Source organism: Acomys minous (genome assembly GCF_964271855.1).
Source record: "Acomys minous genome assembly, chromosome: 8".
Classification (NCBI taxonomy): Eukaryota; Metazoa; Chordata; class Mammalia; order Rodentia; family Muridae; genus Acomys; species Acomys minous.
Genome location: NC_140489.1, coordinates 14,210,076 through 14,281,081, shown reverse-complemented (window position 1 = coordinate 14,281,081; position 71,006 = coordinate 14,210,076). Strand labels below are relative to the sequence as shown.

The window sequence follows — 71,006 nt, the reverse complement described above, 5'->3', positions numbered from 1 at the left end:
AGGGTGCATTGTAGTTAGGCTCCGGGCCTGCAGCGTTCTGGGCATTCGCACTCAAGGGCACCAGACTCCTTTGCATTAAGAATAAAAGTCCAGGGGCTGGAGAGGTGGCTCAGTGGTTAAGAGCACCACTTGCTCTTCCAAAGGTCCTGAGTTCAATTCCCGGCAACCACATGGTGGCTCACAACCATCTATAATGTAACCTGGTGCCCTCTTCTGGCCTGCAGGTAAACAAGCAGACAACACTGTATACATAATAATAAAATAAATCTTAAAAAAAAAAAAAGAATAAAAGTCCAAAGGGACCCACACAGGGTGCTCTTGCCTGCCTCACTTGGCACAGCTATGCCAGGTGCCCCTGTACACAATTAAGAGTTTTTGCCTTGCCAAACTACTTTGGGTTGTGGGGTTGTTTTCTTGAGACCCCAGATCTGCTTTATACACTTCATCTGCTGGACCTTTCTGGAAACTTCCTCTCGACAAACCCACATGTCTGTTTGCATGGTGGTTCCAAAAAACAAGTCAAGTAGACAAGTAAGTTTAGCCATAACAGCCCTGTCCTTGGCCACAGTGGACCCACCGATGAATAAGGAAGGCTTGTGGCTCACTCAGCTTTATCCCTCTGGCCTGGCCCTGGGCCCTGTCTTTTGAGGTTGGGAGACAGGACGAATTGTACTGACATGCTGTTGACCCAAGCTTCTCAGCTCAGCTTCATTCTGGAGCCCCCCCCCCCCCCCAGTTCACTGTCTAGTCCCAGTACCTCCGTGCTGGCCTGAATGTGGATGGAGCCCCAGCATGCACCTCTCCTGTTCTGCTTCCTGGATGCAGACACTGTGTGGCCATCTGCCTCATACTTTTGCTGTCATACATATAAAATGTTAGGTAAGGGCGTTTGCCAAATGGGGGGAGCAGCATGGAGTGCAGAGAGAGAGAGAGAGACAGAGACAGAGAGAGAGAGAGAGAGAGAGAGAGAGAGAGAGAGAGAGAGAGAGAGAGAGAGAGAGAGCACAACCGAGCAAGATCAGCAGGGAAGTGCAGACAAGCTTGTCACTGTCCCCTAGACACCTTTGATCCTGTCTGAAGTGAGAACTGGCCCTGACTTTCCTGCCCAGCCCATCATCAGCTCCCACGTGCTGGTAGATGCTGGGCAGAGAGCTGGAGGAGGGGACTTTGGGCAGGTTGTGACCTGGGTGAACTAAAGAGGCTCTGACACATGGTGTGTGAGCAAGTGGCTGAGAAGGAAGGTAGCAAACAGCACTCCTGCCTCCTGAGACAGAGACCAAGGGCCGCACTCTGTACTTGTCAGGCCTCGGCCAAAGGCAGACTGCTCCAGTGCTCACTGCAGGGTGAGGCAGAAGTTGATTTCAAGCTAAGCCGCTTCCTTCCCATCTGCCCTGGGCTGTCTCTCTTTCCTCTTCTCTCCCGTCAGTAAATTACTGCCATGAATCTAGTCCTAGGCTGTGCTTCTGTGGCAGAAGGGCATTCACATACCAGAGAGAACACACAGTCAAGCCCCTGCATCTGTGGACTCTGTGAAACGCATCAGAATGTGCTGAGCAAAATTGCACCTGCGCTAAGCATCTGCAGATTTCTATTCCTCCCATCGCCCTTCCCTCCCCACTCCCAAACAAAACCATAGCATAGCAATTGTCCATGCCTATGCATACAGTGTGCCGAACACCATGCAATCTCCAGAACTAGATGTAAGTGAGAGGCTGTGCATAGGTCATATGCCAATTTGGTGCCATTTTATAGAAAGAACGTGAGGGTGATGCCAGAGAGACCCAACTGAGGAGGGAAGACCCACCCTGAACGTAGACAGTGCTAGTCCTCTGGCTGAATAAAAAAGGGGAAAGTGGCCTGAGTCCCAGCATCCAGCTCTGTCTGCTTCCTGGCTGCAGACACCGTGACCTTGGACTTAGATCCCTGTGGCAAGGTCCTGGGAACAATCCCAAATGATATAGAGGTTAGTAATGCTGGTGGCTTGTTGCTGTGACAAGATATCTGGAAAAAAATAACTTAAAAGGGGGAGGATTCGTTTTGGCTCACAGTTGGAGGACTCACAGTGATTGAGGGCTTCCCCCACTTCAGTTACCGTGCTCAAGATAATCCTCCAGAGACCGTCCACAGGCCGGTCTGATCTAGACAATGCCTCTTTAAGACTTCCTCCGCAGATGATTCCCAGCCTGTGTCAAGTGGTCAACACCCAAATCTCAGTGACTATAACAGGTGGCACCACAGTCCGTGCTCATGGGTAGACCATGGCTCCTGATTCCCTCAGGTGGCTGAAGTGGGTGCTTGGGCTGGGGGAGTTCGGGAAGGGGGAAATGGGCTTCGACCTGAGGCTGAGGAGAACTGGCACCAAGGCCTTGACGGGTTAGTCCTGGGGCGCTGGGCTCACACTGGCCTCAGCGCAGCCGTGTGCTAATGTGATGGAAAAAGCCACTTTCTCAGGAATCTGCCTCCAAGACTGCAGAAGATGACAGTGGCTCATACAGACAAGCCCTAGGGGCCCCTCTGCCTGACATGGATTTAGGGAGATTTCACCCAAACTACAGGTGTCCCCTTCCTTGTCCCAACTTCCTGCCCCCAACACAATTTTCATGGCTCCTCCTGATTTTCCTCTGCAGACAGAGCTCTGCTGCTCCATTGGGGTGACTGGCTGGCATCTTACACTCTAGACACAAAGGCTGAGGTCTGATCAGTGTCACATGTCAAGAGTTTCACAACTGAAGGCACCAGGGCTGCCTTGCCTTCTGCCCAGGCTAAGGCTCACCACTTCCTGCTTTGTCTCACTCCCCTACCCACACACACACCACGGGCACACATCAGAAGGACCACAGGCCTCCCTGGCCTGAGGCAGGGTGCTGCTGCTGCCCACAAAAGGCCTGGGGCTTTGCCTCTGCCTCCATCGGGCTTGCTCATGAATTTCTTACCAGATGTGATGCGCTCTCTGAGAGGAAACCAAGAAACCCCATTTCCTTTTTCTTTGTCTTTTTGTGTGTATATGTTTGTCTTGGTTACTTTTCTCATGGTGATAAAACACCATGACCAAGGCAACTCACAGACGACAGAGGTTATTGGGGCCTGCGACTCCAGGGCGTTAAGTTCCATGACGGGGGAGGGAAAGTGTGGTGGCAGGGATTTGAGTCACCAGAAGCCACATAAAAGCAAGGAGTGGACTGACTTGGACCTGTAACCCCAGCACTGATGAAGGCAAGATGTTCTTGTGGGCTCACTGGATCTACCCAGAATCGCTCATTCTGAGCTCAGTGAGATACTCTATCTCAAAAAAACAAAAACAAAAAAACAAAAAACAAAACAAAAACAAAACAGTAGAAAAACAGCTGAGGGCAGACAATCCAATGTCAACATCTAGACTCCACATGCACCTGCACAAGTAAGCGTATCTGTACACGCGTGCACGTGCATGCACACCACACACAAGCACTTGCGTTTGGTTAAAAAACAGGGGTGGGAGAGATGAGTACACAATAGCCCAACAGCTCATCTGAGAGGCCCTGAAGTACTGTTCCCAGCACAGCCAAGAATATACTGTGTTAATGGTTTTCATCTTACAGCCAGTAACGCCAAAACATAACTTCATCAATTTTATTTATAACAGAGTTCCCCACCCACATGACCCCACTTGACATTGTCCCCAAACCACTCTGACTCAACAGAGGGCAAGACAGGGGAGCAGGATTCTGTGTCCTCCTTCTGTGTACCAGGTATCTTCATGTGAGGAGGTATACACATGGGAAAATAAGGCCTTCCCACTTTGCCTATGTGTGTGTGACAGCATACAGTACGTGAGCATATGCGTGTGTGTGTGTGTGTGTGTGTGTGTGTGTGTATGTTTTGCACCGACTCGTAGAAAGTCAGGGAGGGGCTGTCTAGAAAGACATCCCAAGTGGGCTCTAAGAAGTGACCATAGTTGGCCACCATAGCAGGCTTACATTCCCCACATGCTGTGGTGCCTACATCATCAATCTAAGATGCTTATTTGTCTGACAAGCTCTAGTGTTCCCAGAAGCCACAGCTGGGGAAGGCCCCAGGGATGAAGGCACAGCTGTGCAGGTAGAGCCTGCTGAGAGCTGGGAGCTGGACACACCAGAAACTTCCCAGCTGCCAAGCCATATGGCAGCCAATAAAAAAGGAGTTCTAAAAAGAGTGCTGGATTGAGCCTGGGTCTGGCTTTGAATCAGATCTTGGTCCCCAAGCTGTGCCTTGGCTTCTACACCTTTTCCCCATGTCCCTCAGAGACCTCATTTCCACATGTACGTGCAATACCTAGCCCTGCTGGAGTGCCCTAGTGACAGCTGGAGCCTCCTCCCAAAAACCCCACAGTACATCACTGAGACGCCTTATGATCCTAGCCTGCCAGGCACGTACTCATCCATCCATTGTGGACTTTGTTTCTGGCTTCACAGATTCAGTCAGAACTCAGTGTGTCCCTTCCTCTGTGCCACCCAGGGCCAGGCTGGCACCCGGTTGGCAGGCAGTTGGTCTGAGCCCATAGAATAGAAAACTCTGGACATGGAGAAGAGGTGGGACCACAGGGAAGCAATTGGAATTCGCAGTAAGGATGCTGTCTTCACTTGCCCTCGGGAACAACATTTGAAGCCCCGTTGTGTAAATGTGTATGTGTGCCTGGGAGAGCATATTGTACCATGTGCATGCAGGAGCCCAAGGCGGTCCAAAGAGGTGTAGGATCCCCTGAGTGGAGGTATAGATGGTTGCAAGCTGCCCTGTGGGTACTGAGAACCGAGCTCAAGTCTCTGCCAGAGCAGCGAATGCTCTGAACTACTGGGCTGCCTCTCCAGTCCCCCTCGAGTCCTCCTGGATTGGTTTTATACCAACAGTTCGTCTTAAGAAAATTAAACACCCAATTTTATAAACCAATAGTAAGCACTTTTCTCACTGTAGGACACATTGAGCATATGAGGTCTGGGAAGATGGCTCGGTTGGCGAAAATGCTTGCCTCGCAAACATGAAGACACGAGTTTCTTTTTTTTTTTTTTTCCTTTTTAAAAAAATTATTGTATTAATTTATTCTTATTACATCTCAATGGCTATCCCATCCTTGTATCCTCCCATTCCTCCCTCCCTCCCATTTTCCCCTTACTCCCCTCCCCTATGACTGTGACTGAGGGGGACTTCCTCCCCCTTTATATGCTCATAGGGTATCAAGTCTCTTCTTGGTAGCCTGCTATCCTTCCTCGGAGTGCCACCAGGTCTCCCCATCTAGGGGATGTGGTCGAATATGAGGCACCAGAGTACGTGTGAAAGTCATTCCCCACTCTCCACTCAACTGTGGAGAATGTCCTGTCCATTGGCTAGATCTGGGTAGGGGTTTGAAGTTTACAGCCTGTATTGTCCTTGGCTGGAGCCATAGTTTGAGCGGGACCCCTGGGCCCAAATCTGCCTATCATAATGTTCTTCTTGTAGGTTTCTAGGACCCTCTGGATCCTTCTACTTTGCTATTTTCCCATGCTTCTCTCGTCTAGAGTCCCATTAGGATGTCCTCCCCTCTGTCCCAGTTTCCGGGTAAGTGAAGATTTTCATGGGACATGCCCCTTGGGCTAGTATGCAGATATGAGTGAGTATGTACCATTTGACTCTTGAAGACATGAGTTTCATCCCACATTAAAAAAAAAATCCAGCATGGTGGCTCACACTTGTAACCCAACCTCTGGAGAGACAGAGATCTGGCAGATCCCTGGAGCTTGTTGGCCAGCCAGCCTAGCCTATTTGTGAGTTCCAGGATAGTGAAAGAGTCAGCCCTAAAAAAAGAAGGAGAGAGAAAAGAAATCAAGGTAGACAGTGGCTAAAAAATGACACTCTGGGGCTGCAGAGATGGCTCAGAAGCCAAAGCTAGGCCTACAACCAAACAGACAAGAAAGATGCTCTATTGGATCTAGCACCCACTAGCTCCTCGGGTGGGGCCTGAACACTTTCGTGCAAAGTATACAACGTTTACAAGGGGAGTCTACAGCAGGGAAGGCGTTTCCTGTGGCTTGAGAGGATGTGAATACCCAACAAAAGATGCTCAGTTGGAGTCTAGCACCCACATACATGCATGTACCTGCACATACACACATGCGCGCGCATGCACTCACACACACACACGCACACACACACACACACACACACACACACACACACACACACGATCACTCACATACACATAACTCATTAAAAATAGAAAGAAAATATTAGCCACATGTAGCCCAAGTGAACACCTAATGATATTTAATGTGTTTCCTTCTGTTTATTTTTAAGTGTGTGTGTATACACATGCATGAATGTGTGCAATTGTGTGTGTGTGTGCATGCGCACGCGTCCGTGCTTATGTACATGTAAGCAACGCAACTGGGAGTGAACTGAACACTGCTCCTCCTCCTGTTTTCAGTTTGCATTTTAATGTGAACAGTTTGCTACATGTTTTCTTCTAGGCCCACGTTCCAGGCCAGCCTCTTCCTAGCCCTGTGACCTTGGACCAGCCATCTCTCCTTCCTGAGCCCCTGCAGCCTTATTACCAAAATAACTTAGTCTCACTGAGGCAAAGGCCACTGGCAGTCACCAATGCCATCTCTTTGTCTTCATGGATATGCCATGAAATCCATTTCCCACCCTCCTTTGCAATTCAACAAGGCCACATGACTGCTGGACAAAGAGATGTAGGAGAAAGTTATGCCAGCTTGTGTGTGTCAACTTCCTGAGGTCTCTGGCAAAGGGCCCTCCCTTCTCTCTTCCTACCCTCCGGGGCCTCTATGAGGGCCAGATGGACTACAACAATTGCAAAACAAGATGGAAAGCTGACGATGGGGACAGACCTGGGGCCCCAGATCAGAGCTTCAGGAAGGGCACAAAGAGCCTGTGATATGGTCAAGAGATAACCCTTTGCTGCCTCAGAGCCATCAGGCTTTCTTATTTCTGTAGGCCGGCCAAGCCTGGCAGCTCCTGGCAAGCTGTACCTTTTAAATAAAATATGTGAAATCAATTGCCCATAAAGAGCACTTCAATGTGAGCCTTTAAAAATTAAAGAACAATCAAGGGATGAACAAGGCGTTTGCTGAATTGGATAATAAACACTGTTCATGGGATTTTGGGGAAGAGAGAAGTCACTGAGGACAGTATTAATAAAAGGGGGTGCTCGGTGGAATCTGCCAGGATGGGTGTGGTTCTGAGTCCTGGAGAGAAACCAGGAGGTGATTCATTCAACCAAAAGCACCAGCCACTCGAGAGGCAGGAAGCACAGCGGGAACCATCTATCATTACGGACATGGGACAGAGCCCACGCATCGATGAGGGTCATCACCACCAGCAGCTTTCCCGAGTCACTGGGAGCCTGGAAGCCTCACTCAGCCTTCCCTGTACCCATCCGGTTGCTTAACACTGAACTCAGCAACCACCCCCCTCCCTGGTCCCCTAGCCTCCTCACTCTATCCTTACTGTGTCAGCAAGTCCTATAGTTAGGGGCAGTCAGAACAGAACGTCCATCTCCATCCTCCATCCTCACTTCAGATACCCCAACACGTCCCGGGGGCCACTCCATTCTCCTTTTCTCCACATGGCTCTGTCCCAAGCCATGGGGTCCCAGGAAACGCAGTTCTGATCACGTGACACATCCCACTGATGACATTGTGATGGTTAGTATGACTACCACGTTGGCGCCCAGATATGTGGCCAAATATTACCCCTGACGTGTCTGTGAGGTTAGGGGGATGAGAGAGGCTTGGAAATCTGCAGTCTCTGAACACAGCACACTGTCCTCTGTAATGTGGGTGGGCCTTGTCCAGCTACAGAACACCAGCATCCCCAAGCAAGAGAGAAAGCTGCAGCAGGGAGCTTTTGAGCTTGAACTGTCACATCTCCAGGTCTCCAGCCTGGTGACCCACTCTACAGATTTCAGACTTGGTGGCCATTACAATCATATGAGCCAATTCTTTTCAATAAGTCTGTGTGTGTGTGTGTGTGTGTGTGTATTTGTGTGTTAGTCAGGGCTCTATATAGAAACAGAACCAATAAGATATGTACACACACACACACACACACACACACACACACACACACATGCACACCTGCATGCAGGGACACATGTGTGCACACATGCACGCACATACCTAGGACAAAGTCCAAATCCCTCTCCGTGGTTCTTGAGACCTTCCTCTTGCTTGAACCCCCAGATTTGGTCTTAACACCCCCTTGGACCTCACACATCTTGTTCCAAACTTATGGTTCTATAAGTAAGCTGTTATTTTCATCCACCTATGAGCTGCGATGTCCCAGTCTCAGGGGCCTCACCCGGGCTGCTCATCACCCAGAAATCTATCCTGCCTGCTCCTCTAACAAACCTTGTTCTACTGGCAGCAACTGAGCATCACTTCCTCTAGTCTCACTTCCGTATTGTCCCCTTCCTCTCACAGTCTCTAACCACACTTGTCCCAGAAGTGGCTGAACATCATCTGTGATAGTGCATTTAAAGTCTGTCCCTCCCCAAACTGTATGTCTCCTCTTAAGAAGCCAGGAAAGCAGCCTTCACACGGAGGCCCCAGCCTGTGCCTGGGACACACAGCAGGTTGGATGTGATCTTAAAGGCTGAGCAGATAGGAGGCTGGATAGATGGCTCAGAGGCTAAGAGTTGCTCTTCCAGAGGTCCTGAGTTCATTTCCCAGAAACCACATGGTGGCTCAGAACCATCTATAATGAGATCTGGTGCCCTCTTCTGGCATACAGGCACACATGCAGGCAGAGCATAGTGTACATAACAAATAAATAAATCTTAGAAAGAAAGGAAGGAAGGAAGGAAGGAAGGAAGAAAGAAAGAAGGAAAGACTGAGCAGATGGTGTCATTTGTCATCCCAATGGGTACCTCTAATTGAGTACAGAGGGAGCCCTCTGTCCTCTCAGATCACACACTTTCATCACATGGCTAACACCGAGACCAATTTCTCCACCATTGCTCAACCTGAGTGATTAACTAAAACATGCATTCTATGGCAGCAACCCCGCCCTTGACCTTTCACCCTCACATCCGCTGCTGCCCCTCCCAGATTTTGCTTCTTCCCACCCACCTCATTGCCAAAGCCTCCGGGTCTCATCCCAGCCTCCCTGTTTGCTTTCTATTGGCAAAGGTGAGCGAGTTCACCAGTAAGTCCCCGTGTGACCTCTGTAGCCCTGGTTCCTCCTCCCCTGTGAAGTGGGTGGCGGGACAAAGGATGTCAAGAATCCCAGGCTCTGTCTGTGTGCTGTCCGCATCCATTTCCTTCTGCGTCTTGGCTGTGAAGCCTCAAGAGGGATAGAGAAAGAGAGAGGAAGAGAGAGGGAGAGAGAGAGAGGGAGAGAGAGAGAGAGAGAGAGAGAGAGAGAGGGAGAAAGGGAGGGAGGGAGGGGAGGGAAGGAGGGAGGGAGGGAGAGCATCAAAGCCCCTGCTTCTTTCTGCTCCCTGGGTCTGAGTTCTGTCACCAGAAGGAACTCATCTGCTCTAACCACATCAGTGTTTTTCCAGGCTGAGTCAGAGACTGAGTCCCATCGTCATGGCCTCTCTTCCCAATGGAGAAACTAAGCTAGAAGCAAGGACCTGCTAAGTGAGCCCTGACCTCCTCCCCAAGGGTCACCGCCTAGGCACAGGCCTTCTAGGACCATCCCTCCTAGTAGACTGGTCCATCCCAATCCCTAAGACCAAGTTTGCTAGAGGGTCAAAATGGGCATCTCGAGCCTTCCATGGAAATCTGGCTTACCACAGGTTAAGAGACAGGCCAGTAATGCTCCAGACAGGTGAGGGGACCACTTGTCCTTTTTGGAAATCGGGCCAGGGAATTTGGACTTGAGTCTCAGAAAAGCCGAAAGCCTCCGCAGAAGCCGAAGCTGAAAGTCTCCTGTAGAAAAGGGAGGCACCAAGGAAACAGCAAGGACACCAGGAAACAGAGCATGAGATGGTGACAAGCGCCTAAAAGGGGCTCAGCGCAGGCCCTCAGCCTTACCTGCTCTGAGAAGCCACAAGGACAGGTGACACAGCAGGGCTCTGCTCTGGCTTTGAGCTGTATTGTGACCTGTGCTATGCTACCCCTCACCTGGGTGTCCTAGCTACCACAGCTCATGGTCCCTGAGGGCCACTCACATGGTGCAAGAACAGCTGTGGGGATGGAGGCCCCGTGGAAATGCAGGTACAGACAACGTTGTCCTCTAAGTCCCTTGGCACACTTTCTGACACGATTTAACTCCCTCCCCCACTAGATTCTGTTTTCTTACACAGCTTTCTCCTTCCTGGCATCTCTCCGTGCCCCCTCCTTTTCCAATGCTCACCCCTGAGGAGGTGGCCTGGACACAAATCTTCCCTCTCTGCCTCCTTTGGAAGGAGCACAGCCTGACACATGTTCTCTCCTGTTGGTGATTCAGCATGCCTTCTGCAAAAACACTTCCAACTGTGGAGTCCAGAGAAGTCGGTGGCTATGGGGTGCCATGGCTCACCTCAGTGGGGAGGCCTGGTTACACCTCAGAGGAGACAGGCAGACCCTAGAAGAACTAGCACAGGAGTTTCTGTGTCTCAGAGTCATGTGCTCTGGGGATCTGACCCACTTTGTGGTAGTTAAATTGGATTGTCGCTTTGATTAGAGACGTGCTGGGTGCTGGCAACACGTACCTCGAGATGCATCTGTGTCTAGAGGCAATGACCTTATTAGGGCTCTGAGTTACTCAATGATCCAATCCATTGATGAGTACCAAGTCTTCTCTTGTCCCGTCACAAGGCAGTGGAGGCAGGGGGTGGGGCAGGTGGAACTGTGGGAGGCAAGGGCTAGTTGGAGGAAGTAGGCCCCTGGGAGTGTGTCTTGGAAGGTTGTACCTTGCCTTGACCCACTCTGCTTCCTGTCTAGGGTGATGGAGCTGTCCTCCCCACCGTGATGAAGCCATGAACCAAAATAAATCTGTTCCTCCCTTGAGCTGTTGTAGGAGCAACCACTCCTTGGTGCTGCAGAAATGGCTAACCGGTCAAGACACTTGCTGTTCTTGAGAGGGCCCAGGCTTGCCTTCCAGCACCCACACTGAGTGGCTCACTGTCACCTGGAACTCCAGTCCCAGGGAATCTAATACACCCTTCTGACCTCTCTATGTGCACCTGCATACGCCACACACACACACACACACACACACACACACACACACACACACACACATACACACACACACACACACACACACACGAGACAGAGACAGGTAGGCAGAGACACAGAGGGAGAGGCCTGACCCATGCTTCTGCCACCCTACTGTGTGACAACTGAGCTGCCCCTGCCTCCTGGCTGTCCATGTACGTGCTGACACCCTCATTCCAGGAACTCAGGGCAGCCCAGAAGGCCTGGGTACTACCTAAGATGCTGCCCCCACCCCAAGCTGCAGACTCAGCCACCTCCCTCTCAAAGAAGCATTGGCACCCACTGTCCCCATGGACTGTCCCTTGCACACACCACTCAGCAGACGCCCACTGAGCCTGTCACCAGGCTGGTGTCTTGCCACGGCCTCTGCTCAGAGGTGAGAAATCAGAGCCTGGTCCTGCTCCACAGAAGGAAGGGAAACAAGAGGCCTGGTTGTACACCATAGGACCTGGGGAGAATGACCTCTCTGTTTCTCAGTTTTGTCACTTGAGGTGACTCTCTGCTTCCTTCTGAGCCCCAGTGTCCCCGCGTATATAGTGGGACTCATAGTGCCTAGTTTACAGAGGTGTTTCTAAGTGTTCAATGACACTGATAAGAAGCCTTACGCTAAGTTCTACATATTAGAAGCTGCTGGACAGTAGCTAATGTGTTATCCTTGGCTGGGGAGTGGCGGCGAAACTTCCCAGCTTGCTCAATAGTTTTCTCCAGCACAAACCAGTGTCAAGGCGTTGCTTTCATTCCATATGAAAGCTTTGTAGCACAGGTGCCCAAGCCCAAGGGGAGCTACGTGGGCTCTCCCACCCTCTGACCACAGGAAGTGAAAGGCCTTGAGCTGGTCTGATGTTGCTCTGGAGAGTAAATGCAAATCAAATTGTGTGGCTATTATGATGGGGAAATGTGGTGAGACCGCAGAGTGACCTTGAGGCTGGGGCAGGGAAGAGAGCAGGGTCGGCAGCTGTGGAGGGTTGTCCTCTGCGAGGCACAGCTGGCTCCATTCCTGGGCTCTGTAGCACTCACTCAGGGTGCTGTCGATGCTGGAAGTCCATTCCGAAAGTTTCCACTGGCACAGTCATGGGACGTGTTATGGCGACCCAGGATAGCAGCCACTTAGAACATTGAGGGAGCTCTGTTCTGTTAACTCCTTGGCCCTGGCACATCCCCAGAAGATACAGTAAAGCATTTCTGAAGATTAACACCCTCCCAGCAGAATTAAGTCAGGTGGGCCAACCTTCCCACTGTACGTTGCCCTCAGAGCCCAGGAGACTCTCCACAGGGCAGGAGTGGTGGGTGCCAACGCCCTAGACTATGGGGCCAGGGTTGGTGAGATGGACTCCCGAGAGCTGTCGAGACAGACAGAACTGCTGTATGGAGGTTACACAAGTGACACCTGGGTTGGCAGCCTCAAGCCTAGATGGAGAGATATTTCTCCAGTCTTCAGAGAACTCTGTATTTGTAAGAGACTCGAGACGTCCAAGTCTCTCGACCTCGCTGAGACTCCATATGCCATGTTAAAGGTTTTATTTCAGAGTGGGGAAGGTACCTCGTGCCCTCTATAAGAGACTAAAGATGAGCACCTCAGAGATAGGGTGGGTTCTGCATTCTGCATTCATCCCTCAAAACAGCCCATGGGCAGAGTGATCCAGACTCCAGGCCTGCCCTAGCCATTGTCTACCATGCACCAGCCATTACCCCAGTGTCTGCTGTGCACTGGGCAGAGCCAGTAGGGACCCATCCGAACAAAACCAGCAGGGATCTGATGTCTGGGAAGTTAAATTCTAGAGTGGAGAGTTCTGTGGTAAGCAGGTGTGCAAAGGGATTATCATGGAGAAAGAGTAGCCGGCTTGAGAGAAGATGACGGGGTGCAGAGGGGAGAGGATGGGTGGAGAGGGGAGAGGTTGGGGTGCAGAGGGGGAAGTCGCTGTTCTTCAAGAATGTGGCTGATAGTAGGTTGCCCATGCTCTGGGGGTACCCCACATGCTTGTGCATGCAGGATATGCTGTCTGGGGGTATCCCACATGTTTGTGCATGCAGGATGTGCTGTCTGGGGGTACCTCCACATGCTTGTGCATGCAAGATGTGGTTGTCTGGGGGTACCCCATATGCTTGTGCATACAGGACGTGGCTGTCTGGGCTACCCTCACATGTTTGTGCACACAGGATGTGGCTGTCTTGGGTACACCATATGCTTGTGCACACAGGATGTGGCTGTCTGGGGTACCCCCACATGCTTGTGCACACAGGATGTGGCTGTCTGGGGGTACCTCCACATGCTTGTGCATGCAGGATGTGCTGTCTGGGGGTTCCCCACATGTTTGTGAATGCAGGATGTGGCTGTCTGGGGGTACCTCACATATTTGTGCATGCAGGATGTGGCTGTTTGGGGGTACCCCACATGCTTGTGCATGCAGGATGTGGCTGTCTGGGGGTACTTCCACATGTTTGTGCATGCAAGATGTGCTGTCTGGGGTACCCCACATGATGTGCATGCAGGATGTGGCTGTCTGGGGGTACCCCCACATGCTTGTACATGCAGGATGTGGCTGTCTGGGGTACCCCCACATGCTTGTGCACACAGGATGTGGCTGTCTGGGGGTACCCCCACATGCTTGTGCATTCAGGATGTGGCTGTCTGGAGGTACCTCACATGTTTGTGCATACAGGATGTGGCTGTTTGGGGGTACCCCACATGCTTGTGCATGCAGGATGTGGCTGTCTGGGGTACCCCACATGCTTGTGCATACAGGCAGCACTATTTTGACTCACTGAGCTACAAAAAGAAGAATGAAAGCAGAGGATAAGGAGGGACATGAAGGTATTGGGGAGGTGTTGGGGAGTGGGAGGGTGATTTGGGTTGGATACTATTGAGAGACACTGTATATATACATGTATGGGATTTCAAAGAATAAAAAAAATGTTCTCTTTATATGTACATTAGTGTTTTTGCCTGCATGTATGCCAGTATGAGATGTCAGATCACCGAGAGCTGGAGTAACAGCCAACTGTGAGCTGCCATGTAGTGTTTGTCTGTATGGTATGTGAGGGCTGTTGTGGAAGTTTTGGGTTACATGTAAACATGTTTTTGTTTTAATCCCAGGAGTGGGATATGGGCGCTGCTCCAGTTTGTCTACAGCTGATTTCTGCCTCATGAGAGGGCACATGATCTTTGTAAGTTGGGAATTGCCTCATGTGGGGGTGTGGTCTTTGCTAGTGGGAATAAATACCAGACCCAGAGAGAGAGAGAGAGAGACTGGGGACTCTGAGAAAGAAGAGGGCTGCTGGTGCTGCTCCTGGTTGCTGTTGATGCAGTTTGAGGAGAAGTTAAAGATATCCTGAAACGAGGATTGGACTTGCCCCAAGGAACCCAACGACCCTAAACAGCAGGAAGTAGCTAAGGAAATCTACACTTCCTCTCCCCACTATCCTTCTTTCTCTCCTACCTGGTGTTGGGGTGTTGAAAGGGATTGGGGTGAAGAAGGGAGAAAGAGATTTGAGGAACCTAGAATAAAAATAATTTTAAAAGTATGCCAACAGAGCGTGTTGACTCCGGAGTTACAGATAGTGTGAGCTGCAATGTGGGTGCTGGGAATTGAACCCAGGTCCTCTGGAAGAGCATCCAGTGCTCTTAACATCTGAGCCATCTCTCAGTATCATAAAAAATATTATTAAAATACCCTAATGTTATCTCGTATGGATTAATTAAGTGGACACTCTACCAGGTAACTACTCCAATAAGTGATCACCTCCACACTAATGCCCCAAGCATGAGGATATAATATTTGGGGAAAGGCTTTTATGGAAAAATTAAGTTAAAATAATGACCCACTGTGACTGTGTCCTTAAAATAGGGGAAACTGGGGCACAAACGGGCCCACAGAAAAGATAGTATCCAGAATAGAGTTCTGCTGCCACAATCCAAGAAGGTACCAGCTACTAAGAGCCCTGGACCAGAGCCATCCCAGCATCTTCTGGGACCTGGGCTCCTGCCACATAGTGATGTTGCACATCTGGCTTCCAGGATGATACAACACGTTCCTCAGCTCATGTTCCTATGTCCTTGGCACGTAGTTCTGTCAGCCTCAGCACTCTAGTATACATCTTGTGATCTGAACATTAGAGGGGAATTCCTAGGGCCCCAGTGGCTCTTGGGGTGCTGGTTTACTGTGTAACCATCCGTAAACACCACAGACATCACCCTTGAGGACAGGGAATGTCTGAGTCTAGGAGGGGCATCTTTCTGGAACTGAAAAAAAAAAAGGCTGGACTGGAGAGGTGAAACAACGGGGTGAGGTAAGCAGGGGAACTGGAGCCAGGAGCCTTTATTCTAAAGAAATAAGAAGCCTGTGGGGTTTCGAGTGCTGTGTGCCAATGCTGGCTTGCATTCCTGGAGGGGCTTCTGCACTGCTGGCTGGGGACCGTGAGGTCGCATCATGAGAAGCAGGGGCATAGTCTGGACAGAGACAGTGGCAGCACAGTCCTGGGTGGGGGAACACCAGGAGCCATCGCCCAGGACTGCTGTTTCCTCTGTAAGGTAGCAGGGAAAGCTGCTTGCCTGAGTGATGGCGGAGAGGAAAGCCAGAAAGTCTGAGAGAAAATGGGACTCAGTAGATGGGAAGGCCTGGGAGGCTCTAGGCAGGAAAGGCCCGTCTGAAGCTGGCTGTTCCCAAGGGACGGCAGCACTAGGACACTAAGCTGTAGGACTCTTCTTGGCCGTGCCCAAGAGATATCAAAATGATAGCTCATGAGGCCTGGTCTAGCAGGGAAGAGAGAGAAGGGCACGGAGGACAGACAGGTAGGGAGAGGAGTCCAGACGGAGCTTCAGCAAGGGTGGAGGCAGAGGCCACAGGGTCGGCTGAGCAGGCTACGTGTAAGGCAGCAAGCAAGGGGCCACCAGAGCAGGCAGTGCAAATGGGCTGACAAGAGCAGATTGGCCACCTCTTGGTCTCCTCCTGTTCCCCAAACTCTTGTTGAATGTTCCTAAAGGGGCAGTGGCATGGCTCAGCAGGCAAAGGCACAGATGACCTGAGTTCAGTCCCCAGAGCTCGTAGAAGAGAAATGACTCCTGAAGGTAATAAATAATATTTCTATAAATTAATGTCTTAGTCAGAGTTTCTGTTGCTGTGATGAAACACCATGACCAAGGCAACTTGGGAGAGAAAGGGTTTATTTCACTTTATGCTTCCAGGTGACAGTCCTTCACTGAAGGAAGTCAGGACAGGAACTCAAACAGGGCAGATATCTGGAGGCAGGAGCTGGTGCAGAGGCCATGGAGGGGTGCTGCTTACTGGCTTGCTCCCCATGGCTTTCTCAGCCTGATTTCTTATAGAACGCAGGACCACCAGCCCAGCGTTGGCACCACCCACAAGGGGCTGACCCTCCCTCATCAGCCACTAACTAAGAAAATGCTGACAAGGATAAAATGTTTCGTCCACTACACGAAAGAGGTGACTATGAAAAGGAACAATAGCCGGGCGTGGTGGTGCACGCTTTTAATCCCGCACTCAGGAGGCAGAGATAGGCCCATCTCTGTGAGTTCGAGGCCAGCCTGGTCTGCAAAGAGAGTCCAGACCAACCAAGACTACACAGAGAAACCCTTTCTCAAAAAACCAAAAAAAAAAACAAAAACAAAAACAAAAACCCAAAAAAAAAAAAAGAAAGAAAGAATAGAAGAAGAAAAAAGAAAAGAAAAGAAAGAAAGAATATGAACAATAAGCAGAGCTCTTACATATTAAAAAATTTCCTATCTGGGCCCGCAAAATGGCTAGGCAGATTAAGGCACCTACGTCCAAACCTGACAACCTAGGTTCGATCCCCAGTACCCACGTGTAGAAGAGAACCAACTTCCACAAGTTGTCCTCTGATCTTGAGTGCCATGGCAGGCTTGCACACTCTTAAATAAATAAGATGTGGTAAAAATTATTAATATCACAATCAACCAAGAAGGGAATCTTTGCAAAGCACACATCTATCTGATAAAGGGCTGCAGCTCTCTGTAAGAACTCTCAGAACTCATCCATATGGAAACAAGCAGCCCAATTAAAAAGTGGGAAAATAATTTAAACAGATATCACACCCATACACAGGCACATAAACATACACATGCATGCACACACAATACACATTCATACACAACGCACACACAAACACACCTACATATATACTCACACATACATTCACATACAAATATACACACTCCTATATACACAAACATACATACACTTACACATACTCACATACACATACATCCAAACACATAAACACTCCCACATATACACTCACATAACACACATATATTCATACACACACACACACACATTTAGAAAGGCACACTAATAATTTAAGAAGCAGAGAGCTCCTATAGCAGCCACAGGGGCTGCAGCCACAAGAGATAGACATGGCCTGAGCACTGGGTGTCTGCAAGCGTATTGAGCGCCTTTCTTGTTGGTCTCCTTCACTTCCCTGCATAAGCTTTCTGAGTTCAGATTTTTGCACCCAACAAGTTTTGACGAGTGGTGATAACCTCCTAGCTTCTGTCACATTTGGGGTGCACATGGATGACTGGAATGTGCTGAGAGGGAGCCATAAGCCAATAAGAGATAGACACCCCAGGAGCCTGATGTCACGCTTTAGGGGCAGTGTGGTACCCAGTGCCATGCATGAGCTCCTCAGCTGGGAGGGAAGAGGTGTGAGTGCAGAGGAGCAGATCTGGGGTGGCTTAGGGTAACATTCCGACCACCATGGGCTCCAAGCAGAACTTCTAGGAAGTCCCTCTGGGTCACTCAACTCCACCCTTGGCCATGAGCACTGGCCCCCTGTGGAAACCCCAGTGACGCCTCCGTGGTGCCTCCCAGCAGTCCACAGGCACTGGAGGGGACCAGGTGGTGATTCAATCTGAACTGCCGCCTGATACTTCCCCCCCCCCCCCCCCGCCAGGCTCTGTAACATGACGTCACTCACTCTTGCTTCCATTCCATTGCTCAGAATGTCCTTCTATAAACCCCAGAATGAAAAAGTGACCCCAGGGGAAAGAGGAGGTCACCTTCTCTTTTTCTGAGTCATTCCAGTCTGGGAAGAGTGCCTAGCCTGGAGCCCGGAAGCGGTTGTTACCACCCACCCGTCTGAGCCACTTGGGGGGTCCTGGCTATTTCTGGCATCAGGAAGGTTTGGACCTGTTCCCACCTCAGCCCCCCTGGCTTTTGACAGGACCTTTAGGAAGGTAGTGTCTATTTATGGGGCAAGACTGACAGGATATGCTTGCTCAGTGTTACCCTAATATGGTGCCCCTCCCCCATCCTCTCGGAACTGGCGCCTCATGATCCACTGATAAACACTGGAACCTCCCAGCCAGGAGGACAGGATGGGTGGCCTTGAGCAGTATTCCGGGACCTTAGGCTCTGCTCCTGGCAACAAGGTTTCCCATCTCTGAGGTGTCCTCACACACATCATCCTCTCAGATGCGCTCCTAGACCCCCTGTACCTACACAAGGGCCTCCTAGTGTGAGGCTCCATTCCTTTTCCACCCTCTACCTCTTATCTTTATGCAAGCAGCCTTTCTCAGAGGCTGTCTCTGGAAGTTAAGGCTCCCTTGCTTGTCTTAGCATCCACTCGCCATGGGTGGTCCTGTCCCTTCTAGACACTGGGATCAACAACCCTAGTGCCACTCATCACTCGAGACACACAAGGAGTGGGACATGAAAATCCTCTCCTAATTCTCAAGTGGAAATGGGGTTCACCTGAACTCTGAGAGAGCAGAGACAGGGCACTCTGTGCTAGCATAGGGCAGCAGGAGCTGAGGTGGCCGTGTGGGTGTGTCTGATGGATGGAGGGAGGGGTAGGTGGGTAAGAAATTTGCAGAAGACTGAAAAGTCTAAAGGAAGAATGCATTTTGGGGGTCAGACAGAAACTGGGTTCACAGCTATCCGCAGCCAACCAGTGTACCTGCAGATGGGCAACACACACACACACACACACACACACACACACACACACACACACACACACTGTTTTAGTCCTCACCCCCACAGGACTGCAAGCTCTGGCACCCAGTGCAGTGCACCATTCCATATGGTGGGCATCTGTGTCAGAGGCAAGCAGTGGTCAGGGGCAACATCTCCTCAACCAGGATGGAGTCAAGGCTCTGGAGGCTGTGACTAAAAAAAAAAAAAAAAAAAAGAGATGCTGGTCCTAGCAGCTGAGACCAGGAGAGACCACTGTCGGGGAAGAGCGCCACAAGTATCCACACGCTGTGAGGAGTCTTCCAGAGAGCGCAGGGCCTACAGAGTGAAGCAGGGGTCAGCAAGGGCCGGGACCATGAGGCAATGGGTTCAGCCCCCTTAGGCTGCCAGCACAGGAGGTCACATGCTCAGGACCATGAACCCACACAAAGATAGTTGGTCATCTTGAAAACCCCTCTGGACAGAAAATAGAATGGTGCTTGCTACCAGGTTGGGAGGAGTTGACTACACAGAGGACACCCAAGCCCCACCTAGAGTAGCTAAGTGTTGTGTTTGGTCCTAGCCTGGCAGATCCAGGAACCCATGGAACTGGACATCACAAATCCTAATTACCCCATGTGTCCATTAATATATATATATATATATATATATATATATATATATATATATATATATATATAATCTGTCCAGGGACTGAGAACATGGCTCAGTGGTAAAGCGCTTGTCTAGAATGCATGGGGTCGCGGGTTGGATTCCCAGCACTGCATAAATTGCCTATGGTGGTGCATGCTGCTAACCCAGTACTCAGAAGGTAGAGGCAGAAGGGTTAGAAGTTCAAGGTTTTCCTTGATGACATATAAAGTTCAAGACCATCCTGGGCTACATGACCCTCTGTCTCAGAAAACAAAACAAAACAAAACAAAACAAAAAACATTTCAGCTGCTATGTGGAAAGGACAGGAGGGGCCATAGGAAACAAGCTAGGTTAGCTAGGGCACCCCAGGCAAGAGCAGCTGTGTCCTGGCAGCTGGTGGCTGTGGAGACATGAGCTCAGGTTGTTGGCCAGTGTGAGCCTCAGTTTCCTCAATGGGACATGCGTGACAATCCCCACCTGAGAGCTGTTCCCATGGTGGCAACACCTACAACCTGGTAGGACCTGGCTGGACCAAATTGCTCCCTATGTAGAATTGGACGATGAGAGTGCACTTCCAAGGAATGGGGCAGGGAAAGCAGGGTCCTGTGGCTGCCTCAGGGTGCCTGTGTGTGAACTACCCAACTGAGGGAACTGCTGCAGGCACACCCAGAAAGCAGTTGAAGGTGAAGTGGAAAGAATTGCTCAGGCATGAAGGGCATCTGGCTACCTGGGCCCCCACCCCCACCCGCTGCCCTGTGGGTCCCCTGACATCACCTCCCTGACAGAGGAATGCAGCCAGAATGTTGTGTGTTGAGAGTGTTTCTCTCCCAGGGAGGCCCAGGCCTTGAGCCCGGACTAAACCAGGATGTGCCTGAAGTGAAATGTAGAGTGGGAGACAGGCCCCTGGAAACCCCATCATGTGTAGGAAAGTACTAGTGAGGACAGAGGCACACTCTGGGGCATTGGGGGGACAGGCAGAGCACTAGATCAGCAGGGCTGGGGTCCTTTTCCACCTCAACCGTCAGTGAGCTGGGCAGCCTTGAACAGATTACTTACCATCTCTGGGTAGGAATAAGGTGGGAGCCTACTTCAGAGAGCTTCAAGTTGTTCTAATAAAAGGATGTTTGTGGAGAGGGGAGACTGAGCGAAACCCCAGTGTCAACTTGGCCAAAGCATCCTTCCAGAATCAGCAGGCTGTTTACCTACCTGAGAATGCCAGATAAAAGAGATACATCTCTGGTGGGACCAAAATGAAGCGCATGCTTCAGCAGGTTCAGAGGAGCAAGCAGCTTTGGAGCAGTGCGGCCCCGCCACGCAATGTTATCCAGGTGTGAAAATATTAGAATGGAATAAACTCCTCCTTCGTATCCATTTGTGAAGCAGATGAAACTAGGTGTGAAGGCTCCTGTATTGGATGGTTTCGTACATACAGGATATGCAGGATAGGTGACTCTGTAGAGACAGAAGTTTGGTGATGGACAGAGCCTTGCGGGGACAGAAGAGCGGGGTGACTGGTTAGTGAGCACAGTCTCCTTTGGGGCTGGTGGAGTTTGCTTTGAGCTTCTGCCAAAAAAAATGAGACACGAGGCAGTGGGGCTGGTGGCTGCCTCCTGTCTGTCCCCTGATGGATGTGTTCCTGTTCGTGCTGCTCCCACGGGGACTCAAATCCCTGCAGGTTATGAATGGCCATGCTGGGCTGAGGTCAAGGCCAGTGTTGGTGTTGTCTACCCCCGGCCACATGCCTGGCACTCTGCTGGTGGCCTCCTATCAACTCTCTTATCTAATCTCACAACTGTGAAAGGACAGGGTCCTGAAGTTCTGTATACTAAATCAACCAATGACAGGTGCTAAAGATGGCACAGACTGGCAGAGGCACAGCCCAGAGATGGTGGAGACCGAAGGGGAGGGGACAGGCAGTGTGGAGAGCAAGTGGGTTAGGTTTTGGTGGACTAGACACCCACCTGGGCAGTGAAGGAACCAGCTGGCAGACGGGCAGACATGCAGGACCGGTGGGTGTGCATAGAAAACAGAAGGCTCCTGCCTGCTGTGCCACCCCCCCCACACACACACACACCATGCCACAGCTGGGAGTCAGGGTGACAAAGTCTGAATTTGGGATGGGGGAGGGAAAGTTCTAGGAAAAAAGCTCCAGGCTCCTTCAAACACCCATCCCTTCGAATCCTCAAACATCCCAGCCAGTTCCCCCTTCCACCCTGCCCCCCTCCCGCCTCCTCTGTTCCAGGCCCCTTGAGAAGTCACTAAGAGACACCTTCTAAGCCTTGCTCCACTACTAACTTAAGGGGCCCCTCTTCCTGAGCCTCAGTCTCAGATAAAGATGATCGGGGAGGGGAGGGGGCTGGTCAGACAGTTGGATGCAGATCCCAATTATGAGCACAGAGATGGAATGAGGCCGGAGGCAGATCAGGTCCCTGGAATTCCCAAGCAGTGTCAGGCTTAGGGGAAGGGTCGGAGAGATGCCAGGAAGACCCCTGCTGAAGTGCACTGGCCTCAGGAAGTGAGTAACTACCTTTCCCTGCCTCCTGGCAACAGCCCAGCCCAGGAGAAGCTGGGAAGGGCAGCAGCTGACTAGAACTGAGGGGAGGCTTCCCATTGATGGCTCCGCCATCCTCAGAGGGACAGGCCTGCATCCTCCTCCCACAGAAGCAGAAGAGGGACAGAGGACAGATGGGCATTCAAGCAGCACCTTTCCCATCTCACCCCTGCACTGGGAATCGTTAGCACCTCACTTGTTCTGAGTTTATTCATTTACAATCCATTACATAAGCCTGGGCAAGGGGCCCAGCATATCCCCTCAGGGCTGAGGCAAGGGGCCTACTATGCCTACCTGGTGCTAAAACATCCCTAACCATGAGGTACAATAGCTTCAGGGCCAAGAACAAACTTGTGTCCACATCTCAGGAGGAAGAGATGTCAGAGCTGGCATGTCCCTTCCAAGCCCTGGCAATTTCACTCCTCCTCCCTGGTGTCATATCCATCAGCAATGGAGTGTAGCTATAACTTACCTTCCTGGATGATTCTTCCAGGTCTCAGCTAGAAGTGAGGGTACCTGGCTCAAGGGACTCAAAGTGAGACTGAGATTGGGGTGCTCCCACCCAATCTACACTTCCCATCCTCACCGGGATCTTCTTTAGACTCTGAAATAAGACATGCCTCCCGTAACATCAGTGGCCAGAGACCCCATCACATGCCTCCTGCTCACTTACACTAAGGGCAGCTGGAAGGTCCACTCCCGAATGTCATTTCTTCGAGGGCAGAAGACAGTACAGAGCTGGTGGACCATGCCAGGCTAAGAAGAGAAAAGCAGGTGAACTTGGCCTCGCTGTCACATAGCAGGGGTCCCCTGCTCCCAAAAGTGTGACTGGTGGAGGAAGGTGGGCACGGTAAGGAAAACACAGCAAAGGGCTGAGGGCTGTAGCTTGATGAGGTGATAGAACACTTGCCTAACAGGCAAGAGGTCTGGGGTTCAGTCTCCAAGAAAAGAGGAGCAGGAAGAAACAACAAAAAAGGGAGAGCTGGGTGAAACAGCTCGGTAGTATGTGTAACACGGTGAACAAATAATGTCATACATGTTGCATAAGAAGCCAGTTATATATAGCACATACATAAATGTCTACACACACACACACACACACCAAATTTCTAGCCACTTCAAGCAGTGCCCTTTCCAGGGAGCTCAAACAATAGACACACACACACACACACACACTCACACACACACACACACACACACACTGTGTCTAGTCTCGGGTTTTGAGTGTGCAAGTGTGTGCATGCAGGTAGGCCAGGGGTCAAGCTCAGTTGTTACTGTCTAGGCATAGTCCACACTTTTTTTTTTTGTTTTGTTTTTGAGACAAGTTTCCTCACTTGCCCAGAACTCACCAAGTAGGTTAGGCTGGTTGGTCTTGGGTCCTCAGGGACCCACCTTTCTCCTCCTCCCCAGCACAGGGATTAAAGCATAGGCCATGGCAATGCCACCCATCCTTTCCATATGCATTCTGGGTATCAAACTTTGGCCCTTATCCTTGTGGGGCAAGTGCTTTGCCCACTGAGCTACCTCCCAGGCCCTGTTTATCAGGTTTTCTCAGTTGCACCTGAACCTGGAGACAAAGACTGAGGAATCTGAGTGGGACTCAGAGCAGCTGGGCTATTCACGTGTGCAGGACTCGGGACAGGCTACCTTTGCTGCTGTGAAAAGACAGTGGAATCACATGCTTAAAGACAGCATGGCCCAGAGAATGCCCATCCCCATGAAGAGGGGCAAATCCGTGCCCCACAATGCCCCGGCAAGGCTAGATAGAAGGTCCCTGTTGGGTATCTGGACCCTAGGCTCAGAGAAAAGCTGTGGGAATGCTGAGTCTCCCGCAGGGTGACAGTCCCACAAACCTGTGTCTCTGAAAGCTAAGAACCAACGTGAGGTCCGACCTTTGTGTTCCGCCACCGAGACGCTTGGTTTTGATGCAATTTGCCAAAAATTAGAATCACTGCAGTGGGGTGTCTTCTTGATTGCTTTAGCTGATGTGGGAAGTACCACCCCCAAAATGGCAGCCCAGACTTAAAGTGCCCTATGGGACATGGCTGAAGGGCGATCTTCTGCTTGATTGGCCTTCCTCTTGCCTCTGGGGTGATTTACCATGCTGCTGCTGCTGCTGCTGCTGCTGCTGCTGCTGCTGCTACTGCTGATGTTATCAATGACATCAGAAGAGTTTGCAGGCTTCCTTAGTAGACTGAGTCAGGGGCTCTCCAGGAACGGTCTGGGTTTTCAGTGCCAGATTGGGACTGCTAAAGTACCCAAAGAACCAAACAGCTACTGGGTTCTCAGACTCTCAGGTGTGTGTGAGAGAGAGCTATTGTTACTAATACTAGCATAAGTCGATTTAATACATTATTTTACACACATAGATAGATAGATAGATACACAGATACATAGATATAGGTAAGTAGGCAGATAGATTTAGATAGATAGATAAATAGATAGATAGATAGATAGATAGATAGATAGATAAATGTACAGATAGATAGATAATAGATAGATAGATAGATAGATAGATAGATAGATAATAGATAGATAGGTAGATAGATAGACAGACAGACAGACAGATTCTGGTCAAGACCATAGAGTCTTGGGCAAAAGTGCAGCCTAATTTTGGAAACTTTGGGGACTTCTTTTTTCACTCATCAACACAGAGAATGTTCTGGAACACTGTGGCAGAGAGGTGGACAGTTACAGATGTGATGCTTTTCTGCTTCATGCTGTTCTGTTTTACTTGACATGCAGCAGTTGGTGAACGTAGATGGGTACATGGTGCCTGGACAAGCGTGTCAGGAGTCTCAAAGCAGCCTCCCTGAAAAGGAGCTACCATCCAGGCCAGAGATCACAGGCAGTGTGCAAAGGCCCACAGTGAAAGCTGAGAGGGCACCTTGGAGCTAAGGCACAGAGGGCTGAGGTGGCTGGAAACTGTACTAGAGAGGGGGGAGGGGCACAGGGCGACCTCAGTGTGTGGGAAGGGCCCTGGCTGCAAGGAGCCGCTGTTGGAGATTCCCAGGAACATCCAGCCTCTTCCATCGCCCACTCTGAATGCAGCGGAGGGCTGAATTCCTGTCCAGGCTGGGCCTCCCTCTGCAGCCCCCACATAAATGCTGGCTATGTCAGGGAGCACTCAGGAAGAGTGGAGCCAGATTTGCTCATAGCCAAAGCAAAGCCTAAGAAGTGAGCTAAGCCAGAGAGGAGTGGTTGCCAGTTCATAAGGAGCACTTTGAAATGACTCCAGTGCCCTCAGGGACATGCCTGGCAGGTGCCCATCCCTTCACTTCTGCCTGAGCGGGCAGGTAACAGCAGTGAATGCAAGGGAGAAAGGAACGGGCAATGAGAGAGGAAGAAGAGGAGAGAGAGAGAGAGAGAGAGAGAGAGAGAGAGAGAGAGAGAAGAAAGGAGAGAGGGAATGAAGGAAGGAAGAGCAAGGGAGAGAGAAGAATTGGGGAGGGAGGAAGGAGGGAAGGAGGAAGAGAGGAAAGAGACAGGAGTGGTAGAAAGATGAAGGAACAGGGTATTCATTACTAGTGTCAATAAAGAGGGGTGTGGATGCTGTATAAGATTTCTGGATTCATTTGACAGCTGGGCACAACTTAAGTCCAGGCTGCCGGATAGACAACACGATGGTGGGGACTTGTTGCATCCAACAAGAGGAGACTGCTCCCAGTGCCACACTGGGCTTGCCCCCAGAGACAGGGCGACAGCAAGCCAGACCTGTAGAGGCAGCTTCTGGGTGGCATGTAGGTGGGGCTAGCTGAATGTTTTCAGGGTACCAAGGTAAAGAGGGCAGGTGCTCCACACCAGGGTGAGAGCCCAGGAAGGGAAGTGCTTTGAATGTGAACTGAGCCAGGCCAATCAGAGGAGACTAAAGAATGGGGACAGGACGGGGGCTTTGGGGGCTTTGTTCTTGGTTTGGGGTCTCACTATGAAGAGCCAGGGGGGACCTCTAGTTTTAGGCCCTGTAGCCTCAGTCCTCTGGATCACCAGCCCACCTTCCTTTGTCTGCTCGCTCTGCAAAGCTCGAGAAAGGACCCTTCGCTTGGGACCCTTCAGTGCTGCGGGGGAGGAGGAAGGAGATTGCGGTCTTCCATTCTGGAGTGGGTGGGCACACACCATCTGCATTCAGCTTTAGCTAGCCCACTAGCTCACTCACCCAGGTGGACCAGAGGTCCCAGGCCTCGGAAGTTCCCTGCGGTCAGACAAGCCAGCGGTGCGGAGAAGGCAATGGGAGGTCTGTTTGCAATCAGGACATCCAGCCGGCCTGCCTACAGGGGCCTTGCAATTGCTTACGTCATCACCTGCCTCCGCCCACCGCCAGAGGCGCCAGGTGTGTACTGGATACAAGGACCCCTGCCACCCCAGCGCCTTTTTCTTTCCTTCTCTCTCTCTCTCTCTCTCTCTCTCTCTCTCTCTCTCTCTCTCTCTCTCTCTCTCTCTCTCTCTCTCTCTCTCCATCCTCCTCTCCTTCCCTCTCCTCTCATCTAGAGAGCAAAGCACTGTAGATCTTTAGGATCTTCAAAGAAAATGAGGACAGCCAGAGCTTGGAAGTGGAGGAAGAAACTGCTTCTAAATTCCCCAAAGGAATTCAGTGTCTGGCAGGGGCCCACACACAGCTCACCCAAGGACTTAGGCAGCAGTGTGTACCTTCTCTGATCTCTGAAATGTATCCGAGTTTCTGCCACAGCACCCTTGAGAGTTGTTCACTGAAGGAAAAACAAAAACAAAAACAAAAAAAAAACACTTTCAGAACTCCCCTGCCCAACTGACTGCCTTCTGTTTACACCCTCTATGTAAATGCCCACTGTTTGCACCTAAAACTAAAAAGCAAAACAGCCACAGCAGGAGACCCAGGAATGGTAAGCAGTATTATGTTAAACACAGGCATTCACGTGGTCCTTCAGTGGCCTTTCTAGCTGAGGGAGTAGTCCGGGTGGCAGTCTGCAGGTAAGGAAGGCTACCTGTGGCCACCCCAACTTAGCCTCTGCAGCTAGAGGTCCAAAAACATCACAGCAAGGAGCTGTTGAAGATCCCGGAGCAGGGAGCTGAGCTGAGCTGAGCTAGAGGTGGAAGGGGGTGGTGCCCAGGAGAGTGATGACGTCACAGGCCAGCCCTTGAAAGATGAGCTGTTTCCCCCGTGCCACTGCAGTTCAGCTTCTCCGAGAAGTGGGTAGGATTGTAGGGGGACAGCTCCGCAGGCAGTTGCTGGACCTGGACGGAGGGACTCACTGCAACACAGACACGACTGGCTCCAGAAAAAGGTGAGTGTCCACAGAGGGGAAAAGTGTCCCAGCACAGAGAGGTCCTGGCCAGCGGCTGGGAGTCCCAGGCTCCCAGAGGTTCTATGGTCCTGAGGAGTTAGAGCAAGATTCCCTTCCTCCCCTAGGTCTGAGAAATTGCTGGAGGAAGGGTTACAGTTACTTATAGACAGGGGGATTTGCCTTGCTTCTTCCGGCCCATCTTTTCCCTGTGAGTGACCGGTGTTTTGAGTTTCCTAGGCTCCACGTAGACACCGTGGGCGAAAGGCGGCAGGTCAGGTGTCAAGAGCCTGGCTTTTGACTCACTGAGCCACTGAGGGTCTTTTGTGACCCCTGAGAGTCTCTTCAATGTCACATTCTGTCTACAATGTGTGTTTGGCTGCTCCTTGGAGCGGAGGCTAAGACAGAAAAGAGACTTTGTCCCCACTGGCTGTTGTTGTACCACGTCTGTGCCAGTGGTGGCAGCTTTAATCCACAGAGCTTCGTGTCCCTCCTGCCCTGGTTCTCCGCCTTCAAGGTAGAGGTTATGAGTGAGCTTTGTGCGTTGTCCTGGGTTCAAGCCTCAGCCTTGCTTTCACCCCATGGGTGACATTGTTGGTGAAGGTTTTGTGTCTCCGGCCCACAAAGAAGACTGACTCGGTGGCTCCTTCTAATGTAGAGACAGAAATGTGGTCGCCCTGTGACCGATGTGCCACGTGTGCAGTTTGCATCGCTCGGTTTGCTGGGTTGGGGTACACTGGTAATGCTCATGGGCTAGGCAGGTTAGAATGTGCCTTCCTGAGTCACAGGCTGCCTGTGGCTCTGGCAGACAGTTCACAGGAAGCAGGAGCTCTGGCTGGGTGTGGGTGTGGTGCCGTGCCAGCCACAACTCCTGGCCCTTCTGTGTCAGACAAGGGCTCATAGAGGATCTGACCCTCCCCCCACCCCCACACACACCATGCTGTGTCCCGCGACAGCAGAGTGGGTGTTGGCAACACCCCACAATTGTGAAACTTGGGAGCTTAGGGCAAGTTTGCCATTTTCCTCTGCTTGGATCGGGACAGGGACAGGCTGGAAAGGAGGGTTTTGGAGAAAAGATTTAAAATGGAAAAACATGTGTGCTTGCCTGGCAGGCGACCCTAGGAGCTCATGCCAGCTCTACCCTGAACTTCTGCACTGCGGCTTGATGTATTTAAAAAGCCCCTGTAATCACGCCCTTCACAGCCTCCAGCACAGATAGGGAAACTGAGTCTGGAAGTGACAACAACCTCACCAATGTCTTTTGCACATTACAAAGGAATCCCATAACTTTATGAGACACAAGCTCTGTCACCTTTAAGGGGGGGGTAGCAGATAGAAGGATTGAGCCTGTGGAAAGACCCTGGGCTACGGGGAATCCATCAGATGCCAAGCAAAGGGGACCAAGCCCAGAATTACTGGACCATGTGACCTCTGCTCACACAGCAAGTGGCTGGACAAACATTTCAGGGTGTTTTAACAGTGACATTAGGGCTGCCCCTGTCTGATATGCTGCTGTGGTCAGGAAGGGGCCAGGTGGGCCAAGAGAGAGTCCTATAGATTGCCAGGGGTCCTGGGCTTCAAGAACGAAGGTAGGAACCTGCACCTCCGTGTCCACTAATGGGAAATACGGTTCTCTGTGGGAGTCCTGGGCCCCATGGTCACTATTGCTGACCAAATGAAAGGTTGGGTGAATGAATGAATTTGCAGTGGTCACACAGAAAAAGCACCGGGCGCAACAGCTTGTTCTTAAATTAAAGGAGCTGCTTTGGAAAGGTGACAGTGTGAGCAGTTCCCTGGAGAAAGCTAAAATAGAGAGACAGAGCAGGGACGACATGAGAACCCTTCGTACTTTCTGTGAACCTACAGCTGTTCTTCGGAAACGCTGCTGGATCAGGTCTGTCTGTGCTTTGCTTTAAAAAGTCAAAGGTCATGAGTTAAAGGATCAGGACCCGCTGATCCTAGGGACCTGAGTGACCACATCCAACATGTGCTCGGTGGTCCAGAAATCCCCAACCCATAAGCAGCTATCTTAGTGTGCATGCCGCCCAGACCCAGAAGCGGGCTGTTGCCCATGACCTGGCCCATCTCAGGAGGGCTCTAAGGCTGGCAACCCCTCCTCAGGTGCTGGTAACCAGCTTCCCCAGAACCATAGCCCATTTACTGGTGTTGGGATCTGCACAAGACAGCTCTCCTTGGCCTCTTCAGATGGAGTGTCCACAGCCCGTCATCCGCCCTCTAGGAAGGGTTTAAATGGCAGGCTTTCCTGGTGTCCTGGGGAGCCTGCACCCAAAACACATGCCCAGGGCTTCATTCCAGAGCGAGCTGAAGAGTCCATCTTTCTCTGATCCTGTCACCAAGGTGGGGTTTCTGAGACTCTGGAGGCCAGAAAACTAGGACCTCATAGCCAGACGCACGCACGCACGCACGCACGCACGCACGCACGCACGCACGCACGCATGCACGCAGCACACACACTGTCAAAGGCCAAAGTGAGGTGGAACAAGCAAGTCATTGGGCCCAAATCTAAACGTGCCACTTCCAAAAGTGGGATTCTCTAGGCCTCTGCTTGCCTGTGATGGGGACAGGGGAGCCCTGCAAAGCTCCTTAGAGCACAGATTAGAGGGATGGCCTTGATGAGACCTCTCCCCTCCCTTCCCCTCCCCTCCCCTCCCCCCTCCCCTCCCCTCCCCTCCTCTCTTCTCCTCTTTTCTCCCCTCCCCTCCTCTCCTCTTCTCTCCTCTCCTCTCCTCCCTTCCTTCGAAGCTAAGCTAGAATTGAACCCCTCCTTCCCCGACCACATGACCTAAGGCAAGCAATTTAGCTCTCGGAGTCTTGGTTCCTTGAGCTACAAATAGTAATGGAATCAGTAATCACCTAAAAATTCAAATTGGGAACGCCTCCCCTGCCTCAGAGAGTCTGAAGCATGAAGAACAGCCCTAGTCTTCCACAGAAGTGCCCCAGGGAGGCCAGTTATGAGGAAGCTAAGGGGGAGACGCAAGCAGTGACACCACAAAAGAGCAGGGCAGGGGCTTCAGGCTTCTGCAACAACCTACCGTGAGTTGTAAAGTGCCACTGCAGAGTGGGATTGCCGACACACCAAAAATGCCAGCTTGAGACATGCATGTCCATTTTTCTGATTTGGTTCTTATGCATAGGATGCATATGATCAGTCACTGCAATATATTCCATAAAGAAGCACTCATATCTCAATTTTTACAAATGAGGGCCATGGATATACCTCGGGACCACTTGCCTGGCATGGGTGAGGTTCTGGATCTCTTTCTTGGCACCTCAGAAAATGAGACGGTGTGGTGGTTAGGTTTTTGTCAACTTGACGCAAGCTAGAGTTATCTGGAAAGAGGAAACCTTGATTGAGAAAATGCCTCCATAATATTGGCCTGTAGGTAACCCTGTGGGATGTTTCCTTAATTAATAATTAATGTGGAAGGACACAGCCCACTTCCCGTGCCCTCCCTTGGTAGGTGGGCCTGGGTTGTATCAGAAAGCAAACTGAACAAACCCTGGGGAGCAAGCCAGGCAGCAGCTTTACTCCATGGTTCCTGTTTCAGTTCCTGCCTTGCTTTCCTTCCTGGACTGTGTTCCAGGAATTGTGAGCCAAATAAACCCTTACCTCCACAGGCTTTCGGTCATGATCTTTCCCACAGCAACAGAGAGCAAACCAAGATAGAAAGGCTGCTCAATGGATGCCTGCAGAGGTAAGAGCAGTGTAGCTGGAAGTATCTGTGTGTGTGTGTGTGTGTGTGTGTGTGTGTGTGTGTGTGTGTGTGTGTCTACATGTGGACATGGACCTCTGCCTGTGAAAGCCAGGGGACATTTGAAAAGAGAAGGCATAGAATGACAAGAGACAGCCTGGCGGCCTTCAGGGAGCGGGTAACAGGAGGAAGTCTTAGTGTACTTTCTTTTGTACGCTTTAAAACTATCATGGGCATGCAGGTCCCTTTGCAGAAATTTAAATGAACTCTTAGAAGCAAAGCAATTAGGAATAGAAATAAGAAGACAATCCAGGTGGTGGCTCACATCTGGAATCCCGGCACTGAGAAAGCCACGGCAGGAGGATTACCCCAAGTATGAGGCCAGCCTGGGTGACCATGTGTGTTCTATACCAGCAGCCTGGGTTTACCTATATCTCTCTAGGTATAACAAGGTCTGAAAAGGTGGGGTGGGGACTGTGTAGGAAAATGTATTCACTGAGCACCTATTATGGGGTGCTTGGCTTTTTACTGAGCCCTGGAGCTGGGGAAGGGGGTTTTGAAACCACCTCTACTAAAAACTGACTCAGTTGCATGGGGGTTCTTGAAACAGCCTCTGGTACCACAGACTCAGATCGGGAGGAGAGATTTGTCTTCCTAGGGAAAAGAAAGAGAAACTTCTTGATTATTCCAGCCAAATGGGAAATTCATCATGTTAAATAATTTAAGAAAGGGGCAACATTATAGGAGAAATGATTATGATTAGTGGGGTCTTCAAATTAAAGTCTAAGCTATAGCCCTTAAAGTTGGTTGGAACTTGACAGTGATGCTTAATAAATGTTTGAAGCGGTTGCTAAGAAAACACAGTTTGTGCCTACCAGGGACTAACATCTCATGTAATTTCACCTAAAATTGGAAACAGAAGACCAAGGAAGGAAACTGAGAAGCGTGGGTTGTGCGTGCACTTGCATGCATGTGCATGTGTGATCTGTGTCTGTTTTTTCGCCTGTATGGACCAGGATGAGGACCACTGTCCAGCAGATACAACAGCCTGTGTGTGAGCCTTCCTGCTCTCACCCACGATGTGGAAGTTGGTTTATTCCTTGTTTCCTCTCCCTCCCTCCCTCCCTCTCTCTCTCTCTCTCTCTCTCTCTCTCTTTCTCTGTCTCTCTCTCTCTCCATACATATATATATATATGTATGTATATGTATATATGTATATGTATATATGTGTGTATATGTATATATAGATAGAAATATAAACCTTTTTATTCTTCTCTTATACGTTGCATTCCAACTGCAGTTTCCCCTCCCTCTACTCTTCCCAGGCCTTCCCCCAACCTTCCCTCTCCCCCTAGATCAACCACTCCTCTGTTTTCCTAGGGGAAAAAAAAAGACAGGCCTCCCAGGGATGCGTACCAAACATGACCTACTAAGATATACTAAGACTTAACCCACTTATTGAGTTGGCTCTGCAATCCCCCAGATCAGAGACCTCTGCCCTCAGGAGCTAGATAGAGCCTAATGGGAGATTTTGTGTAGGCTTCAAGTTCAAGGTCCATACCCTGTGAGGCAGAGAGTGTGTCTAAATAGGGGAAAGGACATGTCATGGGCTGGAAACGTCCACATATGCTGATGGAAGTGTGTTTAAGGCCTATCCTGGTCCCAGAGGACCATTGCCACCCAAACTGCTAATCCTTCTGACAAACCTGTTCTGTAGGAGATGTGTCCCCATCTGACAGCTGACAGAATAGTCTATAAAGGTGACACAGTAGCTAATGGAGCAGCTGAACCTGACCTGGCTCTTGTGTCACCTGGCCTCCCCAGAAACGTATGGCTGTAGGAACTGGTGAGGCTACTGGCGCCTTCAGGCTGGTTGAGGATGGCAGGACCCTGAGCCCCAAGCTAGGCGCTTCTCGCATGGTAGGAACCGCAGAACCAGCTAGGCATGCGTTGCCTTGCCTACCCTCTTTCTCTGCACTCCAGAGTTCCCAGCAATGGACATGTATGTGTTCAGGGCGAGGATGAGCATCAGCCAAGAGGCTTTCCTGCAGAGTAACCTGGGAGATTTTTCCCAGAATCCCTTTGGTGCCTCTGACTAAGAGAATGGAAGTGAAGACATCTGGACCCCTGACTGTCCAGAACCATCGTTGGATTGGGGGGAAAGTGAAGGCAACTGTAACAGCCGAGCCAGGCAGGGAAGCTAGCATGGATGAGTGACAGGGGTGATCCGTGCCAGGTCCCAGCAGCACCCTCACACCAGCAGTCAAGCACCTTACCCTGCAGGTGGGATTCAGGCTCGGAAAACTAGTCACAGCATAGGCAAGTAGCAGGGCTGGCATTTGAATGCCAGTTAGCATGACTCCATCATGGCAGTTTAGACCAGTTTGTACCAGACTTTGGGTAGCTTAGGGGGAGGATGAGGGAGAGTACCCTCAAATCTGGAGTGTGGTGAGTTCCAGCTCCCCCAGTTCCCCAGCAGCTGAGAAAAGAAAAGGGAGCCTGACTCCCCTCCCCCTCATAGGCTATGAGAGTAGTTGGAAGGCCAGGATCCCCTGCTATATAATCTGAATCCATCTTTGCACTGCAAAGAGGAAGGAGCTAGGTAAACATCAGATTGGAAGCTGGGAGTAGGGGCTCACTGCCTGCTTTGGCCTTCCTTTATTCTGTGTAGAGGTGCCTACACTGCAAGAACAATCAAGCTGGCCAGGAGTGAACACACCAGACAGCGCAGAGTCTGTACACATGAGCGAAACGGGCTGTGGATCTGGGCTCATCCAGCTTCCACCACTATGACAAAGTACCCGAGGCAGGTAACTCTGTAAATAAAAGGAGTTTGTTGCCAGGTGTGGTAGGACACATCTGGAATCCCAGCACTAGGGAGGCTGAGGCAGGAAAGAGGGAAAGAGAACGAGATGGTGGCAAGAGGAGAGAGAAAGAAAAGGGCTTTCTTTGGGGCTAGAGAGATGGCTCAGAGGTTAAGAGCACTGTCTGCTCTTCCAAAGGTTCTGAGTTCAATTCCTGGTAACAACATGGTGGCTTACAACCATCTATAATGAGATCTGATGCCCTCTTCTGGCCTACAGGAGCACATGCAGATAGTGCACTCATATTATATATATATAAGAAAAGAGCTTTCTTTAACTCACAGTTTGTGTTGCTAGAAGTTGGCCCCTGAAGTCCCTTGTCTGTCAGTGTTATGATGAATGACAGAGGTAGAGTGTATCCCTTCTGAGGGCACGACTCCAGTGATTTAAAAGGCTCCGTGCTATGCTAGGCCCTACCTCTTAAAGGTTCCTCACCACCCAACATTGCCACCTTGGGGACCAAGGCTCCAACACAGGAATCCTTGGCCCACAGACCCAGATGAGCACCGATGAGGAACGGTCCTCCGTGAACAAAGGTAGCAGGGAGGCGTGCTCAAGGGGCTCACTATTTTGAAAATGCTACTCAAAGATGCCCCAGCCCATGGGAACACTGTGAAAGGACCCATTTCTGCCTATCTCCTGGGGTTTCGTTGGACTGTCATGGCGGAATCAAAGAAGTAGGCTGGATCATGTGACACTGGAGGGCTTTGCCTCACGGTAGAAACCTTGATGGCCCAAGGTCCCTTCTGTGAGGTCCGTGACACAGCTCTCCCCAGGCCCCAGGTCATCAGAAGCCCACGGAATCAGTGGGGGGAAACAGTTTAACATTTCTAGTTAAACAAAACCATGACTGTGCATTTATTTGCCAGCTCCTACATAAGCAAGGCCTGGCCGGTTGCTGTTCTTATACAAACTAACCATAATTCACTCTCTATTTTGTGTTTTAAAAGAGAAAACACATGGCTTTTTATTGCAAAAGTACTGGTGGCAGGGGTGGGGGGGGGATGGAGGGCAGAGGGGGAGGGGCGGCACAGAGTGGGTGCACTGGCCTGTGCATACTTGTGCAGAAGTCAACGCTGGTATATCTTCCTTTATCGCTCCCCACCTTATTTTTGAGACAGACTCTCTTACTGAACCTGTAGCCCAAATTTCAGCTAGACTGAGATGCTAGCAATGCTCCCAGGAGCTGCCTTGCTCTGCCTTTCACCAGCATTGAGGTTACAGGCATGCACGGCTACAGCCAGCTTTACTGTGGCCGCAGAGGATCTGAGGCCTCCAGCCCCCATAGATGGTCTTCATTTAAAAAAGCAAACGTAGGAACCTCTACAAAGAATAAAGGAAGTCCAAAGCAAACGGTGGTCCTGTGGTTTCAAGACACCTTGTCAGTGCCCGTCCTCAGCACTGCACCCTCCAGAACGCAGACTCTGTGTGTATATACAGTTTAATGGCCTTCGCTTTATAAGGTTGACAAGGTTTCAGAAGTAGACTCTCACTTTGGCAAGCTCTGAGAAACATCTCTTAGCAGCCATTGCACGTGCATAGGACAGCGTCCAGCCAGTATCATGCTGTCCCCTGAGGATGAGCGCGTCCCTGCGTGAAGACAATCCTGCCCTTTCATTCTTCTCAGAAACAGCACCGAAAAAGGAAATGGCCCCTTTATAAAAAGAGTTTGCAATTTGTTCATTAAGATATGCCAAAATCTAATTTTCTGGAGGCAGAACTGGAAGCCATTCCACCCTCTCCTCCTGCCCCACCCCCCTCTTCAGAAAGGACAGCGGAGCTGCCACCTATGTCTACCTCCCTTGGTGGGTAACCTGCCATGTGCAGGCCAGGCCATTTTTACATTGTCTTGCCTCTGAAGGTCTCTGTAGGAATGGACAGTGGAGAGCGGATCCTTGCAGATGGCAGGCTGTCGCCTCAGTAGATTAATTTAACTCACATTAATAGCAATCCTAAAAAGTAATTGAGCGCTTACTAGCAGCCCGCCCCAAGTCACCCATAAGGTTCAAAGCACTTAGAGACCCACCATTAACTGGAGAAACAGAAGTGTGGCCCAGCTTCCCCAGGGCAGGCTTTGGAGCAGGAATGGGTTCCAGCAGGTCAAACTGGCAATAAGCTGGGCAGGGAATCTGGGAGAGTTTATTTCTGACTCTAGAATGTGAAGTTCTGGAGAGGTCAGCAAGCCAGCACACGTCAGAGGCTCCGCTCGATCCCAGCTCAGACATGGGGATTTTCCACTCCTGTCATGGCACTCATGCAGGGTCGGGTCCTGGCTGAGGCCTCCCAGCCCTGGGGCAGGTCGCAAGTCCCTCCAAGTCCCTTCGAGCCAGCTGAGCTACAATCTAGGCTCTCCTGCTGCAGGCTTGAGAATGGAATGTTTATGTGACAGATTACGGTGTTAAGATGGTGGCTTGATGGGAAGGTGGCTCAGAGGGTAAAGGGCTTCCTGCTCAAGCATGAGGACCTGTATTCAGTGCCTTGAATCCATTTTAATAAAATCCAGGCCTCAGCTAGAGAGGTGGCTCATCCATTAAAAGCCATGCTTGCTCTTTTGGAGCATCAGGGATCAGTTCCTGGCACCCACAGGGAGGCTCAAACTGCTGGTTCCAGAAATGTGATGCCCCCTTCTGGCCTCCACAGGCACTGCATGCACATGGTGGTATATAGACACACATGGAGGCAAAACACCCAGGAACATACCGTATTTTTCCAGCGTATAAGACGACCGGACATATAAGATAACCCACACTTTTCCAGTTAAAATATAGAGTTTGGGATATACTCACCATATAAGACTACCCCTCTTCCAGTGCACACCCTGTGTAGCAGACTCGGACATGTGTCTATTTGCAGGCAGGGCACAGACAGCCAGGCACTTTGTTAAATACAGGCAGACAGCCAGTGCCAGCCTACACTGCCCCTTTAAGGTGCGCTCCACACTCAATCCGTAAAGAAGACAAGCAGCCTTCCAAGTTGAATGAGTGGTGGGTTTTGGTGGAGAGCCAATCCACGCTCACGTTCTCCTCCTTGAGGTACAGGAAGATATGTGCAGCTTGCTCCTCCCTGCTTCGTACTCCCCACACAGAGCGGAGAATTGGCCCCGGCACGCCGCACTATATGCACCGGACATATGAAGCAAGGGGAAGCAAGCTGCGGGTAAGTTCTTGGCGTGTAAGACAACCCCCGACTTTGACACAGATTTTTCGGGAGTTAAAAAGTCATCTTATATGCCGGAAAATAGGATGGATGGATGGATGGATGGATGGATCTAGGTGTGGTGATGCACACTTATAATCCAGCCCTGGAGAAGCAGGGACAGGAGGGATCCCTGGGGCTAGCTGGCTAGCCTAGACTACTTATACTAGAGATCAGTGGGAAATTGTCTCAGAAAAGAAGTAGATGGTACCTAAGGAAAACAGCTAAAGTTGTCCTCTGGTCTACATACACACACACACACACACACACACACAGAGAGAGAGAGAGAGAGAGAGAGAGAGAGAGAGAGAGAGAGAGAGAGAGAGAAAGATAGAGACAGACAAGGACAGAGACAGAGATATAAAGACAGAGAGACAGCACTTGAGGAGTCTATAAGGGCAGAATAAGTACAGATACAGGGGACCACCCTGCACTCCACAGCTGTGCATCCTTCAGGATGCAAACACCCTCTCTGACAATCATTTCTTATCCTCATAATTGGCAGGCATTACACCCAGTTCTGTCCCTCCTACAGCACTGTGGAGAAGGTTTGCCCTTGGCTAGCCTGACACACCATTGTCACCTCTGTCCCTAAATAACTTATTGCATTCATTCCACATGTGCATGCCCAGAATCAGAGGAAACTTGTGGGAGTTGGTTCTCTCTTTCCACTGTGTGAGACCCAGCAATTGAACTCAAGCTGTCAGGCTTAGCAGCGAGTGCCTTTACTTGCTAAGCCAGTCAATCTTAACCTGTGGGGCTCAACCCCTTCGAGAGTCAAATAACTCTTTCACAGGGTCACCTAAGACCATCGGAAAACACGGATATTTACACTACAGTTCATAACAGTAGCAAAATTACAGTTATGAAGTAACAACAAACATAATTTTATGCTTGGGGGGGGGGGTCACCACAGCATAAGGAACTGTATTAAAAGGTCGCAGCATTAGGAAGGTCGAGAACAACTGCGCTAAGCCATCCCACTCGCCCAGTGCACTTCTGCTGACTGAGGAGACCATGATGTCAACTGAGCAGAGTTGGCTCAAACCTCTCAGGTTAAAGATGCTGTATCACAAGACTGTCCCCATCTGAGATGCCACTCCAAAGCCTCAGACTGTGATCCGTGCTTTTGAAGGAACAGCTGTCAACAAAGGGTTCCCACAGCACCTTTCTCAGATCCAAGAACTTTCTAGAATAGCTCATAGAATTAAGATCCATTTCCTTATATTGAACTTGGAGTTGGAAGGGACGAGTCTGGTCTCAAAATGGAGGGCCGTGATCCAAAGGAACAGAACAGTTAAGGAAGCTATTTATCGGTGACCTGAGCTTTGCAGCTACACGTGATAACTTAGAAGAACATCTTGATAACTTAAAAGAGAAGTGGGGCACAGTTACAGACTGCGTGGTGCTGAGGGGTCCCCAAGCTAAACATTCCAGGGGCTTTGGCTTTGTGATCTACTCTTGTGTTGGAGAGATGGGTGCTGCAATGTGGGCTCAGCCAGACCAGGTTGATGAGTGAGTGTGGGATGGAGTCTGTGAAGCTTGCCATACTCAACAGTGAAGAACATTTGTGGCTATATTAGTCAGGGTTCCCTAGAGTCACAGAACTCATAGAATGTCTGTATAAATACTACGGGTATAGAAAGGGGTTTACTAGAATGACTGACGGGCTTTGGCCCAGCTAATCCAACAGTGGCTGCCTGTGAACAGAAAGTCCAAGAATCTGGTAGTTGCTTAGTTCCTGAGGCTGGATGTCTGAGCTGGTCTTCAGTGTACACTGGAATTCTGAAGAAGTGGGCTCCAATGCCCGCGAAGCAATGAACTTATGTTACAGAGTTTGTGACCCCCTGGAAAAAACCACAGACTCAATCTAACTATGATTTTAAATTTTATTGATTAGCTGCTAGCAGGATGAATAATCTCTGAGCCAAATTTGAGAGTGCCATGACAGAGGGGTATGGGGAAAGACTTTTAAAGGGGAAACCCACCCAGAGAGACCTTCCATATCTCTGCAAGCCAGCAAAAACTGTTCTTTTCTGCCAAGTGAAGTGCTTAAGGCAACTCAAAACAATCTTGGATATCTGCGTAAGCAAGTTACAGAAGCAAAAAACGCAGTTAGTGATATCATAACAAGTAGATGGTCACAGATGAGCATTTTGGGGATGAGGTCACTGAGTCAGTGTTAGTGACAATTTACCTTCCAGGGACTGGAAATGTTTGGTGGGTACCAAGATGGATGCTTAGCATGAACTGGAGCTCCCTTAGCCATTACACTGGACAGCAAACAAGGTGGGGGTAAGCAGGCAAAGAGCAATAGCTTCCTTCTTCCGTGTGTGTGTGTGTGTGTGTGTGTGTGTGTGTGTGTGTGTGTGTGTGTCCCCGCCCAGCAGAAAGTGTGGCCCAGATTAAAAGGTGTGTCTTCTCATCTCAAGACCCAGATTCAAGGTTTGGATCTTCCTACTTCAGACTAAGCAGAAAGCCCTCACTGGTGTGGCCTCCATTTTTGGATCTTAGTTCATTTTAGATGTAGTTAGGTTATTTAATTAAGAGTGGCCATCACGGTGATATTACTTAAGAAGGTACAGACGAATTTAATCCAAGGTTCTACTTTGAAAAGTATGTTAAGACTGGAGCCATAGAAGTTATGGAAGACAGCGCGAGTGAGGAGGGGAAGAGAGGATTTGCTTTTGTAACTGTTGATGATCATGACGCAGTTAACAAAACTGTGTCAGAAATACCACACTATTAATGGGCGTAATTGTGACGTGGAAAGGCTCCTTTCTAAACCCGAAGTGCAGTTTCCTGGATCACAGAGAGTCGTGGAGGTGGATCTGATGACTTTATGGATCATGGGGAAGACTTTGGAGGAGGTGGAGGTAAATTTTGGTCTTGGTGGAAATTTGGTGGAAGAGGAGGTTATGGTGGTGGAGGTGCTGGCTGGCAGCAGACATAGCTATGGAGGTGGTGATGGCGAACATAATGGGTTTGAAGGTGACAGTGACAACTCTGGTGGTGGTCCTGGGTAGAGTAGCAGAGATTTTGGTCGTGGTGGACAAGGATATGGAAACCAAGGTGGTGCATATGGTGAAAGAGGAGGATACGGTGGTCACAGTGAAGGAGGAAATTTTGGTGGAGGTCACTATAGTGGTGTGGGAGAATATAGCAATTTTGGAAATTATAGTGGACAACAGCAAACAAAGTATGGATCCGTGAAGGATGACAGTGTTGGTGGAAGAAATTCAGGTGGTCCCTGTGGTGGTGACTATGGATCTGGTGGTGGCTATGGCAACAGACAGCAGAAAACGGCTACAGTTCTTAGCAGGAGAGAGCTAGTTGTCAGGAAAGCTGCAGGTCACTCTGAGACAGTTGTCCCAAGTGCATTAGAGGAGCTGTAAAACTCTGCCACAGAAGGACCGATGATCCACAGTCAGTCAGGAAAGTTACTGCAGCTTAAACAAGAAACCTTCCTTGTTCGGGGCCATCGTAGGCACAGTTTACAAGAAGTGCAGCATTGATGCAAGCCCTGAATTATCAGTTAGATGTACGTTCCTGAGGTGTTGTATCTGTCATAGCTTTTCCTTGCCCTTTTCATTACACCAGATGTGTTGCCCTGTAAATTGTGGTAGTGGTACCCGGAATGAAAAAAATTAAGTAGTTTTTAACAACAACAACAACAAAAAGGATACGTTTCCTTTTATTTGCAGACTGATCATAAGACAGATGAGCAGGGCCAGGATTTGCATACTACAGGAAGGGCTGGGCTCGGTGCTGTATAGAAACGAGACTGTCTGTGTGTGGGAAACCATTGAAGCCTAGGGACAGTCACAAGGTGTCTTCTGACACTGCTCTGTCACAGTGTGTCTTATGATGCCTCTCTGTTACAATGTGTCTTCTGATGCTGCTGCTCTATCTGTTACTATGGGTTCAAAGTCTCTATGACTGGTTGTACAGCCCAGTCAGCCTGGGTTTAAACCTCAGCTTACCTATCTGTAAAAATAGGAATCAGAGGTTTATCTGTCGTGTGCTCAGAAACATCAGACAGGAAATATATGGCATTGTGTGACTCCTGAGGTTACATTTTCACCAGTCCACACAACACCCTATTCAGAGAAGACAGCCCGTTTCACCAATAAGTGAAGCCATTTGCTCCAGATTGTCCAGTGACTATAGACAAAATAAGACATTGCCCCTGTGTGCCCCGGAGTCTGGGCCTGATGAGAAACAGCAGCCAGGACTTAGCTCTCCCTGTCTTCTCTGAATCTCTCTGGGCCCCTTGCTCTGCAGCTCAGAACTCAAAGCCCTGCTCCCCTCACATACCTCCCTGACAAAGTTGGCAGAGCCCAATGTGCTGGAATTCTGAAGGGTTATGGCCTCTCTTTTTTGAGGGGCTGCCCTTCCAGCATACAGAGGCCATGTGACCAACGGAACACTCCATCTTGGCAGGACTTTGAGCAGGCCTGATTGGGTAGAAACAGCCTGGGGTCCTCAGAGGCTGGGGAGAGCTAGGCAGGGAGGCAGGGAGCCATTTCCTCTCTGCCCAGTGAGGGGTGCTGGCTGGAATGGACTCAGTCCACCTTTGGGCGCCAATGAGAGAGAAGGTATGCTTCGGAAAACTCATTGAGCAGATCCCATGGCGTCTGCTTGCATGCGTCCCCAGATGGGGAACTCACTGTTTTGGTTTGTTTGTTTGTTTTGTTTTGTTTTGTTTTGTTTTGTTTTTTGGGGGTTTTTTTGGAACATCTCCAGAGTCATCTATAACCCATGTCTCCTGATGAGTAAAAGAAGGTTTACAAAACACACCTGTTTACAAAACATTTACCCAAAGACATGCCTGGTACCCAGGGCTCAACAGCAGACCAACCTCCTCCATTTTTCAACTCTGACATCCCATTCAGACAAGGAGGGTTATCTGATGGTGGAGAAGTAGTGGTAGTTGGGGAGGCTTCTCTGAGGAGTTGGCCTTCAGATAAGATTGTTAAAAGCTAGGCTGTTGCTGGGTATCTTGATTCTTTCAGTCCAGCCCACTACGTCTTCACCTTGAGCGTGTGCGTGCAAACACAACAAGAACAGACATTTGGCTCAAGGAAGGCCACACCCAGGAAGTGAAAGCCAAAGGCATGTCGTCTTGATCCTGGTTACGGTGTGTAAACAGAAAGGGGCAAAACTTTAGCTCTTCCTGCCCCCAAACTCAACGGGGATCTTTCCCTCCTGCTTGCCAAACAGTGATCCATGACATGGGATTGTTTTGTCTGTGGCTGGCTCAGGTTTCCTGCTCAGCTCACCTTCATCCCTCTTGTTTGGCAAACCTAGCTTGGTGGGAAACTGGCACACAGTTGGCAACGGCGAAAAGGCCAGGGCAGTGGCCAATCCTGGCAGAAGCCTGTGGCCAGCCATCCTCTCTTGAGAGCTGTAGATGACTTATGCTCTCACAGACTCTCAGCACAGCTTGAGAGGCTGCAGACTCCTCAGTTATCCTCCAGGACCCATGAGCTCCCAACTTTGCCCGCTGCCCTGGAGGAACAGCTTCCGAGGAGCAAGTGTTCCTGTCTGGATGCGCACACAGCCTTTCTCTCTGATGTGGTTTTTGGGTTTGTTCTGTGGGAAAGATTTCTATCACCTCCTGTTACCAGTGATTATTGACAGGAAACCTGGGGCGTTCCGGGGCGTGCAAAGACTAAGTCTTTACCTTTTATTTTCACAAAAGGCATGTGTTCCTAACATCCCGTGCACATCCCTAGTACGGGGTGAGGCAGGCTCTGACGTTGGACACACGTGTCTCAGAACTTCCACCTCGGGCGTGGGGCAGCCGTGAAACAATAAAATAATGAGCTAGGGTTGGGATTGGAGGTCCAAGATTTAAGGCGAAGTTCAGCTAACCAAATGTGTCCAAGGAGGAGACATATACCCTCTGGGGCTCAAGTTCTCCTCTGAAATGCCACCTGGGAACTTTCCCCACCCAAATACTTCATCAAGCTAGGGCCTTCAATTACCAGGATACCTAAAGGAATGTTCCAGAGGGGCTCCACCCTGGCCCAGCCCCAGAGCTTCTCTGGCTGCTCCAGTTTTAGGCAGGCAGTCTTGGCTCCAGCTTCAGGCTAGTGGGGGAAGTGAAGGGGCCTCTGTTTCCTCTTCTACAAAAGAGAAGGAAGCGGGAAGGCTGAGCATTTTCCCTTTTGGCACCAGGGCTCTTACCTCTAATAAAGTTGCTCACTGATGCCCGAGGTTAACAGGCAAACACAGTTTGCCTAGAGCAGTTAAAGTGTGCCTTGCAATTGTTAAGCATCCCTGAAACCTCCCCAAGAGGATGCCATTTGTACCCAGGCCCAGCAGCCGCAGAAACTGAGACTACTTATGCAAGATTATCTAGAGCTCATGGGTGTTGGAGCTGGCCTTTAGACTGCGGGTGGGTGTCATTGATGGAATCTGTGGGCCAGCTCCAGGTACCTGGCCCTCTTTTGTCATGTTCCCGAGCATGCATGATAGTGACCTCGAGGCTCAGAACACGCTGGGCATTCTCCCAGAACACATCTGGTCTGTGCTCAGGCTTTACTGGAACATGCGCACACACAAGCACAAGCGCACAAGCATGCACACACACAAACATACATGTATACGTGTGTGCACGTACACAGACTCTATATGCACATCCAACTGTTTATACATACACAAACACCATGTACATACACACACATAATATGCACATATACTATATGCACACACAAATACACTACATACTATACACATTAGACCTATGTATGCTGTATACACATATAATGCATGGACACACACATACAGGCACGCACACACCAGCCACTCTTCTTGGTTTCCTGATCAAACACTATCAAAGCCCCACTTTAAAAATAGCCAGGAAGACAGAGACAAGGGTCTTCCTGTGGGGCGGACCCCATATTATCCGGTCATCACAGTGGTCAGACATCACCAGGGCCAGGTTGCAGGCTTCTATTCTTTCCTGTGCTGAAGGTCCCTCAGAAGTCCCCCATTACAGCCTGAGTCTGAGCAGACAGAGGGTCAGAGAGGCCCTGGGCAGTCACGTGTCCGGAGCATCTTCCCTACGGAGATGCACGGTACAGCTTCCCCCAAAACCAATTAAACTGTGAGCTCTTTTGGTTGTTCCTTGGAATGCAGCCTGCACTAGGAGACCCAGCGGGAGCCTCTCCAGGGCCAGAAAATGATTTAGCATTCAGTCTTGGGCAGCCCTGAGTTTGCAGCCCGCCTCTGATTGGGTGTGAGCTTGCCTGAAGTGGAGTGGCTTTGATGCCTCTGCGTTTTTGTCTGGGGTAACAGTGTCTCGGCCACCAGGGCTGTGAGGATGTCATGGAGATGCGCGGTTGTTACCATTTGCCTCTACTCTGCAAAACTATCTGCTTCGGAGCAAAGGAGAGGCACGTGTCACTGTCCTGCTGTCTGTCAGCAAGCCCACAATGACAGAGCACCTGTGGTGGGTCAGGCACTTGACAGAGGAAGCAAGAGAGAAACTACACAGCAGTTGGAATACGTGACTAGGGCAGGAGGGAGAGTCCACACTACGCCGGGAAGGGGAAATCCGAACACTCTCAGGCTGGAGATTCGCCTCATAGGATTCACTGCAAAGAACTGGCTGATGGGCCAGAGGAGAGTGCCTGGGCTCCTTGAAACCTGCAGCAGGGCTTTTGGAAAGGGTCAACCTTGTGTCGGACCTGAGCTGAAGCTGCCAGGCCTAAGGAGTGTTTCTTCGTCTTCTGTGAAACTGAGATCTGCTCTAAAATACCTCTCCTTCTAGTGAGGTTAAGTCCACTCAGGTTAACTAGTCCACGTAACTAGTCCACCAACCAGTCCAGCTGGTCAGTTATTGGGGGACCGAGGGGGGTCGCAACCTGTGGTTAAAGATATGGGCGAGAGAGACGCAGGGCTCAAGCGAACAGTAGCTTGTCAAGAGCCGTTTATTGAGGGTGGGGGCAGGCTTTTTAAAACCTGCTTTAGGGAGGGCGGGGTAAGCGGGGAGAGTAAATGGAAAAGTACAAAATCTTCTGGGGTTGAGCCCCGGGAACATTTGCAAGGGGAGGGGTCTTTCTAGGTGAGACAAAGCAGGATGTCTCTGTGGTTATCTCAGGATCGGATTGCTCTCTTCTCAGGGCTAAGCCGGGTGCCTTGCATACCTAATGAGTGGCCCAGCAGGATGTTTGCTGCAGATGCTGAATGGGTGGGGGTCAGCCACAGGCCGTTTGGTCCCTAGCATCAGGTGATCTAAGGCACAGGCTTACCCTCTGACACTGCGATGTGTCATTGTCATCTACAAATGTGTTGCATCACAGCCATAGGTGTCCTGAGCTACACATGGCCCAAAAGCTGAGTCGGACGTGCCTAGTGGATGTCTTCTTTGTGGAAAGTCAGGGCATATGGATTCTGTATCTCTCTTCAGAAAGTCACCACCACAATCCATAGGCCAGCATTAGGGGACAGGGGAAATAACAGGGAACAGTGGCCTAGTCAGGCTGTCACACAAGGATGACCATGGCAAAGCACTTGAAGAAGTCCCACAGGAGGTAGGAGCAGTGGCTGGGTATGGCCAGGAGGCAGACGGCAGAGAGGCAGCAGCAGTGTGGGCTGTAAAAAGGAACTTTTATTTGCCTGCTTCAGTTGTTGTTTTGGAAGTTTATTGCCTCCTTCTGCTAACCTAGGCCTAGTCCTGGAAGCTTCTAGCCTCTGGGCAATCTAACCTAGGCCTAAATGTTTTCAGCCTCCGAGACTTACTGCTTAATAAATTCACCCTTTCTTGTTCTTGCTAAGCGCTGGGTTGGCTTGTTCAACTCAGCTGTTCAGGCTCAAACTCTTCTCCTAACCGATTTAGTCAATCTGTCTTTTCTCTCAGCCTCTCGATTGCTCTGCTTGGCCTCAAACTAACTCCAGCAATCTTTTCTGATTTTCTGGCTCCTTCTCCTTCTCTGGCTCACTCTGTCTTCACCTGTGTCTTCTCTCTGTGTAAAATTCTGCTGGTAAAACTGCTTCGTCTCTCCTTGTTCTCCATGTTGCTTCCTTAAGTAGCTTCCCTTTCCTCTCTCTTCTGAGAGTTGGGTGTATCCTGTTCTGTCAAAACTTCTCTGATTTGCCACTTTTTCTGCCACCCAATTAGACCCAGCACTTTCAAACATGGGTGCTTTCTTCTACAAACCAACTTTACCTTCACTGTTTGAGATTAGAGGCATGTATCACCACGCCTGGACCTAAGCTTTTCTTTACTTGAAATTTGCTCTATACCAGACTGGCCTTGAACTCAGATCTGTTTGCTTCAGTCTCCTGGATTAAAGGCGTGGTTTGTATTCCAGCCTGATCACAAAGACCTAGAAGGATGTGATCTCTTGCTAGAGCAGCCGTGTTCTGAATTCAAATTCCTCTACAACTTCCCCCTTCTGTTTAAGCTAAAAACTGTACACAGTTTAACTTTTACAATGGAAACAATTATCAACCCCACAATTTTAACAGTCCCAATGTCCTTATGAGGATCCACTCAGTCACTGATGTGATGAGCCTCCATAATTACAGCCCTGATCATCTGTCCTTCAGCAACAGTCCATTTCAGCATCAAGGTTTTCCTGTCTCCCAGTCTGATTTGTTAAGCTGTCTCCATGCAAGGGGGTCTCTCTTCCTTGAGTAGTGCCTTTCGTTTGGAAGCCCTTCCCCTCACTCATTTTGTCAGGGTCTCTCTGTGTAGCCTTGGCTGTCCTGGACTTGATTTGTAGACCAGGCTGGCCTCGAACTCAAAGAGATCTGCCTGCCTCTGCCTCCCCAAGTGCTGGGATTACAGGCCTGCACCACCGCACCAAGCTTTGGAAGTTTCTCTTTTTCAGGTGGATCTTTATCCATTTTTATGCAAACCATAGTCTTTCATCCCCTATGGAAATATAGGCAAAACCTCTTCCCCAACATAACACATTCCCTGAATTCCATTCTGATGTTAAAACATCTTTAAAGTGTACAGACCAATCTAAATTTAGGAGTTCTTTCCACCATCCAGTGTTTTTCAGCTGATCTTATTTTCTATTCATCAAGGTATAAATAGACATTTAGGCAGTCTCATTCCATGGCCAGCTCCACTCCTGTGAGCAGGCTTCTTACCCATCCCAAATCATTTGATGTTACCAATGAGGACTCAGGAGCCAGACACTGGGGTGAAAACTTGCTAGCTCAGAGAGGCAGAGAAAGCACCCACCTGCCTTCCTGCTAAACTCATGTCCCCAAGGAAAAAGCCAAAAGGCCAAAAGCCTGCTAACTCAGCTGACATCCCAGGAAGAGAAAGCCAAAAGCCCCAGAGCCAAAGAGCTAATGAGCGCTTCTTCCGCTCCAGGCTGTCTTAAATACCCTTCAACTCAAAGTCCCTCCTTCCTGCTTAATCCCTTTCAGCTGGTTTCTTGCTCCACCTCTTGACCTAGGGTTAACGTTATTAAATCCTGTGTACAGAAAGCTCTTGGAGTCAGGTGTGGTGGCGCACGTCTTTAATCCCAGCACTTGGGAGGCAGAGGCAGGCAGATCACTGTGAATTTGAGGCCAGCCTGGTCTATGTAGTGAGTCCAGGACAGCCAAGGCTACACAGAGAAACCCTGTCTCAAAAACAAACAAACAAACAAACAAAAGATAGCTCTTGGATTAAAGGTATATGCAAGGGCTGACCTGCACCATAATCACCTGTTTACAATAAATAGAAAATTCTTGGATTAAAGATGTATGTTAAGGGCTGATCTATACCAAGCAAGAAACAAGTTTTTATAGTTCACAATGGGATCAAACATCCTGCATCATTGGGCATCAGAGGGGAGCTAGGAGTACGGGCAACAGAGAGAGGTGTGTGGCTTCAGGCAGAGCTAGGCATGTAGAAAATGTCTGGGGAAGCCAGGGCTGAAGTAACAGTCTGGAGCCCTACAGAACACATTTAACAAAAGGGGATTGGAACAGAGGAATAGCTGAAAAAAAACACTGCATGTTATTTAAGGTGTCATTTATAACACTGACGGAGCATCAGAGGGTCAGTCCCTGAGTGGCTGACAGTGTAGATGGGATTTTTATTCAAGGGGCAAAAGTGGTGGGATTACATTGCAAATCTATCAAAATTGTGAAGTTCAGTATAAGAAAGGAAAATAACGTTCTAAACAGGGTCATCTAGCCACAGTGAATCAGAAAAGACAAAGAATTAAGTCACACACACACACATACACACACACACACACACACACACACACACACACACACACACACACACACCTGCCCAGGGCTCTAGCACTCAGGTAAGGTCACTTTGCCTCTTGCCTCTCCTGCAGCAAGCAAGATGGGAGAGGGGCTCTGCCTCTCAAGCCTCCATCCGTCCTTTAGTAGTATTTCCAGAACATTCCAAAACCAAGAAGTCTCCGGATGCTGGGAGGGCCCACATGCACGCATCCAGTATTGGAGCTGGGTTTCTGATTGGACTCTTAGGGAGTTCTGAGAATGGAGAGCCTGCTGTCCACCCCTCCAACACCACCAGCCTCAGCCCTGCAGGTGGCTCTGACCTTCCTCCTTTAAGGGACAGGGTTCCCTGGAAACTTATGCTCAGGGCTGCACTTGGCCGCAGGGGCTGATGCAGGTTATGTGGCACCCTCCCCCTCCCCCAGACCCATCTGTGCCTTGGCTGGAGGTTTACTTAGTGATGGTCTATAAACAGCATCCTGACGTAGCAACCATGCACAGCAGGCATTAGAAGAAATTTATGTCCTGGGAGGAGTCAGGGCAGGCAGGGACTGGGAGACCTGGTCCTCTCTGGCTGGGGCTGGCATGCTGTGAAGAGTTCTAATCATGGATTCACTGTCCTTATTCAAGAGGCTGAGACATGATGGGCAGAGGGTGGGGAGATCCAAGAGGCAGGGGCCTCCCGTGAGAATCAACATATGGAGTGGGCACACACGTACAGTTGGCGCACATGTGTGCACATACAGTTTTTGCTGAGATGCTGACGTTTAGGAGAGCCGTCCCCAGGAACACAAACAGAAAGACACCCACCCCCACAACAACACCCCCCCCCAATCGGCAAGCTACACGTCTCCTTCAGTCCCTGTGACATCAGTGTCCATCCAGATAGAAGTCAAACCTTTAGTTGTCAGCAGGAGAGCAGGCTGGGAGGAAGGGCCTCTCCTGGCGGGCGCCCCCTGGTGGTGCAGGGAAGGCAGCGTACTAGCCAGAAGCTAGCAGTGGACTATCATTGACTCACTCTTCCCGTTATGGTGAGTGCATTGGAGGGAAGGGCTGTGGGGCTGACTTTCATGATACAGCTGAAAAAAATATCAGCCCCATGGAGGATTCTGTCTGTGTTGATTAGGATTCTCCAGAGGAGCAGAATGGATAGAGTGGGTGTATATTAAAAGAAGGTTCATTTTATTTATTGTTATTATTTTGTTCTGGTTTTTTTTGAGGCAGGGTCTTTCTGTGTTAGCCTTGGATGTCCTGAACTCGCTTTGTAGACCAGGCTGGCCTCAAACTCACAGTGATTCACCTGCCTCTGCCTCCCGAGTGCTGGGATTAAAGGCATGTGCCACCACGCCCGGCCAAAAGGAGGTTTATTAAATTGCTTACATACTATGTAAGCAATCCAGGTAATCCAACAATGGCCGGTCTCATTCTGGAGAGTCCAAGAACCTGGCTGCTCAGTGCACAAGGCCGGCTCTCCAGCAGTTCTAATCTGGTGCTAGAGGCCTGGAGAATTCCCAGAGAGCCTCTGGTCTCCAGTCTGTGTTGGAAACCTCAGAAAAGCTGGCCTTAGTGACAGTGTGCAGCAGCAACAGAGTAGATGAACTTGACAACAAGAATAAATGAAGCAAGAGCAGGCAAAAAGCAGAACTCCCTTCTTCCACCCCCTTTATCTGGGCTGCCTCCAGATGGTGCCACCCAGACTAAGTGTGCAAGTGAATTGGAATGTTAGATGTCCCCCCACCCCCACCCCCACCCCCACCCCCAGCTCCCAGCATCTGCAGGAGTCAGTCAGCTCAGGCCCTTTCCGTCCTTGAGAATCAACATCTGTGAGGGGTGGGGCTCTCCTCCTGTTCCCCTGCCACCCCTCCCCCACCCACACACACACAGAGCACATGACACCAGAGTCCTGAGCGCCAAGTTCCCATCCAACTCTTTTTAAACACTCTTCCTCTTATCTGAATGTGTTCGCCCAAGCTGTATTTGTCAGGGCCCCAGGAGAAGCAAGAAGGTGCATTCGGGCTGGGTGCTGGAAGAGAGATTGACCAAAGGGTTCACATGCAGACTATGGACAGCGTGTAGGGTCTGATGGGAGGACGGCAGCTGGCTGCCTGGGGCTGAAATGGCCTATAGTGTCTGCCCCTCCCTTTTAGACAGTGGGGCTATTGGTGAAAGGTGGAAACTCCAGACCCTAAGAGTCCTTGAGACAGGGAGCTGGAGCGCCAGTATCCCAACCTCACTCCATCTCCTGATTGTACCCTTGGCCAGATGCACGGGGAAGGCCAGATAGCAGAACCCCAGGAGTGGTCCCAAGGGAGCTGCCAAGCCCAAGGTGATGGAGAACAGGGGGTGGTCTGGAGCAGGGCCCAGTAGAACGCACACTGGAGTCCCAGCCAGGCAGTTTCCAGCTATGCAGAAGCAGAGGGGGTAGCCTTTGGTTGCCAAGTCCCCTGGGCAGTAAGGACCTGCTGGCCACATGTGGGGCAAAGAGAGAACACACACTTTGCTCTTACCTTGAAAGTGGGAGCTGACTGGGCCATACAGCTCAGATACTTATGACAAAGCCACTAGGGGCATTGAACACCTCTCCAGGGCCACCAAACTCGAGGACTCAAGATCTCCAGGAACTGTCACTGTCCAGGTAAACAATATACCCAGTCACAGGATAGCCATCCCAGGGCAGAAGAGGCATCTCTGCCCTTCTCCTGGACAGCTGGCATGTGACTAGCAGATTCCCCCAACACACACACACACAGTAATTCTTAACATTTGCCAAAAACTAATGCTTCAAATACACAGCCTCAGATACCCAGCTGGATTTCCCCCAAGAGAGCCTGGTAGGGTCTCGGAAAGGTTAGCTGCAGGGTATTTTTTCTCTTTTCCAACCATCCCTCCTTGGAGAAGCAGGGAGACTTAGCTCTTGTGAGTTCCTAATCCTGGTTTTGGCTTTGGAAGTTTCCAGTATACCTCCCCTGGTGTCATCTGGGTCCCTTCCAATATGTTTTCTTCCCTCTCTGCTGTCTGTGCTACGTCACCCCTCCCCCACTTCCCCAGGGCTGAAGTTGGATAGCCAGGCTTCAGAACCTAGGTGCTTTTGCTGTGCCCAGACTCCTCTGGCTTAGGAGTTGGCTGACTGCTGAGTGGAAGATATTTGTGGCGCACCCATACACACGCGCCTGTGCGTATACACACACCCACAAATAAATGCACGCACCTCAGCTTCCTGCACACCTCCCAGGCAGCACTGCCGTGTCACATGGAGTTCTTGGACAGAGTGTGAAGGCCAGATAGGCTAAAACCCGTGACAGAAACAAGTGAATGGGAGAAAGGGTTGTGTAAACTCACAGTTTCGGAGGGTTCAGTCTGTGGTGGTAGGGACAGTGTGGTACATAGAGTTCATGGCACTGAGAGCATGTGACTGGGATGAGGCTCCTCACATTGTGGAGACAGGAAGCAGAGAGTGACTCAGAACCAGGGGTGCACCTGACCTTCAAGAAGGCTGCACCTAGTGACCTACCACTGTCAGACAATCCTTACCCCCTAAAGGTTCATGGCATGGCAAATAGCTTCACCCCTTGGGACCAAGTGTTCAAAGCATGAGCCTGTGAGGGACAGTTCAGACTGAACTCTAATATCACCTTTTATAGGAGCCAGCCTTCTCACATGAGCCATCTGGAGACACAGCCAAGCTATTGGCCTTGTCTTTGATGTTGGATGGGCGAGCCTTAGTGACTCTTTGACTGGCACCGCTCTTTTCCACAGCCTGAGTGTAGACCCTACACTTGCACCCAGCATGTGTACCTGCACTCAGCCTGTGCACCTGCACTCACCATGTGTACCTGCACTCAGCATGTGCACCTGCTCTCACCATGTGCACCTGCATTCAGCATGTGCACCTGCACTCACCATGTGTACCTGCACTCAGCCTGTGCATCTGCACTCACCATGTGCACCTGCACTAACCATGTGCACCTGCATTCAGCATGTGCACCTGCATTCAGCATGTGCACCTGCTCTCACCATGTGCACCTGCACTCACCATGTGCACCTGCACTCACCATGTGCACCTGCATTCAGCCTGTGCACCTGCTCTCACCATGGGTACTTGCACTTACCATGTGCACCTGCATGCAGCATGTGCATCTGCATGCTGCATGGGTTAAGTATTTGTTTGTCCAGAGAAGGCCCTAGACTCCATTTTGTGTGCTCATGGAGGGTGTGATTTTTTTTTTTATGTGTATGTCTATGTACCACATGTGTGTCTGGTGTCTTGGAGGCCAGAAGAGGATGTCAGATTCCCTGGAACTGGAGTTACAGTCAGTTGTGAACTACCATGTGGGGGCTGGGAATTGAACCCAGATCTTCTGTAAGAGCAGCCCGTGCTCTTAACCACTTGAGTCATCTCTCCAGTCCAGAGATGTGTGTTTTAACCATCACAGCTAACAACATTTTCTGCTCTGTTTCCCAGGAGCCTCACTCATCTTTGTCCTGAGTCCAAATGCCCCATTCTTGGAAACGACCCATGCTCCTGTCTGTGCATGAGGACCCCGTGCCCACCACGGCCTCTTTGGAGTAAGTCAAGAGATCTTCAGTTCATGATCACTTAGGTCTCCAGGATGGCAGCATCCTGTGTGGACCGTGGTCAAAGGGGCACTTTCCTGTTAGGCCTCAAGACCAATGCTATTGTTCTTGGTCCGCATGGTGGGCTTTTGTGGAACTTGGGGAGGACATGAGGACACATAATCACAGGTGAGCTGTCCAAAAACACAAACTTGGAAAAGAAGGTAAAAGAATCAAACTTTGGCAGCAGTGCCCAACAGATCAGTGAAGTCCAAGTTGTTACCATGGAAATGACATCTGCTGGAGGATAGGACATTAGGGGAAGGCTTGGGGGAAATGAGCCAGAGTAGAGCCAAGGGACAGGGCCTCCATCCTGAGGGACCAATGCTGGTGGAACAGCATCCAAACCTACTGCCCCAGCAGGCCACGGAGATCTGTCCTCATAGCTCCTGATGCTCCTGGCACTCCTGGGGTTTTCAGAATGCTAGCCCATGGAATGATCACTCCAATGGGATTGCTTGAGTCTCTAGCGCCCCCAAGCTGCTGCTACAAACATGGGCTCTCTATGTCTGCAGAATTAGGGCCAAGGGTTGGAATGAGGGCATCTGGAATATTCCAAAAGAGGCTGTCTATTCCACGAGTCAGGGTGCAGGGCAGCCTGCAGGCACCTTGTCCCTGCTGCATGATGCTGGGCTCAGCTGGAAAAGACCACACCATGGGAGCAGAGACAATGCAGGCTACACTGGGGTTGACAAATCCACTTGTACCTGAGGGTGTCTGGCTTCCCACAGCCAGCACTCTGTGAGGCTGGGAAGATGTTGCAATGCATCCCAGTCCTCACCTGGGAATTCACATGTCATTACTGTCACTGTGGGTCAGTCAGCAGGTCACTAAGTCCACCCACACCCATGGGAAGAAGAATTAGAGTCTCCGTTCCAGGAGTTGTATCAGAGAATTTTTTTGTAGAAAGGCATCTTTCCAGAGCAGATATCTTAACCCCTTGGTCTCTCCATAACATTCCCGGGGCAACAATGGAGACCTGCTTGGCTTCCCTCACCTAGTCTCACCTGTTGTATCAACCACTCACCCCTCTCTTATCAAGACCACCTTCCAAGCTTTAATCTCACCCTCATGGTGCCAAAATGGACTTGAGAAGGGGCATGCCTCCACCCTTGCCTGCTTTGCTCTCCCGCATCCTCAGGCCTTTTAAAAACTCCTTTGGGACCCACCAGACCCCTGACGATGATGGTGATGGTGGTGGTGATGGTGGTTGTGATAATGATGGTGGTGTTGGTGGTTGTGATAATGATGTTGGTGATGGAGGTGATGGAATTGATGATGGTTGTGATAAAGATGGTGGTGATGGAGGTGATGGAAGTGATGATGGTTGTAATGATGATGATAGTGGTGGTGGTGGTTGTGATGATGATGGTGATGATGGAAGTGATGATTGTGATAATTACGGTGGTGATAGTGGTGGTGGTGATGGAGGTGATGATGGTTGTGATAATGATGGTGGTGATGGAGGTGATGGTGATGGTGGATCTGTGCCCTCCTGAAATCACCATCTACCTAGTGTGCATCACACACGAGCCCATGGCTGTTAGGAGCAAAGCAGGTGACCATGGGCCTCCTTATCCGCGTGGGAGCTACAGGACTCCAGACACCTCAGGGTCGGAACTGAATCACCCATGAGTCACAGGCCCCGGTCTGGCACTAGCGTGGCACCAGCCCAAAAGAGACTCTGGGGCTTTTCCTGGAAAATGCAAGGATATTGAACAGAACCTTCTCGCATATACCGCCTAGTGCCTCCTCTCCCCTGCCCAGCAGCATCTTTCTATGAAGGGTTCACTTCGCTTCTCCCACCACCCGCTCCCCAGGTGGCATGCCAGTCACGCTTGCCTCCTGGGTGTGCGTTAGGCATTAATGTACCTTCACAGTCATGCTTTGATTATTATTCCCATTTCACTGGTTAGGGGATGCAAAGACATTCAGTAACTGTCTGAGACCGTACAGTTAACAGGCAAAAGAGCCAGGATTTGAAGCCAGGAGGACTGGTCCAAAGCCTCACCGTTCCTCTCCCCACACAACCTCTACTCACCTCCCCCATGCTTTGCTTCCATGCCCAGTGAACACGGGCGTAAGGTGCTCCCTCTGCCAGAAGACACAGGTTGTCCAGGGCAACAGCTGTGGTCTTGAGGCCCAGGCTTCAGTCTCTCCACCTGGCATGACGTGAGTGCTCTGAGAAGCTGACAGGATGACAGTCCCCTAGGGAAGAGGCGTGAGAGGGGAGTGCGCACATCATCTCATCCTGGAGGCCTCAGGAATCCAGGCATGGGACTCACAACTGTTGGTGTAGCCGGGGAAGGATTCTTACAGAGCTCAGACCAAGAAATGTCATGTCCCTTTGGTTCTACAAGAAGACGGCCTCTCAGTGGGCTGGAGAGTCTAGTGTCCCCTAGTGCTGCCCACAGAGGAACTGGAGTCTTGCCACCTTCCGCATCCTCACTGCCCTGGGGGAGCCATTAGCTGAGTGGTGGACTTTTTGGTCCACTTGACCTTCTGTGCTCCTTTCTTCTCCTTCCTCTTCCCCTTCCTTCCTTCCCCTCCTCTCCTCCCACTCTCTTTCCCCCTCCCCTCCCCCTTTCCCCTGAGGCCTGAGAGTACAACTGTCTTTTCTCCACTTTCTTTCAGCATCGAAATGTTCAACGTCAGCGCGCAAGTCCTCGGGTCTGCTCTCAACAGGACCCTTTCAGAGGACAACTGCCTGAACACTGAGTGGTGGAGCTGGCTCAATTCCACCCAGGCCCCCTTCCTGTGGGTCCTCTTCCTGCTGGCAGCACTGGAGAACATCTTCGTTCTCAGTGTGTTCTGTCTGCATAAGAACAGCTGCACTGTGGCGGAGATCTACCTGGGCAACCTGGCCGCCGCGGACCTCATCCTGGCCTGCGGACTGCCCTTCTGGGCCATCACCATCGCCAATAACTTCGACTGGCTGTTCGGAGAGTTGCTGTGCCGCGTGGTGAACACCATGGTCTACATGAACCTCTACAGCAGCATCTGCTTCCTGATGCTTGTGAGTATTGACCGCTACTTGGCGCTGGTGAAGACCATGTCCATGGGCCGGATGCGCGGAGTGCGCTGGGCCAAACTCTACAGCCTGGTGATCTGGGTCTGCACATTGCTTCTGAGTTCACCCATGCTGGTGTTCAGGACCATGATGGACTACAGAGAAGAGGGCCACAACGTCACTGCCTGCGTCATCCTCTACCCGTCCCGCACCTGGGAAGTGTTCACCAATGTGCTGCTAAATCTGGTGGGCTTCCTCCTGCCCCTGAGCGTCATCACCTTCTGCACGGTGCACATCCTGCGCGTGCTGAGGAACAACGAGATGAAGAAATTCAAGGAGGTCCAGACGGAGAGGAAGGCCACTGTCCTGGTGCTGGCTGTCCTGGGGCTCTTTGTGCTGTGTTGGGTACCTTTCCAGATCAGTACCTTCCTGGACACGCTGCTGCGTCTCGGCATCCTGTCGGGATGCTGGGCCCAGACCTCGGTCGACATCATCACGCAGATCAGTTCCTACGTGGCCTACAGCAACAGCTGCCTCAACCCGCTGGTGTATGTGATCGTGGGCAAGCGCTTCCGGAAAAAGTCCCAAGAGGTGTACCAGGCAGTGTGCCGGAGGGGAGGCTGCATGGGAGAACCTATCCAGACGGAGAGCTCCCTGGGGACTCTGAGGACCTCTATCTCAGTGGAACGCCACATCCACAAGTTGCAGGACTGGACAGGGGACAGACAGTGAACAGAGGCCCACCAGGCAGGACTACAGCCAAGTGTGTGAGGACTGGTGGGACCTGAGCTCCTTAGCCTGAGTTCAGGGAGGAGCTTGAAGCATCCTAGGCAGCCCCTGGGAAACAGGCAGATGATTTCACTCCTGTCTCATGGAATGGGCATGCTGTTAGGAGTGGGTAGGTACCCTGGAACACAGCAGGATTTTTCTTATTGGCTGGCACTCTAGGTCCCCGTGAGTGGAGGGGTCCTGGGGAACGGATGGGGGGGTCACCACACTTCTTTCCCTTTGGGGGAAGTACAGCTCTCCAGGAAAACTGCTGCCAGCTTTGGCCCTGTGGCTACATGCAGAGGAGGCCTGGCTGCCTCAATTCCCAGTTTCATGGGTTTAAGATTTATTGGTCCTTCTGAAAGTTAAGTTGTGAAGAGCCTTGGTAAGAGCCTAGAGACTGGGATTCTGTGGCTCTCTCGCCCGTGGACAAGGTGGACAGCACTAAAGAAGAACCCCAACACTTTTGTAACACTTGCTGAATATAAGGTCTTGGACACTGTGGGCAAGAGGAAGGAAACACACCGTGTAATCTGTCTTACAGAAACCCTAACCTAAGTGGAGAGTGCCTCGGACCTGCAGTCCCTAGAAGGCTGCGGACGGTATGTCTGTCAGAGCAAGGAGCTGAGAGAGAAGCGGAAAGCACAGGGCCTAGAGGAGCCAGTAGCCCTGAATACAGTGGCCTGTCCCCTGCCTCAACTTCCTCTGCTGAATGTGAGAGGGTCTTGTGCTTTGGAAAGTGAGGCATCAGAGCAAACATCACATGGACACACATCACGTGGACTCACATCAGAGGACACATCATGTGGACACACATCAGAGCACACCACGTGGACACACATCAGAGCACATATCATGTGGACACACATCAGAGCACACATCACGTGGACACACATCAGAGCATACATCACGTGGACTCACATCAGAGCACATATCACGTGGACACATACACATCAGAACATGCATCATACAAAGACTCTTGGCACAAAGAAAGCCACTCAGGCCCAGGAACTACTCTGTGGGGAATAGGCAGTGTTGCAAGGCACAGGATCTGCCAGCAGATGTCTGAGACCCTCACTTCCTTCCACCCTTCCCCTCCTAGTGCCCCGCCCCCATGCACACACAATAAAGCCTATGGTAGGTGGGGAGGGCAAGAGACAGCAAGTGTTGGTTTCACAACAAGAAAAATAATTCTGATGGGATCTGCCCAGGAAACCTACACTTCACACCCATCCAGAGGAATCCAAGCTGCTTCACGGGGTCCCTGTCTCAGTGACCAAGGGGTGACAATCAGTGGTTTATATGAGAGTGGCTCACAAAGCAGTGGACATTACCAAAGAGCAGCTGACCCACCCAAGGTCATTTGACCCTACTCCCCACATGGCCACAGAGTGCCTCGTGCATGGTGGCCGGAGTGGGCGGAGCTGTCTAGGCTCAGGGAACTCTGACTTGAGAAACAATTTGAGGGAGACAACACACCTCCACATTGAACAGGTCTACCATGAGAGATAAGAGGATAACCTCCCAGGTAGCTTCGGGGCCAGTGGGTTCCCCATTAGAACCTACTCCAGGGCCCTCGGGGGAGCTCAGGTGTCAGTGGAGACACTTGCCCCAGCCATCCTGTCAGAGACTCGGGTGACAGGAACCATACTCCAGTTCCAGAATCTTCCCATGGGAGTTTGTATTTCCATGTGTCCACATCAGTTACTTTCCTCAGATCTGTGACAGAAGCTGCTTAAGGGAGAGAAAAGGTTTATTTTGTCTCGGTGTCAAAAAGGTTTCAGTCAGGTATAGCAGGGGCTGGAGGGAAAGCAGAGCACGTGACAGGGGTGACAGGGGCCGTTTACATCAGAGTGGACCAGTAAATGAAGACACAGCTGGACCCAGGGGCAGGATATGATCTTCAAAAGTCTGCCCCCGGTGATCTTCTTTCACCAGCTCGGCCCCCCCAAAATAGAGCCGGCAGTCAGGGAGTAAGCTCTCCAACAGGAGGCATATCAGACCCAAACCATAACAACATCATTGCTGACTGGACCCCGTGTCTAACACTCCGTCAAGCCCCTGAGAAGATGTGAGGAACACACCACACAGCCTGCAACACTAAGGCACTTAGGACCTGGCCACTCAATAGCCCAGCAGCTATGGAGACTCAGAAACGAGCAGAGTTTTCTGGTGTTTCTGGCCAGGCTGGAGCCCAGGAAGAGTTTACGTGGCAAAAAGCCCATGACAGAAAGAAACAGGTGACATAAGACCTGCATGCCAGGATTCAGGGCTAGAGTGGACCCAGCCACACTCATACTATGAATGAAAAGAGGGGCTCGTCCTCAGAAGAGGAGTTGGTGGGCTAGGGGCTTGAGGAACACAGTGGCTGGCCACAGCCTGTGCTCCTCAGGGTGGCTGATGGGTCTGCATGAGGGAAGCCCCCTTGTGTCTTGTGTTGACACCCTGGTGAAAAATCGTGGTCCAGTGAAAGATGCAGAGAGATTTGTACTGTGAAGAGGAAATGGATGGAGTGCCAAGGAGGGAGGAGCGCTCCGTGTAAACATACACCTCTTCTGTGCATTGGAATAAACAGATGACTTTAGCATAGTGCCTGCCTGTGTCACACTTCCTGAGCCGCTGAGCTCTTCTGTCTCTGGCCATCAAAAGCCTTGGGAGATGAAGGGACATGTTCAGTTCCGGAAGCTTCTGTCATGGAAAAGATCAACAGTCTCCAAGCTTTTGAGGTTGTGTAACCTATGAGTTAGAAAGTGGCGGGGCTGGGATGGGGCAACACACAACACTCAATTTGTATGCTTATTAGTGTGTGTTGAAATATGCACTCTTAAATATATTAAACAAATAGTATTAGATTTTTTTCCAGAAAATGCATTTTGGGTATTTTCCCCTATGCTACTGTCCTCCATAGAAACCCTTTTAGATGCTCATATTGCAGAGTTTCAGGGATGGCCAAGTTCTGTCGCCCATTTCTATAAATACTTATATTTGACCTTCACCTCAAATCAAGAGCATGCTGTACAATATCAAGATGAAAAGACGCTGTGCGTATATCCCCGGTGATGGGGATCTCTACGCATCTCACTCAGGTACCACTTCCACTCTCCATGTTTTCTTTCATTCATTCATTCATTCATTCATTCATTCATCATTCATTCATTCATTCACCAAACAAAGCTTCATTCCATGACTCCACAAATGGCCCAGCTTAGTCACATGGCCATCTGTCCATTCCAGAAACCTGGGGCTCAATGTTTACTGCACCCCTGTCTTGTTCATCAGAATGGATGAGCATCTCTTTCAGGTTCTGCTCCCTTACTCTTTCCTAAGTCTTTCGACAACCAACCATCATGTCTTGCTGCATCTCACCTCCAGTGTAGATATCTCCTGATTCTCGTTCCTTGTGCTAGAGCAACAGCATCTTTCCAGACCATAGTCCCAGGAGGCTGTGATCATGAGGACCAGCTCTCGGGAGCTCAGGTTCAGAGTCAGGGAGACGCGCGGCCCCATTCTGGCTCTGCCCTCGGCCTCCATTTGACTCTTATCCGTGTTCTGTCAGCTGTAAAATGGGGGTGAACAATGCAATCAATCAAGAGAGTTTGCTGTCAGGGTTCATGCAAGAGAGTGCTTAGGACGGTGTCTAGTGCACACTCGACACCAGTCTGTGATGGATGTGTCTGTCATGCTGCATGTCATCGGTGATGGTGATGGTGGTGGCAATGGCGGCCGTGGCAGAAATGATGGTGATGGTTGGCGATGAAGCTGTTGGGGAGGGTGGTGAATATGGCGGTGATGAGGGGGGTGTTGATGAGGACATTCTCTGCAAGGAAACCCTTTCTATGGCCCACCCCTCGCATAATAAAGCTACACGTTCATGTATGGCTTGCAAGCCCCCTGGTGATCTGGTCTCTGTGTACCCTGCTGGCTCATCCATTATATCCCACCCATTTTCTCCCCCAGCTACGGTGGACTCCAAATGCCTAGGCAGATCTCAGGAGACGGTCCACTTCCCCTCAGGTGACCTTCCTCTTGTCAGACTACACCTCACACTCAGTAGCCAGAGTCCGAAGTGCCTGAGGGAGATTCCAGCTCCAGCAGATCGAGCTGTGGAGCATGACAAAGCATTCATTTAATATGTGTATGATCCTGAAAGGCACCACGGGCTGGGGCTAGAATCACAGCAGTCAGATCTGGATGTGGGGCTGTCCACCCCACCCTCACCGCATAGGCCTCTCGTGAGGAGAGTTCCTGATAGGCCTCAGGAAACCAGTCAAGAACAGGAATTCTGTATCTAGCTGCCCTGGCCAGGGCAGTCAAGGCCAAGTGCAGAGATAGTGAATGCCAGGTGACCGCATAGGAACTCACGCGAGGCTGTGGATGTTGGCTCACTGATTTAGGACGCCACTGAGCACAAGCGTCGTACTTCAGAAGGGTAAAGGTTCTGCTTCATAGAACTCAGCAGCGTGCGCCTCTGTCTCTTTGCTAGCCATTGCCAGGCCTCACGCAGCCCTGATCCCTTATCTACATGCAGGGAGGATATGGGGGTTGTAGATGAACAATAGTAGCCAGGAGTTGGCAGGAAACTTACATCTGCGGGTTTTGGCTGAGGTCAGGCCTAGGTCAAGCAGGCCCATGGAGAACATTTCATACGGAGCTAAGAACCACACCAGACCTCACTCCTCTCCGTGGAAGTGAGCAAGGTTGGCGACTAACTGGAGTCCACAGTTCTTAAGAAGGGTGTTAGGGAACCCCAATGACTCTGGGGTGCATAGGACTTAGCCAGCAAAACCCCCAATCTACCACAGAGAGGCCATACAGGAAGCTTCTCCTATAAATTGCCTCTATAGCAGGGTCCGGCCTGTTCGCATTACAATAAGCTGCATCTTTGAACCCTCATGGGCACAGTAGCCCCCTATTTACAATTGTCCTCCCTAGACGTTTTCTTGTTTGCTTGTTTTTGTTTTTATTTGTTTTTTGTTTTTCGAGACAGGGTTTCTCTGTGTAGCCTTGCGTGTCCTGGACCCCCTTTGTAGACCAGACTGGCCTCAAACTCACAGCAATCCTCCTGCCTCTGCCTCCCAAGTGCTGGGATTAAAGGCGTGCGCTACTACGCCTGGCTCCCTAGATGTTTTCAACTTTTATGATGGCACCGGCTTTGACGGCCCAGCCAGAATCTTCTCCCAGGCTAGTGATCTGTCTGAGTCTCTCTGTGCACTGGACAGAGACACCACGGCTCCAGGTTGGCCCCACGGCCACAGTCTTAGGGGAAGCGACACCCTGCAGAGCTGTGATACTAGGCTCAGACATGCACTGGCATCGACACAGAACACAAACCTCTCATCCATACCACCTTCCACTTACGACAGGTTTGTTGAGAAGAAGTCCCGTTGAGCGTGAAGAAGCACGTGATCTTACACGGACACACACATACAAATCATGCTGTGATGTGGTCCATACGCCCCTACACTTCCCCTGCTCCCGCTTTCAGACATTTACAGAGTTGCACAATCACCGCCGCTATTTAATTCCAGAACGGCCTCATCATCCCAAAGTGAAATCCCAGATCCATTAGCTGTCACCTCGGATTCCTCCCGTCCCACCACTTCGGGGAGTCACTCATCTTCGTCTCGCCCTTTGCCTGTCTCAGACATCTCGTGCCTGAATACTGACGGCGTCTGGCTTCCCTCACCTGCTTCCCACTGAGAAGCGACAGGTGTGGGAGAAATCCCCACGTGACCTGGGCTGGCAGCTTCAACTCCTCTCCCTTCCCTTGGCTTTGGCCTCAGTTTTTCTGTCTGTAACATGGAAGGTTAATTCTCTAAGTGAGAATATCTCCAGAGTGTGACTCTGGAAATGGGGCCTTAGAAAACAGTAGAGGGCAGCGCCAACGAGACAGAAGCCGTCCAGCAGCAGTGACGTTACACTGGAGCGGAGTGGGCCCTCTGTCAAACAACTGTCAATCATTCCGAAACGGAGGCGGGCTCAGAGTTGAAGAGAAAGAGGGGACACATACTAGAGTGTGCCAGGAGCCTAGGAGAGAAAAAGGTGGTAGCCACAAAGATCTGAAGAAGCGAGGAAAGTCCCCTCAGGGTCTTCCAGCTGCCTCAGTCCTGACATCTGTTCCCAACCATGAAGGAAGCAGCACATTCCAGCCTACTGACTTTTGCAGATTTTTTTTTTTACCAAACAAAAGAGACTGGGGCCTTTCCCAAGGCCACATAGCATGCTAGAGGCCATCCCAGGCTCCCAGAGCCAGGAGCATAGGCCAGTACCCCTGGTGCATATACCCGTGTCCGCAGACCCAGAGTTTGGGCTGCCCGGCTTTTTTTCTTTGCCCCAGGCCCCAAGAGCAGGTGTCTTGAACTAGGTTAAAAAGAAGCTCAACATTCCACTTCCCAGTCTGCAGTTCATGCAGCGGCCCCCCCCATCCCCCCCCCCCCCCCCGCCACCGCCGCAAGTCTCTAGGAAAGCCTGCTGTTTTGTAGTTGACACTAAAACACAACAGAGGCAGGGTTCTGAGCCCCCTGGGGATACTGCCTCTCCACAGTGTCACCTGTGTGGCCTCCACAGTGGGACAGCCAGGTGGGTGCACTGTATAGTTTAATCTCAACTTGACACAAACTAAAGTCATTTGAGTGAGGGCGGGGGCTCAATGAGAAGATGTCTCCATAATATCGGGCTGTGGGTCAGCTGTAAGGCGTTTTCTTAATTAGTGATTGATGTGGGAGGGTCCACCCTGGGCTAGTGGTCCTAGGTTCTATTTTTTTTAAAGCAGCTATTGGGGAGCAAACCAGTAAGTAGCACCCCTCCATGGCCTCAGCTTCAGCCGCTGCCTCCGGGTTCTGTGTTTCGTCACAGCAATAGAAACCCAACAAATTAAGACAGCGGAGGACAGCCATGGAGCCCTCCTGAGCGGAGGGGACCACAGTCAGTCGTTTGCAACAGCACAATGCTGCAAGCTAAAACAGCACCTCCCCCCCCCGCACCCCCCCCCACCCCGGCCCACATGCCTCCCTGTGACCCGGCTTGCAGTTCTGACTGCAACATGGTCACTATGCAGGTGAGGATCCAAGATCCTGCAGCCAGCATGAAATACAAGCCCCACTTCTCTACTTGGTCTGACAGAGTGAGGCTTGAGGCCCCGGGGAAGTGATTTCACATCTCGGACCTACCACCCTGATGTCCGGATCAGGGGCCCCCAAACCAGAGTCTTGCCTGGAAGTCAGATAATCCGCCACCTGGAGAAAGACATTGTGGGGAGGCCTGGTTCCTCAGAAACACTTGACTGTACGTTGGGGCCTTCTGGGGTGACCTGGACTTTCCTCCTGTTCTCTGTAGGACGGGGGCAAGTCTCACTCTGAAAAGGGAGATGGGGAGAGGGCGGAGTTACCTCTGCACCCCTCATATGCACACTGTACCTGGCACAAGTGGCTTAGGACCTGATTACTGACATAAGAGAAATATTGCTGTTTTGGGGTATAACTGGTTTCTGAATTCTCTCAACAAATGCTGAGCATCCACAAGGCACCAGGCTGGTGACGAGTGTTGAAACCGTAACCTTAACACAAGGAGATACACCCACTTAGTTGCTGGGAGAAGTCACACCCAGCCAGGGGACAGCGAATGAGAGGGAAGATATCCATGTAGAGCATGTGGAGAGTTGAAAAAGGACATGAAGAGCCAGGAAGCCAGAAAGCAGGAGAAGTAGCTCCAAAAATGGCTCCATCGCGAGACAATTTGTGGGGAATGGGGTGAGCAAGTGACTTCCTGGGAAGCCTGCTCCAGGCAGAGGGAACCAGCAGGTCAAAGGCCCCCGTGGTGAGAGAGCTGGCATCTCTGAAGCCATTGAGGATGTCTGGAGGGTTAACTGGGTGATCCAGACCTGTGAGGGGTGTGCTCACAAGCAACAGAGGTTGCCGTGGCTGGCCTTGAAGACCACTGTCCTGTCTTAGCTTCGGCTGCAGTCAGTATCAACACTTCAAGGGTAGAGATGACTTAGATTCCAGAAGGTAAAGAAAAAGAGTTGGTCTTCCAGGTTAAGAGGACCTTCTGATAGGCCCTTCTTCTTGAGGGCTGGAAGGAGGCCCGAAACTCCCTTGAGAGGAGCATCTGGGAGTCCCCATGTCCTTTTCCAAGCAGCCTGTACTGGGCCCAAGAGCACAGGTGAGTTTCCTTGTAAGCTCTCCTGATCCATGGAACCCTGGTCCAGCTTCCACCTCCAGAGAGCATCTTTTCATCCCAGGGCACTGCTCAGAGCCCTGTCCCCCAGGCTAGCTGCAGGTGGCTCAGGCCAGGGCCACATCTGGCACTAAGATGCTCTCATCCATACAAACGCTCCCTGAAGGTCTCCTAGTGTCCTTGTATTCTTCAACCTGGTGCTGGGTAAGAGTTGCTAGGGGACAGGGATGATGCGTGAGGCCTGAGCAGGAGGAGAAGAGCAGAAGGTGTTGCTGATGCTGAGGTTCTCCTGGTGAGTATTGGAAACACCAGGAGCCCCTGCTATCCACTCATTCACGGTGTGGCTGCAGGTGTCTCAGCAAGACACCAGAGGGGCTTGTGAACTCCAGGAGTGGAGCCACTGTCCTGGGACATCCAAGTATTCCGAAGCACTCATCTAGCAGGGAGAACTGAAGGAACAAAAGAACAGTAAAGCAGAGAGAAGGATCTCCAGTGCTCAGCCATGGGTTTCTAACTGGCCCTGTCGAATGAGGTTCTTAACTTGTAATCTGAAAATGGGTGACCACCAACCTTGAATAGAGGTGAGGGCCAGGGCTGGGCCCTGAGGAGGACAGGGTATGTCACCTCAAAAGAAGCCCACCCCTCTCTGGTTTGGTTGGCTTGGTTCTTTTCCCTCTCCATCATCTTCACGTGGGACGAGGGTACAGATACTGTGTGGGAGGGGTGCAGTGAAGAAGATGCCGCAAGGCCCGTCTGGAGCACCAGCCTAGCGCCAACACTAGGTAGGATCATCAAGAACAGCAACAACCGGGGACTCGAACAGTGGCCCCACGGGCCCAAAGTGCCAGGCAGGGATGACATTCTGTGACGAGGCCCCACTCACAGCCCAGCCCCTGTGTGCTAGGCAGGAGGGAGCCCTGCTATGAGCATCAACTGATCGGGTTGTCCTCTGTGTCCTGGCTTCTCCGGTTTTTCACTCAGAGGACTGATTCAACAAAGAGAGCTCAACCAGACTATGAGCCAGCCCTGACTACACTGTGAGAGTTTAAAAAAAAAAAAAAAGAAAGAAAGAAAGAAAGAAAGAATAAAGAAAAAAAAGAAAAGAAAAGGCCTCATAAAGTGCCCACCCTCTTCTCACACCTCTATTTGCCCCATCCTCCATGTCACCCTGTCCCATCTTTCATTGGCCCAAAGCCAAAGGGTGTATCTCTGCTCCCTGGCCCTAGGCTCGATTCCCACTACAATGGGGTTACACCTACTTTCAAAGGGCTCTCCACTCTATTCAGGACAGCCTGACCTATCCAGACACTTAGATTTATTTCCCCCCAAAGGCCAGCTTCATGAGCATCCACAATGCTTATGAGTACAGCCCCACCCAAACCTGGCCTTCTGCCCTTGGCTGTTCTCTTTCCTGTGGACTTGTCGACATGTCTTCTGGGTCAGGGAAGCTGAGAGGCCCACCCTCCTTCCCACCAGAATTAGTCAAGGGCTCTCCTGAGAGGAGGAGTCAGTGCTGGGCACAGAGACGTATCCCCGGGACAGATGCTTCACAGCCATAGCCCAGTCAAGAGTCCAGTGGAATCAAGGGAGAGCCAGCACTGGCTAGCAAGACCTGGCTACACTGCCCAGTAGAAAGTCCATGGCTTTAAGTTTTTCTCAGGCTATGCTGGCCCTAGGAGTATACAAAACACCTACCAAACCCTGGCCTCACTTCTGGGGAGTGATGGGGAAGGCGAGGGACAGTCTCATGGGTTCTAGCTACCCTCTTATTTTTATCTTTCTGCTTCTATGATTTTACAACCCCTAGCAACAAGAGAAAACATCTGGAAAGGTTGCTAGGGCTTGTGAAATCATGGAAGCAGAAAGAATACAAATAAATAAAAGCAGCCCAGGTGCCAGACACAGCAGGAGCATCTTTGCCTGGATGAGTTGAGCTCGCCTCTAGAAACAGAGTTCCAGCCACAGGAAGGGCGAGACAGCGGGAGAAATGAAGAGACGGGCTGGCCAGTGGCTGGAGGATCCTGGCGCCCAGCTCTCAGAGAAGGCCAGGAATTCCTGCCTCCCTGAAAGAGGCCTACGGTAGCTTGGCTTTGTAGGTGCCAACTCACACCAAACCCAAACCCAGAGCCGCCAGCAAGGATTAGGAAAAGCGCAACTGATCTTACTCAAGTTTGAGAGTCCCGCATGAGTCAACTTTTTCTGAGCTCACTGTTTGTATAACGGGGTCCACGCTGATGGATTCTTGGCTATGTGTCCTTTGCCGCTCCAGTTCAAGAGGGGACGTCCTCGTGTGCTCCCGAGAACCTGTGGCCAAATCCCAGACCTCCCGGAGCCAACAGGGACTTGGGGAAGCCATCATTTAACACACCGACAAGGCTGAGCCTTGGGATTGTCAGCTGTGCTGAAATGTGTCTTCGGGACCTATTTGCCAACACACAGTAGTTAGGCAGAATCAAGAGGCCACAGACGTCAGTGGAGAAGGCAGTTGAAGAACTACCCCAAATTGCCAAGTGAAAGGCGACGCCACGCCCCCTCCAAACCTCAGCCTCCTCTGGCTCCAAAGACTCTCTTTTTGGGTAATCCCCCATGACATCATGGGAACAGAGGTGGTTTCATTTAAGACCAGCGAGTGTCCAGTGAGCTGCCCAGGAGAGAAACCTCCAGAGACAGCTGTCGCCATCAAAAGCCCAGCCGAAGCTGAGAACTCTTTTTTGTTTTCTGTCTGGGTAAGTCTATAGCGATCGATTTTCCTCTCAGGATTGTTAAATGGAATCACAGATCATGTCTCTTAGCAAAAGACAAGAAGAAGAAAAAGGAAGTATTCTTGTCTACATTTGTACTGGTAAAAGAGATAGGCTTCAACCGTTCACTATAAACAGAATTTTTATCCTATGTCTGGTCTGTTTGGGTTTGTTTCTGGTTTGGAGAGGAGGGCTTTTGCTGTTGTTGTTTTGAGACAGACTCTTCCTAGATACCCTAAAACTGCTTCAGGCCCCTCAATTCTGGGCTTGCAGGTGTGAGTTACTACACCCAGCCTCTGGTTAGGGGGTTAACTATCTGTGTGGGAGGTGGGGGGGGGGGAGGGGCATGTGTCTGTTGAGACCAGGCTCTATGTAGCCCTGGCTGTCCTGGAACTCACTATGTAGACCAGACTAGCCTCGAACTCACAGAGATCTTGTCTCTGCCTGTGGAGTGCCTGGACCTTGTCCCCTTCTTAAAAACTTTGATTTCCTTCATTTTGGTTTTTCTGTGTATGGGTGATTTGCCTGCACGTATTATTTATATATATTTTATATATATCGTGTGTGTGTGTATATAGTGTGTGTGTGTGTGTGTGTGTGTGTGTGTGTATAGTGTGTGTGTGTGTGTATGTGTGTGTGTGTGTATGTGTGTGTGTGTGTGTGTGTATAGTGTGTGTGTGTGTGTATGTGTGTGTGTATGTGTGTGTGTGTGTGTATGTGTGTGTGTGTGTGTATGTGTGTGTGTGTGTGTGTATGTGTGTGTGTGTGTATGTGTGTGTGTGTGTGTGTGTGTGTATGTGTGTGTGTGTGTGTGTGTATAGTGTGTGTGTGTGTGTATGTGTGTGTGTGTGTGTGTATGTGTGTGTGTGTGTGTGTGTGTGTGTGTGTGTGTGTATGCACCACATGCATGCAATGCCTGGAAGGACAGAACAGGATGTTGGATCCCCTGGGACTGGAGTTACAAATGGTTGTGAGCCACTGTGTGGTGCTGAGACTCAAACCCTGGTCCTCTGGAGAAGCAGCTAGTACTTTTAACCAATGAGCTTTCGCTCCAGCTCCTACGAGTTCCCTCTTTTAAAGTAGAGGTCAGTCCTCTCTTTCTCTAAAGGAACAGGTCATAAATACTGTCAGCTTTGCAAGACAGACAGCCTGTGCTGCACCCGCTCTGCTCTGCCACCATAGCACAAAAGTAGTCAAAGATGCTACGTACGTACGTAAGCCGTGAGTCTGTCTGTGTGCCAATAAAACTTTATTGTCTGGAACAGACCACAGGCTGGGTTTGGCCTCTTGTACTCTTTACTCTGTCAATTTCAGGTCGCTGTGGATGGCGCTCCAGGCCTTGTTGGAGCTGAAGCTCTCTAACCAAAGCCACCAGGGCCCTCTCAACGTCACCTCCTGCAAGGGAGCTCCAGAAGCCTGGGACCTGCTGTACAGAGTGCTGCCAGGGTTTGTCATCACCATTTGTTTCTTTGGCCTCCTGGGGAACCTTTTAGTCTTGTCCTTCTTTCTTTTGCCTTGGCGGCGACGGCGACAGCGCTTAACCATAGCAGAAATCTACCTGGCCAACTTGGCAGCTTCTGATCTTGTGTTCGTCCTGGGCCTGCCCTTCTGGGCAGAGAATATTGGAAACCATTTCAACTGGCCCTTTGGCACTGACCTCTGCCGGGTGGTCAGTGGGGTCATCAAGGCCAACCTATTCATCAGCATCTTCCTGGTGGTGGCCATCAGTCAGGACCGCTACAGGTTGCTGGTATATCCCATGACCAGCTGGGGGCGCCGGCGGCGACGGCAAGCTCAAGCAACCTGCCTGCTCATCTGGCTAGCAGGGGCCCTATTGAGCATCCCCACATTCCTTCTGCGCTCTGTCAAAGTCATCCCCGACCTGAACATCTCTGCCTGCATCCTGCGCTTTCCCCACGAGGCTTGGCACTTTGCCAGGATGGTGGAGTTGAACATTCTGGGTTTCCTCCTCCCACTGGCTGCCATCATCTTCTTCAACTATCACATCCTGGCTTCCCTGAGAGGGCAGAAGGAGGCCAGCAGGACCAGGTGTGGGGGTCCCAAGGGCAGCAAGACCACGGGGCTGATCCTCACACTGGTGGCTTCCTTCCTGGTCTGCTGGGCCCCTTACCACTTCTTTGCCTTCCTGGATTTTCTGGTCCAGGTGAGAGTGATCGAGGACTGCACCTGGAAGGAGCTCACGGACCTGGGCCTGCAGCTGGCCAGCTTCTTTGCTTTCATCAACAGCTGCCTGAACCCATTGATTTACGTCTTTGTGGGCCGGCTCTTAAAGACCAGGGTCTGGGAACTTTCTAAATGATGTAGCAGCCCTAGACATCTCATTCCCACATCCCCCAATAGGGAAAGAAGTCTTCCAAGTGTCCTGGAAGAACTGAAACAGGAGTGAGGCAAGAAGCCCGGCTGATCTTGACCAAGCATCTCTGATAGTATAAAGACCACCTGGTCGGCTGACCCATGGCCTACAAGGTTGTCCAGGGAATGCTACTAATACGATATCAGGGACCTTGACGATCTAATTAAGCTAAGGATATGGAGATCATGCTGATCTGGAAATATTCAGGGGGCAGGGAAAGCAGAATAATCACAGGGGTCCTTTTAAAGGGACTTAGAGGGGCTAGAATGTGAAGACAGAAGCAGAGGTCAGAGTGACGTGACAAAGGAGCCACGAGCTGAGGATTACAGGCAGCCTGAAAGGCTGGAAAAGAAAGCACACACACACACACACACACACACACACACACACACACACACACACCACATACACACACACACACACCACACACACACACACACAGACATCCTCTGTGGAACCTCCAGAAAGAACCAACCTGGCCAACACATTGATTTCAGCCCTGTCCCCCATGACCGTGAGAAAATAAAGTTGGGTTCTGATTTGTCAAGTTTGTGGTTATTGCTACAGCAACAGCAGGAAATTTACACAGGCGCCCAGCAAGGGTCTCTCTTTACAATTCCATTTACCCAGACTTCCCAAGGCTAACTTTGAGGAATGCAGAGGTGGGGTAGCTGTAGGCCCTGTCCACAAGGAGCTTGTGTACCTCTACATAACCAACCCTAAGTCAGAACAGGAAGCACCACCAGCTGCAGATCTAGAGACTCCCTGGGAGGGAGCATGGTGCAGGAGGTGTT

The 71,006-nt window shown here is 50.7% G+C and overlaps 2 protein-coding genes across 4 annotated transcripts; both read left to right on the top strand.

The window, feature by feature from the left end:
* The first annotated feature begins 27,225 nt into the window (after positions 1-27,225).
* BDKRB2 (bradykinin receptor B2) lies at positions 27,226-60,779 on the top strand. Of its 3 annotated transcripts, XM_084792816.1 has the most exons (4): positions 27,446-27,547; positions 31,184-31,260; positions 52,993-53,096; positions 55,779-60,778. In XM_084792816.1, the coding sequence occupies exons 3-4, from the start codon at positions 53,023-53,025 to the stop codon at positions 56,884-56,886; spliced, it is 1,182 nt and encodes a 393-aa protein (XP_084648942.1). In that variant the 5' UTR covers positions 27,446-27,547; positions 31,184-31,260; positions 52,993-53,022; the 3' UTR covers positions 56,887-60,778. The 3 variants fall into 3 exon arrangements, with proteins under 3 accessions (XP_084648940.1, XP_084648941.1, XP_084648942.1); XM_084792815.1 differs by lacking the exon at positions 31,184-31,260 and having other exon boundaries at positions 27,413-27,547; XM_084792814.1 differs by lacking the exons at positions 31,184-31,260; positions 52,993-53,096 and having other exon boundaries at positions 27,226-27,547; positions 55,779-60,779.
* Positions 60,780-67,692: 6,913 nt separating this feature from the next.
* On the top strand, positions 67,693-70,566 carry BDKRB1 (bradykinin receptor B1). The gene is made up of 2 exons (XM_084792013.1): positions 67,693-67,823; positions 69,153-70,566. Exon 2 carries the CDS (start codon positions 69,163-69,165, stop codon positions 70,156-70,158), a length of 996 nt encoding a protein of 331 aa, XP_084648139.1. The 5' UTR covers positions 67,693-67,823; positions 69,153-69,162; the 3' UTR covers positions 70,159-70,566.
* The last annotated feature ends 440 nt before the right edge of the window (positions 70,567-71,006 follow it).

Bases quoted from the DNA above. Each gene is read 5' to 3' on its own strand.
- BDKRB2 (XM_084792814.1), top strand. From the start codon at position 27,408: ATGAGCTGTTTCCCCCGTGCCACTGCAGTTCAGCTTCTCCGAGAAGTG. The intron at 27,548-55,778 runs GTGAGTGTCCAC...ACTTTCTTTCAG, and splicing joins ACGACTGGCTCCAGAAAAAG to CATCGAAATGTTCAACGTCA.
- BDKRB1 (XM_084792013.1), top strand. From the start codon at position 69,163: ATGGCGCTCCAGGCCTTGTTGGAGCTGAAGCTCTCTAACCAAAGCCAC.